Source organism: Oryzias melastigma, linkage group LG3, assembly GCF_002922805.2.
Source record: "Oryzias melastigma strain HK-1 linkage group LG3, ASM292280v2, whole genome shotgun sequence".
Lineage (NCBI taxonomy): Eukaryota > Metazoa > Chordata > Actinopteri > Beloniformes > Adrianichthyidae > Oryzias > Oryzias melastigma.
Genome location: NC_050514.1, coordinates 1,263,862 through 1,335,950, shown reverse-complemented (window position 1 = coordinate 1,335,950; position 72,089 = coordinate 1,263,862). Strand labels below are relative to the sequence as shown.

General features: G+C 40.0%; 1 protein-coding gene across 1 annotated transcript; it reads right to left on the bottom strand.

The window, feature by feature from the left end:
* Nucleotides 1–20,354: 20,354 nt before the first annotated feature.
* On the bottom strand, nt 20,355–23,017 carry marcksl1a (MARCKS-like 1a). Its single transcript, XM_024295515.2, has 2 exons — nt 22,691–23,017; nt 20,355–21,738 (listed from the first exon to the last, which is right to left on the bottom strand). Exons 1-2 carry the CDS (start codon nt 22,775–22,777, stop codon nt 21,205–21,207), a joined length of 621 nt encoding a protein of 206 aa, XP_024151283.1. The 5' UTR covers nt 22,778–23,017; the 3' UTR covers nt 20,355–21,204.
* Nucleotides 23,018–72,089: the final 49,072 nt, after the last annotated feature.

Here is a 72,089-nt window from a genome sequence, read left to right as displayed (position 1 = left end):
GCAGTTTGAAACAACAAGAGGTGCATGCTGTCGACATTTTTAGATGAGGATTTACTCTGTAGAAATAGATTTCACCAATGAGGTTATGTGCTCTGGGCTTTTTGTTTGTTTAACGTTCGTTTTTCTTTTTTTTTCACTGTTTTAATTGTAGCTTATAAATTCTAAGTTGCGTGTATGCGCATAAAATCACCAACCAAAGTTTCAGCTTCTTCATTTTTCCAGCTTGCAGCCTGAATTAGACGCAGCCGTCTGAGGAGCGCGAGACAAACTTGAAAGGACCTGGTCGTATTTTCAAACAGAAAAAAGATCCAGCTGTTCACTTGTTAGGATGGTTATTTATTTGAAAAACCGCTGAACGCGCTTCTCACGTGCATCTGATCAGACTGTAACCTGGCCGCGAATGAGAACTGACAAGCTGCGGCGCGCGCGAGAGGGGAGCACGCGCAGTTCTCCAGCGGCGTCACCCAAATGCTCCTTTTATCTCGACAAAAAGGAATAAATGTAAGTAAATCCCAAAGGACCACTGACAGAATCAAATGTTGGGATGGTTCTCCCTCAAAGGCTTGAACAATGACTTTAACATTTCTCCCGAGCTGCCGTTATTAAAGTAGAAGCTGTTTACATCCGCGGTCTCGTGGTCGAGGCGTGGAAAGAGGCGGACGGTTGCAATAAACTCACTCCTGATTGGCGACAGCACTTCCTGTAGATTCCATGACTCAGCTATGACTCAGACCAATCGCTGGAGATGGGTTGCAAATGGCGGTATCCGTTTCAGGAATTGACGGTGAAAGCGGCGGCCTACTTTCGCGAGAAGAGGAAGTAATGCATTTCCAATGGGGGACCTGATTGCTCGCTCAGTCCATTATTTTTACAGTCTATGGTTCACCCAGAGATTCTTGTTTTACTTGGCCGCTCTTATTTTGAAAGCTTGAAACTTCAAGGCTCGATAGCTGCTCTTAACAATGTCACTGATCCAAACCATTCCTGTTTTCACAATTATCCCCCTAAAATATCCCGTAGAACAAGTGAATTTAGCCTGGGAAGGGATGTTCATGTATAACTAGCTTGACAGCTGAAATGTAATTTTAATGGTGAGATATAAATGCATTTCTTGTGCTATCTTATGTTTAAGTTCTTAAAGATAGCATAAACATTATTTAAAATAGTATTCCCACTATGTGAACTATGGCGCATATTGGAAGAAACACAACACACTCCTATTTACTCAGATTTTTCATTCTTCTTTTTTTCATTTCTAAATCCTGTCTTTAACTTTAGGTTCTTTGAATGCCAGGGGTTTAAAAAAACACCATTAAACGTAGAGCACTGTTCCTATTTGCTAAACAATTAAAAAGAGATTTTTTTTTCTCCTTCTACAAATAATGACACAAACTTCTGGAAGTGTCAATGGGGTGAAAATATAGACCCATCACTCGGTAGCCAGCATTCAGCTGGCCCTCTCACAGTTAAAACCAAATTTGAAGGTGACATCCTACAGAGCAAATGTGACAGTCAGGGACATGATGTATTCATGATAATATCCTTGCACAGGAAGATCTTTATTACTATTAACATATACGGTTACATCTCCAAACCTGAAAACTCCCAGCTCCTTTCTTTGATTGAAAATGATATAATTTGTGGCCTTAACCAATTTCCCGATGCTATTATTTTAATGAGAGGGGATTTTATTAAGGTTTTAAATAATCAATTGGGCAGATGGCGACCGCGAGCGATAACTTCCAACAGTCCCTTATATTTATTCATGCAGAGATATAACCTGAAAGATGTTTGGAGAGAAAAATCCTTGTCAGATTCTGTTTATTCCTGGAGTAATAATGATGGATCCAAACAGTCTCACATTGATTACTGGCTGGTGTCTGATTGTTTAAGTGCAGATGATATTGAAGTTAACATTTTTCCTTCTCCACTAAAAGATCATAAACTAATTTCTATTTCTATTAAATTATCTCAGACTAGGCCCCAAAACAGGAAAGCTTATTGGATTTTAAATAACTTACTACTTAAACTGGACATAGTACAAGAAAAGGTTTCTGAATGAGTCTCTTATTTCTATAATCAAACTACAGAAGAAAGAACTGGGAACTTTTTAAATTAGAAATTGATACTTTTATTTGAAAGCTTAGTTTAGATTGAAATAAAAGCAGAAGAAAATAAAGTTATTCATGATATTATGGCAATTAAAAAATAAATCCAGCAGATTTATTAGATGATGATAAAATGAATTTTGCATTCTTGCAAAAGAAAAAAAAATTAAACAGCATTTATGAGAACAGAGCTGAAGGAGCCCCTATTAACCATCTTAGAAATAGCAAGTCTCCTGGGTCAAATGGGTTAACTGGGGGATTTTATAAACAATTTAGTAATGCAATTGCGCCTTTTCTTGCCCAGGTATTTGTAGAGAGCATAGAAAAAGGCATCCTTCCTCCAACGTTAAATCAAGGTGTACTCACCCTTGTACCAAAATCCAAAAAAGATATACTTCTCATTGACAATTGGCGCCCAATATGTCTATTAAATAATGACTACAAGATTCTTGCATCTGTCTTTGCCAAAAGACTTAAATCAGTTCTAAATTCAGTTATTGCAGAGACACAATCTGGATCCATACAAAACAGACACATCTCCAACAATATTCGTCTTGTTCTTGACATTCTAGATTACTCACACCTGGTTTCTGATGATAGTTTTATACTCTTTTTAGACTTTGACAAAACCATTGACTCTGTTAATCACAACCTTTGCTGATTATATCACTCAACGTCAATTCAAGGCATCTCAGTTTTTGATAAAGCAATTCTATTAGTCAGCTAGCTGACGATACTACTCTATTCCTAAGAGACAGTAGTCAAATGTCTTGTACTCTAAACCTTATCCAGTCTTTCTCTCGTGTCTCAGGTCTTCACCTCAATCTTCTGAACTTCTTTCAGTCAAAGATTGTGTTTTACAATCAATGTGTAACATTCCAGTAAAAGAAACTGTATCATACCTAGGTATTGTAATCTCCAAAAATAATCTAGAAAGTTGATCTTTCAACATTGCTCCCCACTGTTGGAAAATCCAGTTTTAATTTTGCCCGGAAAAATAACAAAATCATACGTGCTCTTTATCAACAAAATGTGCTGTCTTCTATTGGAGAAAGTTGATCTCTGACTTACCATGGAATAATGTTTAGACACTGCATCAGAAATTATTAATCAATAACAAGATGAGAGATGTTTCTTACAAACTTCTACCTAGAATCCATCCCACTAATCAATACATGTTAAGGTATAATAAAACAATTGATCTCAACTTCACACCCATAAACAATTAGTCACCTATTCTGGAACTGTCAAATCACCAAAAGATTTAGGAAAGACTCTACACCATTTATAAATTGCAATATTGACTAAATTTCAGATGAAATTTGAACACATTATATTTGGCCAACACGAAAAGAACACTCAATTAACAGATTAAAATGAACAATTAAACGATTAAAATGAACAATTCATCTGTTAATTATGTTTGTTAAGTTTCAATTTCACAAATCAAAAATTTCTCTTTCACAACTTTTTTTCACCCTGTGCTAATAAAAGAATTAGAATCTTCTTTATTTACCATATCTAAAAGTGTAGCACCCATAACATCTAAATCCATCCATAGCCTACTCTTACCTCACTTTAAATGATCATTTTAATCCTTCCTAATTTTCCTTTGAAAATGAGATAAAAATATATTTCTGTTTATTATTTGTATCAATACATAAGTAAACACACAGAGAAAGTATACAGCAATGCATATGGTTTGTAAACTTTATTTTGCTGTCATGTTTATTCATGGGCTTTTTTCAAAATCCTCCCGATCTAATTCTGCTGTTATTTTTTTGTGTCCACTAGATGTCCCCCTAGAGCAAATGAAGCTTCGTGAAGGATTGCTCTGGAGTGAACCAATTGGAAGAAAGGCTTCAGTGCTTCAAGGAAACTTCATCTGCATCTGCCCATCACTACTGGAGCTGCTGAGTTGGACTGAAAGGAAGAGGGCACGATGGAGTTTAAGCAGCTACAGGACAAGCTAAGTGAAGCGTTGGTGCAGCTACAGCCTGATCAGCTACAAAAGGTATGCTCTTTCAAAAAGCTCATGCTGATAAGAGGAATCAATGAGGAAGTTGAAAACATTGTTGAAAGTGAAGAGGAGGACGTAGCGCTCGTTTTTCTGCTAAAGCTAATTACCTATGCTAACGAGGCTAAGTCAGTCATGCCTCAGCCAGCTACAGCACTATTGCTGCAGACAGCAGACACATAACATAAAAAAAGAAAAAAGAAGTCAGGTCCGGCAGTGAGTATGGCTAAATAATGGATGCAAGAGTAAGCTTACGGTGAGGTAAGGTACTGCTGCCTATTAATTGCATACTTACTTGTATGCGTACCTTGCCTGCATTGGCAACAACCAACAGACAGCACTTTAAAGCCCCATTTATAGAGGTTGTTATGAACCTAACCTTGACAGCTGCACACAGCGGGACCAGTCGCAACAAGAACCACCCTCTAAGAAAACCGGGACGAAAAATTAAGCAGCCGAAAGCCCGATTAATAGATTAATGCAAGTTTATTGGTCGTCGCCGTAAGTGTGGCCGTCTCCTCCTCTTATCAGCCTCCCTCATGTCAGACGGGAAAAGGTGACAGCTCTCCAATCAGCTGATCAGCCCCAGCTGTCCCCCCTCTCAGCTGTTCCGAATCACTGAAAAACAAAAAGAAAAGTAAAACAAACAAGAAACCAGGAAAAGCTGTAACACCCTCTCCCATAAAATTATGCTTTTAAGCCCCCCAAAGCAAAAGGACCAATGCGCAACCCACATGAAGCTGGAGTCATTCTCGTGACAGGGCATTAGCAATTGCATTGTCAGCTCCCCGTTTCTGTTTAACATCCAAATTGTACTCCTGGGCCAACAAGGCCCATTGCATGAGCCGCTGGTTGTTATTGTAAATTCGGGCCAGAAACACCATTAGATTGTGGTCTGTATACACAACCAGGGGCATGGAGGAGGAGCCCATGTAGACATCAAAATGTTGTAAGGCCAGCAGAAGGGCAAGAGTCTCCTCTTCAATTGTCGAGTAGTTCAGCTGATGTCACTTGAACTTGGTGGAGAAATAGGACACTGGGTGAGAGATACCCTCGCCGTCCTCCTGCAACAGTACAGCCCCTGATGCACTCGCATCAATCTCCAACTTGAAAGGCAGGGAAAAGTGAGGAGCAGCCAACACAGGCGCACTGCAGAGGAGGGATTTTACTGCTTTGAATGCCCGCTGACACCTATCAGACCACATAAACGGAGCTGCTGGGCTACACAGGGAGGTAAGAGGGGCAACGAGCACAGAGAAAATACGACAGGAACATCTGTAGTAACCTGCCATCCCAAGAAAACGCCGTAGCTCACGCCATGAAGTTGGGACAGGGTAATCCAGGATAGCAGAAACCTTAGCGTCAAGTGGACGAACCTGTGCTTGCCCCACCTGCTTTCCCAAATAAATCACAGTAACCCTCCTGAACTCACACTTAGCCAAATTAAGGGTGAGATTAGCCACAGCCAGCCGCTGGAAAACGGACTTCAAGGTAGAGCTGGGCGATATGACAATAAAAAACTGTCTTACGATCTCCAAAGCTGACGATCTGTCATTTTTGAGAGATCGTTTTATCACAATCTTCTACGAAAAGCTGCAAGAGCGAGAAGGCAAAAGCTTGTTGAGAGCTGTGACTTTAAATCCGAGCTGCTGCTCCTCCTCCTCCCTGGTGTGTTTTTCTTGTTTGGAAGTCACGTGACATACGACGGGACAGAGTCACGTGAGCCGTCATTATGGATCGAGTCTTCTCGAGTAATGAATGACGGAGGTCCGAAAAAGTAACAAAAGGAGACGCAGTGTTTTACAATCGACTTCAAAAGCCTTGACAACAAAATAATCCGATGGAGAGGAATCATCACAGGACAGGAATCGCATTTTAATAGAGAGAAATCAGGCTGGGAACCGTGAACTGTGTGCTAAAGTGGGTGCTAGCAACTCATGAGAGACATGCTAGTTTGGTTCTTCAATGTATGTTTTTTTATTCATGTTTCATGTTTTTAAACATAGCGGATGTTAATTGCACGTATTTACGTTCAACCTGCACAAAAACTGATGGTAATTCATGTAGGAAACACGTAAAATGTGCAGTCAAGATGCATGGTGCTGCATTGTTTTGCTAGCTCGTAGCTAGCTACTGTAAGAGCCTAAATCTTATTGTTGTAAGAAGTGTAAGTGAGTTTGCACATAATTTTCTTTATCCGTGGTGTCACTGTTGATCTTTTTTCTTGGTCGTACGGACCGGAGAAAGACCGGCTGGAATATAGAGCGCTAACGCTAGCTTTCTGCTCAGTGACATGAACACAGCAGAGAGCAGATGTTAGTGAAGGAGCTGTGGATGTAAACTTTAACCTGCCACACCATTTACTGCTATTATCTCTGTGTTTGGAATCTTAACAGTTTGGCAGATGTATTTGATGTTATCGTCCAAGTTTAAAAAATGTTTTTTGTATCAGTTAGATGCTAGCTGGAGCCTTTTTCTCAAATCAAAATGAAATAGTCTATTTGAAGGTAAATTCTGAAGCAACTGAGATTTATTTACCATTAGCGCTCCTGCCTCACAGCGAGAAGGCCCCGGTTCAAATCCCGGCTGGGACCTTTCTGTGTGGAGTTTGCATGTTCTCCCCGTGCATGCGTGGGTTTTCACCGGGGACTCCGGCTTCCTCCCACCGTCCAAAAACATGCTTCATAGGTTAATTGGTGACTCTAAATTGCCCCTAGGTGTGAATGTGAGAGTGAATGGGTGTGTGATTGAGGCCCTGCGACAGACTGGCGACCTGTCCAGGGTGTACCCCGCCTTCGCCCTTCAGTAGCCGGGATAGGCTCCGGATACCCCCGCGACCCCGAAAGGGAGGAAGCGGTCAAGAAGATGGATGGATGGATGGAGTTTCATTTGAAAATGTGGTAAAGGGTGTTTTTATTAATATTATTATTATTATTTAGCACTTTGAGCTGTTTTTAACAGGGAAAGGACTTTACTAAACTTTATCAGTCATTCATGCTGTAAACTTCATCAGTCTCCCTCATTTCTGGTCTTGGGTGACAATCATTTACAAGCTCTGTTTTATGGATTTTAGCACAAAGGCAAAATTAAAACTCACTGATATTTAGAAGCTGTTCATTTGACAGCAATGCATTACCTGTAGCAGTAGAAGGCACAATTCTTGCAATATTTACAGATTAATCTTAATAGATAATAACTATTTAATTCAAATAAATATAAATATTTGTTCAAAAATGTGTTTCTTCCTTTAACTAAAATCATTGTAATTCAATTTTTTTCAATTTGAATTTATTTAAAAAAAATCGTGATCAAATTGAAATCGTGAAATAAAATTAAAAAAAATCGTGATTTTATTTTTTTGCCATATCGCCCAGCCCTACTTCAAGGTAGACAGGTGATCATCCCAACTGCCAGAAAAAACAATCACTTCATCAAGATACACCTTACACTGTGAAACATCCCCAAGAACAAGCTGCATCAAACGCTGAAAGGTGGCAGGAGCGTTCCTCATCCTGAAAGCCATTACAGTATACTCTAGAAAATGATCAGGTGTTACCAAAGCAGAGATGGTTGGTGCTTTGGCTGTTAACGGGACCTGCCAATAACCCTTCAGAAGATCAAGTTTAGTTATGAAAGTAGCAGACCCACTACTGTCAATACAATCCTCCATACGAGGCAAAGGAAAATAAATCTGCCGTCGTAACTGCATTGACCCTTCGATAGTCCGTACAAAAATGGGGACTACCATCAGACTTGGCTACAACCAGGCAGGGGGAACTCCAAGTGCTACAACTCGGTTTCACCAGACCATCGTCAAGGAGGTATTCAACCTCCCGCTTCATGATTTTTCTTTTCTCTAATGAACAACAATATACATGCTGTTTGATTGGGGTGGCAGAACCAACATCAATATTGTGTTCTAACACATCTGTACAGGAAGGTACATTCCAGAATAAAACCAGGATACGGCTGGATCAAGGCGATTACACCTTCTTCTTGTTCAACAGTCAAATAACCCAGCCTAGTCTTTAGATCAACCAAAAACTCAGAGTTCTTCAACCTCCCGCTTTGTTGGCAACCGGAAGGAGTTCTTAACCCATCATCAGGAATGGCGTCACAAATTAACAACACAACCACCACTGGAGCTGCTTTTGTCTGTACAGGGTCTTTGGAAAAGAACGGCTTAAGCATGTTAATCTGACACTGCCTGGTTTTTCTTCTTCGGTCAGGGGTAGCAATGAAATAATCAGTGGCAGACACCCTATCTTTCACAACATAAGGCCCCGAAAAGTGGGCTGTGAGGGCAGATCCAGGAGTCGGTAGCAAAACCAAAACCTCATCCCCAGATCTGAAATGGCGCTCTTTTGCTTTCTGGTCAAGCGTTGCTTCATATTACACTGAGAATAGGAGAGGGTTTCCCTAGCTAGGGCTGTTGCCCGATGCAGACGTTCCCTACATTTGGAAACAAAGTCCAAGCTGTTAGTCTTGGCTGGGGTCTCTGACAAAAACTGGTCTTTCAACTTTTTAATTGGGCCACGCACATTGTGACCAAAACCCAGTTCAACCGGACTGAATCCGAAGGATTCCTGTTTGGCGTCACAAACAGCAAAAAGAACAAAAGGCACTCCCTCATCCCAGTCATTTCCTGTTTCATGGCAATATTTGGCAAGCATCGATTTTGGTGTCTTATGCCAGCGCTCCAGGGCTCCTTGTGACTCAGGGTGTTAGGCACTGGAAACGGAATGAGAAATACCAAAAGACTGCAAAACTGTTTGAATGTGTTGGAGAGGAAATTGGTTCCTCTGTCAGTTTGCACAACCTTTCGAAGAGCGGAGGTGGTAAAAAACTTCAATAACGCCTTAGAAATTGTCAATGCCGTGATTCTTCTCAATGGGACCGCTTCTGGGAAACGAGTAGACACACACATCATCGTCAACAGAAAAACATTTCCAGATCTATTCCTCGGTAGGGGCCCAACACAATCAGCAATAACATGTTCAAAGGGTTCACCAACAGTGGGAACAGGGAGCAAGGGTGCAGGGGGAACCACCTGATCTGATTTTCCCAGTATTTGGCAGGTGGGGAGAGTTTTACAGAAGCGTGCAATGTCTGTTTTCATCCCTGGTCAAAAGAAATGCTTTAAGATGCGGTTATAGGTTTTAGTTATTGCCAGACATGAGCACATGGTGACGATACACCAGTGGGACCACTATTTGATGAATTCTATCCCTTTCACTACTGGAATCGTCCATAAACGCGTGTGTAACTGGTGCCCATTCATGCATTAACAACCCACGATTGAGGTAATAATGGTGGTTCAATGATTTCTTAAGGGAAGCCACTGCAGCAAAACACTTAGCTAAAGATGCATCTTCCTTTTGGGCACTACTAAGGGCTTCCCTCATAACCGGCATGGTTATTTCAGGAGCGGAAAATGGCTGAAACTCTTCCATAGACTTCGTACCATCATGAGGCTCAAGGGCAGGGTGTAATTTCTCATTCCTCAAAACAGAAACAAAAAGTGAATCAGACAAATCATCATCGTGGGTTTTTTTTTTTTTTTTATTGAGCCTGAGCTCTTGTGAGAGCGCTGACGGAAAATACACTTGGATGAGTTTGTGCTACATCATCTGAACTTAAGGGGATATCGACAACCTCAGGGGAAGGATAAACCTTGCCCCCTGCGATATCATTACCAAGGATGAACTGCACCCCTTCCACAGGAAAACAGGAACAAACCGCTACAGGGAAAAACACTGAAAAGAGTTCCGTCTCCACAAATATGCGGTGTAGAGGAGCAAGCATAAAACCCATCCCAATACCTCTCACAACTGTACTTGCCCCACAGTCCGACTGACCATTCAGTGGCAATATCCCGGAGAGGATGAAAGACTGGGAGCCTCCTGTGTCATGCAACACCATCACCGGCTGCTGGTCATCAGATTTTCCTGTTAGGGACACAAAACCCTTTGAAATGAAAGGTTTAAAACAAACATCTGGTAGACATTGGGTAGACCCAACACAAGCTCCAGTGAGGGATCTCCGAGATGTCATCTGCTCTCGGGTTCGCAAGAAGCTCATGGACCTCAGGTACCAGCTGGACTCCAAACGTCAAAAACTTTCGTCTGAAGCCCTGATGTGCTTCCAGCACAACAATTTGAAGGAAAGCATCACTCAGCCTTTACCAGGGCCTGGGAGTTATACTAGCAGCTTCTTGGAAGGAGAAGGCTGGAATATCGGGCGCCAAAATTTAAGTCATCCTTTTGTGAGGGAAGTCCCACAGCTGAGCACAGGAACCGGGTCTCCCAAGACCAAGAAGATTCGGTTCTTGCTGATGAACCCAGCACTTCAAATAACTATGTCTGGGAGACGACGCCTCCTCTGCAGGTCAAGGTAAGTTCATTAGACACTTTAATGGGAGGTTAAATTAATCTTATCTCAATTCAACCTCATTTGTCTCAGTGATGTCTTTTCTTGTCTTTGCTTGACTCTTGGGAGGTTAAATTAATCTTATTTCAAAATAGTGAGGAAACTTCTGTTTTTTTGTTTTTTTTCCTTTCTGTTAGGTGAAATGCAAAGCAAGATTTCATTTCAACCCAGCAGTACCAAGGACTACAGCAGTCCACAAAACAGGTGCACAACTGTCCACACTTCTGCTTAAAAGCTTCAAAGACAACAGTGAGGTGATAGTCCTCGGCAACTTTAATATAAATTGGATTGACAGTAAAAGCAGAAATCAACTAAAAAACTGTACAGGAAAATTTGACTTACACCAACTGATTAAGACTCCTACCCTCTTGACTAGAAGCACTCAAACACTAATTTAAAATGATTTTAATTTAAAATTATAAAGTCATGCAATCTATTGTGTGGCCTATCAGATCATAATTTGATTTTGATTAATAGAAAACTGACCCAAAATCGTTTCACTAGGACCAAAAACACTAATTGTGAAGTTAAATTGACAATTCTTCACAAGGATATGCTAAAACTTGAAGCAGAGCTAAAAAGAGCCAGGTGGGAGAAAGTTCTAAGTCACAACCAGGCAAATGATTGTTGCAATATATTTACTTCCAAAATCAAAAGCATAGTCGATAAGTTTATCAAGCAAAGAAAAATACCAAGAAAACTGCAGCTTCCATGGATATCCGCCAATATCCGCCAACTAATGAAAAAACGAGATTTTGCCTTAAAAACGTTTTTAAAAAGTAAACATAACACTGACTGGCTGATCTTCAAAACTTTAAGGAATTTAGTTGTCAAAGAACTCTGTGTATCAAAATCTAAACACTACATCAGTGTTTTATCTGACGCAAAAGGAAACGGGAAAGCAATCTGGAAACAACTACAAAATCTAATAAATCCCAATACCACCACTGATTCAAAATATGAACTCAAGGTGGAGGGAAAGACTATTTCTGAACCTGATCATGTCGCTTCGGTATTCAACGATTATTTTATTACATTTGTTAAGGAATTAGTCTCCCAGTTTCCAGAGGTAAAATCAGATCCAAGCCTTGTAACAACAAATGATCTGTTCGAGTTAAAGGAAGTTGATACTGCCGCTGTTCTGAAGACAATTAACAGCTTAAATAACTCATCTGCCAAAAGCCATATCAAGAAAACATGTAAAATTGTCAGACAAAACATTACTTGTTTCAAACTCATTAGAAAATGTCTGACTTCTGAATGCGCTTGGATCTTTCTGAACTCAATGATCTTTTCCCACCTGTCTTACGGAGTTACTGTATGGTCACAAACACACCAAACCACACTCAAACCTGTGGAGAGACTTTACAATCGAGCTTTAAAGATTTTAGATTTGAAACCAATTCAATTCCACCGCTGCCATATTTTATTAAAACACAAAATTTTAACATTCTCAAATTTTATCCATTTCAGTCTTTTAAAAATTATTTTTAAATGTGTTAACGAAGTAGCACCTAAACCCTTAAGCACTTTAATTTATAAACTGGAGAGTTCCAGCAGACCCACTAGAGCAGCCTCAAGTGGAAACTGCAATGTTCCCTTTCGCAAAACCTCTTTTGCTCAGTCTGCTCTCTCTGTGAAGGGAACAGGACTCTGGAATTCACTTCCTGCTGTTTGAAATCTATGACCAGCTTCAGTCTTTTTAAAAAACAGACAAAGTCCTGGCTGTACCCGCAGCAGCGTTGCAAACATGTTTGAATGAGGTTTGCTCAGGTATATACATTTATTGATTTATGTTTTATCTTTTTAATAGGTCTCTGTTTTTAAACAATTTTGTGTCATTTTGTAACCAGCCGTTTTCAACGCTGCTCAGGCTCTGGCAGAGCTAATGGCGATTGCAGCTGCCCCGAGGCCTGGAAGATCTAGCGAGGTCTACCTCTCAGGCCGCAGGTTCCTTGACAGCAGAGCCTGCTCTGCCCTCCCGCCAGCGGTTGGCTGCCTGGCAGCCCAGAGATACGCTGCTAGTGCCGTTGTAGCACACGGGACTGCTCTAGCTTCATGGGCTTATGATCTTTTTCTTATTTTTATCAAGACAATAACAAAAAGATCCCCCATTTTTATTATTATTTTCCCCCGCTCCCGGGTAGATGCTCAAACTGAGCCACAGACAGATGGAAGTAACGTTTAAAACGTTTAAAACTATCGCTGCTATGTGAGAATCACAAGGCTTTGGGCTATCATGTGTTAAAGTTTCATGTCTGTAGGTTCTAGTATGTTCTCACAATCACAAGTTTAAAACATCATATAGTTTTAGAAAACCCAGAAACAGGGCTGGGAACAGGGCAGATCGGGCAACTTCATGTCAGTCTAGAAAATATGGGGGCAGAAGTATTTGCTCTACAGAAATTTAGATTTTATCAATCTAGAGGTAAACATTTTGATACTTGAAAGGCAGAAATCGCATGAAGTATGCAGAAGATATGGACCGTCAATAAACGTATGGAAGAATAAAAATAAGGAAAACGATGATAAAAAAGAACAAAAGTTTGATTGCATACTGCAAGTTTGATTGCATAATGCAATCAAACCAGCTTAAACTGCATACACAGCATTTAATTAACCGTTTTCTTGAAACCCAAAGAACCAGACTGGTGGGACAAAGGAGCCGGTTCTGGAGTCGCAGGCTCTGTTTCCACAGAGTCAAAGTGTTTTTTCTTGAATGTCTTCAGTTATTTTTCCCTTCTTCTTCTTCTTCTTCTACTACTACTTCCTCCTGCAGGCATGGAGAAAAAACAGCAGTCAACCAGTCTCATTCCACCACCAGACGTGCACTTGAAACCTCTCCCAGTCGGTTCCAGAATTGTTACCTTCAACCAGAAGGACAGCCCACTTCCACCAAAGCGCAGAAAGTTCAGTGATTTACAGTCATCCTTTTGTGAGGGAAGCCCCAAGGCTGAGCACAGGAACCGGGTCTCCCAAGACCAAGAAGATTCGGTTCTTGCTGACGAACCCAGCACTTCAAAAAACTATGTCTGGGAGAAGACACCTCCTCTGCAGGTCAAGGTAAGTTCATTAGATTCTTTTTTTGGGAGGTTAAATTCATCTTATTTAAAAATAGTGAGGAAACTTCTGTTTTTTTCCTTTCTGTTAGGTGAAATGCAGAGTGGTGGTGCCAAGCAAGAGTTCACTTCAACCCAGCAGTACCAAGGACTACAGCAGACCACCAAACAGGTACACAACTGTCCACACTCGCAGCTTGACTGAAAGGTGGTGTAATTCTTGCTGCCGCCTCTTGGGGGAGCTTCATGACCATGTCAAACTTTGCCTGAAGGTTTTGGGACACACTTTTTCTATTTTCACAAATGTTTTTCTTTATTTTAGCTCCTCTCTTCCTTTTGTTTTTTTGGTTTGTTTAATGTTTAAAAAAACAAGAAAACTGATGTTTATTTAGAATTTAAACATAATATAAAGCTATCTATGTTCAGGTAAAGACTAATGTCATGGATTTTATTTTATCTGCATCTTTAGACCTACAGTCTACAGCAGTAAGTCTGAGTGGGAGCATCGGTGCAGAAAGTATGTATATGCTGTAATCACGGAGATTAATGAGCAATTCCTCACTACTCTTTGACTCCTAATAGACTAAATAGTGTGGGACCATCCAGTACCCTTGATTATTATTAATATTTTTTTTGTAAATACAGTCAAAAACTGTCTGTGTGCTGCCCCCTACAGGTTGAAACAATGCTCTGCAGTTGAATTTTGTGATTGGTCAACTGGTGCAAGTCCCAGAAGTTCCACATCATTATGCTCAACATCTCTAGTATTTAAGCCACGCCCATCTTCGATTCTGTTACTTTTACTCAGACACTTTCCAAGTATGTTTAATATTGTTTGGATTTTGCTAGCTTTTTAGTTTTGGGCTACTAATTTAGCAATCCAGGTAGCCATGCAGGTAGCCGCTTTAAGTCAGGTGACCAAGACGGATGTGGTGAACGGAATCCGGCAGCTTTCCAAAATAAAACTTCCCTCAGGATCAGAAAATAAACTAAATGGAAATAATCCAAGTTAGTGCTCGAATTTCTTTTTTTTCTATCTACGGTCGGTACCAAGTGACCCACGGATTGGAACCGGTCTACGGACCGGGGGGTGGGGAATACTGCTCTATATGCTTTAATTTACATTCTAAAATACCATCAGAACCAAAAAGCTTCAAATCTAAAGTTTTTTTTTATAATAAAAAAAGCCTAATATTTAATTTTAGAACTAAAGAATTTTTGAAAAAACAAAGCATTCAATTATAGAACAACAAACCCTTAAACTTCCAATTATTACAAGTCTTGATGGTCTAAGTTCATCTTTTATGGTTATAGGGACTGCATAGTTTTAGTTTCTTTTTCTTCTTTTCATCTATTTTATGTTTATTAAATAATTTAAATAACTAGACTGTAAATTTTGTTTGTGTGATGTTCGAGTTACACCGTTTTTGTGGTGTTTTCTTGACCTTTTGCCTTATGTTTAGTGATTAATAAAGTTTTTAAGAGGAAAAAAAAGTGAATTTGTCTTTTTTCTTCAAAGTAACAATAAAATAAAACCCTCTGTTTATATGACTATTCCACTATATTTTCTAATAGTTATTCATCTTACTTGGTAAATTTTACATTCATAAATGCAATTGTTTCAAACAAAATCTGGTGGTTGTCAAACGATACATTGAATAAATTAATTTTTTAAATAAATAAAAAGCTGTAGAAGGTCATGACATTTTTTCCTATCATAAAATTATGTTTTATAAAAATAGATTTTATTATTTGCTTCGTTTGCTCCTACTCCTGGCACTTTATTTTACATGTTTGTAGAGATGTACAATTATATTAACAGCTTTGTTCTGAAAATGACGTTTACTATAAAGTTTTAAAAATAAAGAGAAACGTAATCATCAATTTGGATTTCCTCTCAAAGCCCACTGCGCCTGCGCAACAGCTGGACAACAAAAAACAACCTTTAAACCTTTTCAACCATAAACGCTTTCAACAGAGGAGGAAACCATGATTGCTGGTGAGGAGCTTTTGTTTCATTTATCTTTTTATTGAATATGTTTTGGACAGAAAAGATTTAAATTTAAATTTGTAAAATGTCTTGGGTAGAATAAAGTTAGATACGGAGGCAAACATGAGGCGACGTTTGCTTTTCTTTCTTAGTCAAATCCTCACTTCATGATAAATGCAGGATTTGGGGATAATTACATTAACAGTTTCGATTGCTCAAACTTTGGGTTTTACAGCCCTATCTCCTCCCAAAGCAGCGCACTTTTACTCCAGAGGTTTTTCTTTATTATTTTTGAATGTATAACCCAGGAGTGTGGAACTCATTTTGGTTCAGGGGCCGCATTCATCTCGTCTGATCTCTAGTGGGCCGGACCAGAAACAAAATAGCAAAACAACCTATGGTCAACTTCTTATCTGTTGATTTGTTATTGTTTTGTTTTTTTCTCAGTTGAAAAAAATGCCGCAAACAACCTCGTAGCCTTATCACTCATTTATTCACAGGATGGATTTCAAATGAAATGGATTTCACTTTTTATTTTTAATTGATGATTTAATTTAAACACAGTGAATATTTTACATCTGACATTGGGGCAGTCCTGATAGTAAACTCAAGAGGGGGCTATAAGAAAAAACAAAAACCCTGCCGGAAATAGAAATGTGCAAATGAGTGAAAAATTTTAACTAAATTAAACTTGCAACACATTTGTGAACATAAGAATTTGGCGTTAACCTCCCTCTCTCTCTTGAAACTCGGCATCGTTTGGCCTTCACTAGGCTGTCAATATCAGGATTCAAATGCTGGGTAACAAACAATCTTTTCATTTTAAGCTGATCCTGATTTGACCCAATAAAAAACTGGGAACTTTTCAAATGTGAATTTACTGCTTTTTTTTCGAAAGTTTAGTTCAGATTTAATTAAAGCTAGTAAAGCTGAAGAAAATAAAGTTATTCATGACATTATGGCAATTTTAAAAAAAATCCAGCAGATTTATTAGACGATGATAAAATGAATTTAGCAATCTTGCAAAAAAAAAAAAAATAATAATAATAGCATTTATAGGAACAGAGTTGAAGGAGCCTTTATCAGATCAAGGCTGATATTGTTAGAAGAAGGTGAGAGTAATTCTTACTTTTTTCAGTTGGAGAAACATCGTGCCAAAACAAACACTCTACAACAATTAAATATAGAAGGCCATTTAACCTCTGATCCCAAAGTTATTGCAAAAGATGTTAGCCTTTTCTACAGTGAACATAGTAAAGACCCTGATTCTTTTCTGAACCATAATGTACAACAAATACAGCCATCTGAACGTGATGTATGTGACTCTACTCTTTCAGAAAATGAAGTTCTTTTCTCTATTTACATCTTAGAAATAGCAAGTCTCCTGGGTCAGATGGGTTCACTGGGGGATTTTATAAACGAAACGAAACGAAACGAAATTGTGCCTTTTCTTGCCCAGGTATTTGTACTTATACACTGCTATAACTTGTGAAATACAACTTGAATAATCTACAAACACACAAATTCAGTAATTGTATATTTTACAACCTGTAATGCAGTTGCCAAGTTAAAAAAAATTAAACTAGCTAAAGCTAACATGTATATGTGTGAGAGAGTATGAACACTCTAGAGGGGAATGCTGGTCTTATAGCTTCTATCGACAGAGCTCCGGTCAGAGAGAAGGGCACGGAGAATCCAGTTTCCAGTAAACTTTTAATTTCAGGAGTTGAATGGATACATGGTTTCAGAATCTGGTGGTGTAAACATCTGCGTATATGGTTGTCTGTGGATGTGTGTGTCTGTGGTCTGCAAAGAAACGAAATCTAAATAATATTGTTATGGTATACTGAGAAGTAAATAACCTAATAATCATTAACATTATTTACCTGGATAATTCAAATAACAAGATTTAGTAAACAAACCATAAATAAACAGAAATTAAGTAATACAAAGGGTTAAACAAGCCTTCGTTAGTAATCCAAATAGATCTACATGTCTCTGGCTCCCTCTAGAGGGCAAGAATGCAAACCATAATAATATGAGTTTGAGGCTTTTTTTCTTTCTTTATCTTTTAAGAGCGTTTGTAAACTGTACCTGCATTTGGTTTTGTCTCAGTTGGGATAATAGCAAGTTCCTGCGATGGCGATGGATCGAATGATCTGCTCCAACTCCTCCAAAAGTAAAAGTTGAATCAAATAACTCAGAAACATTTCCAGCTTCGCGCTTCACACGTTCAACGCGCGGTGGCTAAGCTACAGGAAATTAGCCAGAAAAGCTACACCAACTTGTATCTTGTTCAATTAAATGATAAAAAAAAAAATAAAACAAGGCCAGACCATCCAAATTTAAAGCCCTTAACATACGATCTTCCCGTTTTATGAAGGACCCAGCCGTCGGCGACCACGAAGGGCGCAGCATCGGAAGGAATTCAGTAGGGGTGTCGGAAAAAATCGATTCACATTCGAATCTAGATTCTCATTTTTAACGATTCAGAATCGATTCTACATTTTCAAGAATCGATTTAAATTTTTTTCCATATTCCTGTAATCAATATATTTCATTTAATGGCTCGAACCCGCTAGCTTACTTGTGAGCGGTAATGTTTGTCTGTTTGTCACCTAACGGCTACTGTAGTTTGTTTTCTCTGGAAGCTAGCGGAACTTACTGAGCATGCGGGTTAAGCTACAACATGGAAGGAGAAAAATAAATTCATCCTGTCCCTTCATCAATGAAGGCAAATGTTTGGGCACACTTCGGCTTCTACAAATCCCGGGGTAAGGAGCTTGATATGTCATATGCAGTGTGCAAAATCTGCAAAATGAAAATAAAATATTTCGGGAACACCTCCAACGCTCGCTCTCGTATCACGCGCCATCACCCGGAGCTTAAAGAAGCGGAGCAGCGACCGATTCAAGCTCCTGACCACCGCACACTCCACCATTTTACCAAACTTCCACCAAACTCTGAACGGGCAAAACGGATGACTAAATCCATTGCCCGTTTCATTTCAAAAGACCTTCGTCCCTACAGTGTTGTGGAAAATGAAGGCTTTAGATTCATGCTAAATACAATTGAAGAGTACAGCATACCATCACGTCAGTTTTTTACGGAGAAAGCCATACCTCAACTTTATGATGAGATGAGAGCAAACGTTAAGGAAGCCCTGGCCGAAGCCCACAGAGTAGCTCTCACCTGTGATTCCTGGACTTCCAGAGCAACTCACTCTTTTGTCACCTTCACGGCTCACTACATCACAGAGACCTGGCAGCTTGAGTTGTAACTGCACAAAGGAGCAACCTATCTCCAGACCATGTTGACCAACTAGTCTTTTTGCAAAAAAAATTAAAAATTGTTAATGATGGAGATGAACCCTCATCCACAGCATGAGGAGATTGTCCAGCTCCTGCCTTTGCTAGTGTTACAATCAAAAACTTTTTCTAAATAAGATTGCTATTTGTGTTTATGTAAAATGTTTTGATTCAAGTTACTGCATCAAGAAATCTCTTTAAAATGTTGATGTTTTGATGCATAAGTTAAGTGACAAATGTTTAATTTTCTAGTCTCAGCTTACATTACCCTGTCTGGTCATTTCTTTTTTGTCATCAATGATGAGTATGTGCTGAACTATTTTTTTCAGAAGTTTTAGAAGAACAGGTTGTTTAGGTTTTGAATACACTGTTAAATGAGTACTGCAATGTTTATTTATTTACAGATTTGAGATGCACTCTGGTTTTTTTTAAGTTACCAAAGTGAGTGCTGTTTATTTTAGTACTCTCAAAATTTGAATGTGCACTACCTTTATATATTTGTTTTAACTTATTTGAACTTATATTTGTTTTCTTAATAAGATGCTAATTGTGTTTTTTATTTCCTATTCTGTCATTTGAGATGCTCTCAAATACTTAGTTTTTAAGCTGGGTTATTTTTTTTTCAGACCCAAATTTTCCTGACTGAATTTTTTGTAATTACATAAGTTTGAAAAGTCTTTCACTGCCATTGAAATGTTGAAATAATACGTTTGCTCAGTATCATAAATAAATGCCATTTCAGTATCAAAGAATGCCTTTGTGTTTTACATTTCTGAATCGAGAATCGAGAATCGATTCAGAATCGAATCGGCACCCCAATAATCGGAATCGAATCGAATCGTGAGTTGTTGTAAGATTCACATCCCTAGAATTCAGACACAGCTCAAGAGACCAAAACAAACGCTGACGTCACGTCAGTGTCAGGATTTGATTGGCTGGATATCGATGTGCTCCTGAATCGACCACTTGCTCTGGTGACACTGTTTGGGCAAAGTTTTTCACTCCAAATTTTTTTATGTCGATTTTCTGACCCATCGACATTTTAAGTCTCGAAATTAAAAACACACACTTTTTTTAAGATAGAAAATATTTTTGGAAGGATAAAATTTTGCTGTTTAAAAAGCAATGGTTAAAAAAAATCAGTATAAAAATTCAGAGGTTGAGAAAATTCAGAAAAAACATTCAGAGGTTTAAAAAAATCAGAATAAAAATTCAGTCTGATGGAACTAAAAAAACTTCCATAAATGTCCTGTTTTACCTATATATGTCCACCAGAGGGAGCCAAAGACTATCAAATTACATTGAAAACTGAATTTTGAGTGTTGGCCTCCTCTTTTAGAGATTACTGCTTCATCATAGACCCTAATGTAATGTAATGTTTATATTTTAGTGATAATTTATCTATAATTAAGTGACTGTGAAAGCAGACAGCGGAGAGGCGGACAGAGGGGATCAAACATTTATTTACCCTTATTAAAAGTTACAATAAAACCATTAACATCTTCAAATGATAGCAAAATAAAAGAGAACCAAAAAATATTGGCCAAAACATATTTACAGAGACAGTTTGCAGATAAAAAGCTCACATTTTGTACACAACCCTCGAACCCCCCCCTCTGTGTCATAGACTCTGAAATGTGAACACTGCAACACTCCAAGAAGCTTGAATGTGGTTTTAGCCAGAAAAAGAATCAAAATGCACAAAGACATAGCTCTTTTTCCACCTCCCCTCCGCAAGTTTTCCCACTTTTCTATACATGACAAAATACTTGAAATCGAGGGGGGCGGGGGGTAAGACTTAAGGAATGTAAAATGTAAAAATCAATACGCTCGTTTGAAAGATTCATGTGTCCGTATAACAGTCATTTCGGGTGGAGGAGATGGGTCTGTCCCGTGCTGATTTGTAGATCCCAACAGGATGAGAAAGAATGTTATAGGGCTGCCACGCTGCTGGAGAGGAGGCCTCTCCACGGGTCGGGGGAGAAAAAAAGAACAAGTCAGTACTCCTGGTGCGCTCCGCATTCCATCTTTTTAACCTTCGCCGCACGCCGGTCCCTGTGTGTACCGTGAGGGGGAGGGACGACACACGTCATGAGAGGGCCCGGTGAGGTTCCTGTCTGTCAAAGAACTAATAAAAGGCAGTGAACTGGCGGTTGAATCAGCAAAGGTGATATATCCGTTGTCGTCTTCTGTTTTGTTTAAACTTTGAGAACGTGGCACGAGTCTCTCATATATATATTTATATACTTTAATTTTGGAAATTCAGTCCTGGTGTGGTGGAGTGGGAGCGCAGTCACTCTGCGTTGGCTTCGCCCTCAGAGGCTGCAGGTGCTGAGCCCTCGGCGGGGGCGGCGGCCTCCTCGGCGGGGGCAGCCTCTGTCGGTGGGGCCTCCTCTGCGGCCTTGGTCTCTCCCTCTGGAGTGGCGGCGGCGGCAGCAGGGGCCTCGCCCTCTTTGGCCTCGGCGGCCGGCGTCTCCTCTTTGGTCTCCTTGGCCGTGTGGCCGTTCTCCTCCGGCTTGTCCTCGGTCGTGGGGGACGTGGCCTCCTCCTTGCCCTCCTCGCTGCTCTTCTTGCTCTTCTTCAGCGAGATGCCCTTGAACTTGAACGAGTTCTTCAGGGAGAACTTCTTCTTCTTCTTGCCATCTTTGGAGGCCTCGCCCTCCGCCTTGGCCGCCTCGCCCTCTGCAGCCGGAGCAGGCTCAATCGCATCTCCAGCGCTGGCTTCGCCCTCCTTGGCGGGTTCGGCGGTGCCGTTTCCATCAGCTGCAGCCACTTCCCCGTCAGCTTTAGCCGAGACGTCTCCATTGGTTTTGACGTGACCGTTCTCCTGTAGGGCAAAGGTCAAAAGGTCACGGTTAAAACCATCAAATTGAAACAGAAAACACATTTTCCAGACTAAGAAACTAACATCTTTAATCACTCAGTGCGTGTGTGGATGGATTTGTATTGATTTTTAAAACAGCTGACGCGTCATGACGCATGGCGGACACACGGGGGCAGTAGAGATTCACCCCCAACTAAACAAGGAGTCAGTTCGGGAACAAAGGAATTTCCGTGAAACCTGGATTCTGCTCTCATCCAGCAGCTCCAGTGAGCTCCGTGCGTCGGGAGTGCAGCAGAACTGACATCCAGAGTGCGTAAAAACGCGCTGGAGGAAACTTCCGCTTATCAGGAAGTCTGAAAATAGGTCACATGGGCGCATCTACACATTTAAAAAAATTACTCTTGTTATTCATCACCTTATATATTTTTGGCATTTTTATAAAAATATCACATTAATATCAGTTCCGTTTTTATTTGAGGCGTAAAAACTACATGTGTGCGCAGCAGGCTTCGAGCTCTGCTGGTTCTCGCGCCTCTTTTGTTTGCAGCTCCCGCAAACTGCGCCTCCAGCAGAGCGCATTTGCATCCTTTGCACCGCTCGCCCTGCATCCTTTGTTCGACGGCGAAGCCACGCACGGCCCAAACCATGACAGAAAAGGCGCCGGAAAACGCGCAGAAACGTCCAAATCGGTGCGCCCGGCGCGTAAAAGTGCGGACAAAAAGCCCCTTTGGGAGCAGCGGACCGAATTAACAAAAGACGGGTGTGCGCGCAGAGGGAGCGGGCACGAGCCTGGGCTCCTCTAGTGGCGGGTTCCGACCATAAGGGTTTTAAAATGTCATTAGGAGTTCTATGGAAGCAGCAGGAGCTGTGGTTCTGAAGTGGCCCCCACGCCGGTGGTGGGCGTTGGTGCCATGTGGCCCCCCGCTGATGCATCTGGGCCCTCCAGCTCACTCACCTGGCCGTTGGCTTTGGCAGCAGCAGGGTCAGCGGCGGCGGCTTTGCCTTCAGCAGCTACTCCACCCTTAGACAACTGGGATCCCATTCTGCTTTTTGTGTTTTTGAAATTCTTTCTAAACCCCCAAAAAAATAAAAAATGGAAAAAAGAAAAACCTGGAAGAGTTTCTGGAGGCTTAAAAATCCAGGTCTGGGATGGGTAAAGTCTTGAGTAAAAAAAAAAAAATTAAATCCAGAAGGATCTACCTTTAAACGCTTGTAAAGACAAGACCCCCCCTGATCAGTGCGCACCCCGCGACGGCTGGGCTCAAATTGAAGGATGTGAGGGAGAGGAGCGCGTTTTTGAACCGCGCCTCGAAATCGACCAAAGGCTCCGCCCCTGGGCGGGGCTTTTGGAGATACTAGCAGAGGGGGATGGTTTCTTTTTTACACTGTGACAAGAAAAAAAAACACATTTCTACATTTGCAAGTTGATTAAAGTGACATCCAACTCCTTTTATTAAATAAAAACTCTTGTTAACTTGAAAAAGGAATACATTTTGTTGCCAAAATTGATTTGTAGTAGCAAAATAAGCTTTTAAAAACAACTTTATAGTGAGTGCAATGCAATAAATCCACTTTAAAGTGTTTAAAATGCAATAAAACTAAAAGAAATGACTCCAAACTAAAGAGGATGACTGATTTTCTTTTTATTTTGAGGCAGATCTTTTCAGCTGTTTCCTTTTCACACTTTTGCGCAACAGTTTCTTCGCTCAGACGAAACCGCAGATGAGCCTTGTGTTTTTTGTGGTGCTGGATAGAAAAAAACGCTACATCAAGGAGCACTACAGGAATTTTAATGGCCTCCTCTGGATTTTGAATGACAGGAAAGTCTTTCCAAGAGCAAAAAAGAGTTACATAACAGCTGGAGATTTGGAGAAGACACTGGGGCTGCTTTGTCACCAGACAGCCTGTGAATCAGCCCATGAGACGGCGGCGGTGACTCGGCAGATTTTTTTTTCTCTTTTCTTTAAGACCAACAAGCTGATTGGCATCTCCGGGTCACATGTCATCTTTTACCATGTCTTAGCAACTTTCTCCAAAAGTCGTTGATCCCTAAAGTTAAACCAACTTCACACAAATATTCGATGAATTCCTGATTTCTTCTTCCAGATAATTCCTCAGTCGCCTTTTGGCTGCAACATCTCCCAGCCCACAATCACACAAACATGTCACAGTTCTGCTATGTCAGGCATGCATCCGCCACCCAAAGAATGTCCCTCCCAGAGAGTAATAGCCTGAAGGGTTTCAAATCCCCCCCGCCTTCTCATCTACCTTAAAGTCTACACATTCTCCCAAACTTGGATAAGCCAGATAAGCACGGGACATGTTTAAAAAAGCCCCAATCTGGCAATCTGGAGCATGCAGCGCTCATTCATGCTGAGGAATTCCACGCAGCTCTCTGATGTGGGACGCCTGGGTTTGACTCCTGGCTCCGATGGGGGTGTCCGGTTGGAGGAAGGTTTGATCAAAGACACAGCCGAGGCTCTTCTGTTCACCTCGGTCATAGAAAAGGCTTCTCAGGTGTAGCATCAGTTACCAAAATCCATTTGGCAGAGAAGTTTGCCAATATTAAGCTACGCTGTACATTGTAGAAAAGTTGCTGGGCCGAATTGTTCCACTCCATTCTGATACACCCACTTGCAGACAAATAGATCCATGAACGTCTTTGTTTTCCTTATTTTAGCTGGAATTTGACTCAAAACTGTACAGCTGGATAGCTCTAATATTGCTCTCCATTTTTGTTGAACCGCTAATGTTAGGTTGAGGAGCTGTAAGCTAGGTCCTAGAAAACAACAGTTTGTTTTCATGTTGGCTTAAAATAACAATCGTAATTAATAGATCCTTAGGAACTTTATAAGGCTTTTTCTGTTGATAAATTGAACTTTGGTGGAAACCAACACTAAAAAAAGCATCTGTTTTGTGCTTCAGCTCCATTGTTGGTTCTATGTTGACAACATACAAACAAACGCAGCAATAGTTGGAAAATTCCCAGTAAAGCATTTCTATTATTGAGGTTTCTTGCTATAAAATTGGCCACACCCCCTGCAGTGCAATTGTCTAAGTTATACATGAAATATTAGGATGAATTAGGGTCATCACAATGGTTTTGACATCAATATTCAATCCAATGCCACATTGGACATGTGATGGATGCTCTTGAATGGACACTTAGCCACTGGTGTTCACACTGGACAAGCAGGGAGGGGCTTCTTCTCCTTCTTCATCTTTTTTTACTGTTTACTAGTGCACGTGCGCCACCTACACTTGGAAGAGACTTGGTGAAATATTGAAATGGTGCAAATCTTGCTCCAAGTTTTTTCCCATTTCACACCTTTATTCCAATAAATTAAAGACTTGATGTCATCTAATTCCGTCAGTGCAAAAAAATGCAATTATTAATTTTGCCTTCATGATCAATTTTCAAACATTTTGCTTTTTTGTGAATTAAAATGGATGCCATCAATACTTCACTACCAAATCCAAGTCCCTGATTGGTCAAAATTTGATCTGTCTTAACTTTCAGTGTATCATCTTGTATGTAGAGCCCAGAAAACGCTACACATGAACGTTAGAGTTCTAGAAGTGGAGGTCCGAAATGTGCATTTACGTAAACTCTTCATTGGAAGTGCCAACTTGAACAAAGGCGTTATTAATGTAGATTGAAAGCTGAAAAAAACTTTATGAACGCAGAGCCCAAGTGTGTTTCTCTCTTTACAAAGTGAAGCAGTCCAACGTACCCCTATAATAATAATAATAAAAGACCTTTCTCATTAGCTCAGGGTGTTTTTCTCATTCATTTCCATTCCAAAATAACTGTCCTTCGGGTAAAGTATTGCAACTTTCACTTTTATTTTACACTTTGAACCACAACTGTACTAAAACAAGGGCGCGGCCAATCTGTTGCACCCTTTAGTTATAAAATGAGATTTCCACATGTGTGTAACCAGCATTTCAACACTGTGGTCTGTGTGAACGTCAGAACAACAGCATGTTAGAGCAGAGATCTTAGCTTTAATACTGAAGTATAGAATTGTCTTTCTCTAAATGAAAGTTAGCCTGAACCTGCGGCATTTTTAGACGTGTTTTTAGTTTCAGGTCTCCCATTGCAAATGTTCTGAAACACAATAAGACCAGTTATTATCTGAGGATTTTCATCTCAAACTTTTTTCTCTCTGAAGGAGGTTCAAAACTTTGATAAATAAACGCATATTTTTTTTAGTATCTCTACTATTCTTTCCAATAATATTCTGGATCAAAGTCCAGGTTGCACATTAACATTTTAGAGTTGCATTAAAGACTAAAAAAAGCATAAAGAAAGAGATTATTTAAAATAATTTGAAGAAAACTTCCCCAAGGTTTTCTCACCGTGAGGGATGTAATCTCCCAGAAAATTTTGGATCTGCCTCGAGGGTTTTTTCCAGCGTGAAATGTCTCCAAGACTGTTCGTCCCCCACATATCCACAGACCTACTCTGATGAAAACTGTTTTTTCAAATATTTTTATGCATTTTTCTGAGAATAGAAGATGAAAATTAAGCTTAAAAATGCATTTCTGTGTATTTTTTTATTTGAATTTTAGTGAATCCTTCAGTTTCTCCACAACAAATTCTTGTTTAGTTGGACAGATATTATTTAAAGAGACAAACCAGAAGAGCAAAACTCCAAACTTGCTCTGTTTTTATCATTTTGATCACAAAATATTTAAGTAAATGTTAAAAAAAAGTAAAAAAAAAAATCATAAAATCTTCCGCTAATTAGAATCAGAATTATGAAGCTGATTAAAAGCACCACTTTGATTTTCTGTATTTTGTTCTTGCTAGTTTTTGCCAATCCCAAACTGTAAAAGTTAAATCCAAATACTTTCAGGTTCTTTATTTCAGTTAAATGAATAATTTCACCTTTAGAAATGGAAATATATGCACTCTCATGAGCAGAATGAGGTTAAAATCAAAGCAGGCTCCTCTTTTGAGTAAAAAATGAGCCTCATTTCTTACACGCCCATGAGGAGCACCTCCACATCTCTTTATAGCCCATTCCAGCCAAAACACCTCCACTGCCTTAAAGCTCATTTCAAATAAAAAGGAAAAAAGTGCCACAGTGGAGCTATAGCTGAAGTCAAAGTCAGCACATTCTCATTTAAGTACAAAGAGGAAAAACTTTAAAGTAAAGAAAGCAAATAAATAAAAGTGGATTTTGTAGTTTGGATGAAAACTCTAAAAAACACAATATAAACAAAACATTTGAGTTTTTGTGTGTGTGTTTAAAGCAATTTAGAGACATCAACCGATTCTATTATGCATCCTCAGTCACCATATTTAGCCTTTTATCACAGGCTAATAACAAAATTCACAATAGAAGCAGCATTTTGGCTTTTTTTACATTAAAAACAGATGATAAAGTCTTTTTGAATATGGTTCTTACTACTCCTGCTGCAGACCGGTGACCTGACCAGGTTGGACACAACAGTCACAAGGACAGGCTCCAGCAACCCTGTGAGCCCAAAACAGATAAAACAGGTTTTAAAAAAAATGATTAATAGATGGTTCTTACTGCTATGTGTGTGTATGGATTACTTGATCCATACACACACATAGCAATTTCAAACTAGTATGTCAAACATTCAAATGATAATGGACTGTTTGTCATTACTTCAGACCACAATAGATGAGGCTTGGGGTGCTGTGAGGAAAAGTTCCAAAGCTTAAGCTTAGCTTAATGATTTCGTCATATTTAATATTGGAAAATATTTTCTCAAAAAAAAGGACAACGTAAAGAGCAGTGTATACTCTAATGCAATTCAATTTGTTGGTGATGACAATAATTTATAATTTATTGTTAAATTCTTAGGGCAAAATCCTGCGGTTAACAGTTTCTGTACTGCAAGAGTTAGGCCGATGTGCGCATCAAATTCACATTAGACACCTCTATTCACTGCTCAACCCCTGTTCAAAAATGTGTTTATAAGCTTGATGACCAAAATGCGTGTGGGAGGAGCTACAGGCTAATACAAATTTTTGGGTTTATTTATTTTGATAGCAGCTTTACTCATACCCACCTGCATGGGGGTGTCCCCTTACGAGTACTGCAGGTTTTTCGGGTTGTCCGGGCCTGTATAGGGTCAAAGGGAGGAGTGGTTCCATCCCAAGGGGGGGCACAAATGTGTCTTGTAATTCCCTTGAGGCGCGTGTGGCCACCTAAAGGGATGACATAAAAATGGAACGTACCATTGTTGTGCGTGTGATAAACGTGTCATGAAGTATTTGTAAGGACACTTGTGACGTATGGGTGATGCTGTTGGACGGTGTCCTTGAAGCAGCATTCTAGTCATTAGTAAAGCATATGTGCATATAGAAGTGTTCCACCTATTACACACTTTCTTACCCTTAGGTGTTGTTTCATTGTTTGCTCCAACCTGTCACCTGCAGCATACCCATAGATATAAATGTTCATGAATATGTCTCCTCTATGGGCTCCCCAGGTTGTCTATATCCTAAAATTTTGTGTGGAACTCCTGCGTGCCTCGTAGAGGTTTGCTGATTTTTCACCAGCAGGCAGAACCCGTTAGTGATAATTTGACGTGAAATTGCAAGAAACGTGCAAATTAGTTACCATTTTCACTTGTAGTGACAATCAGCTGATATGATCTGGAAAAACTTGCAGCAAGATTTGGGCTACAATTCTTCTTTATATCAGAACCTGTAACCAAAAAAAAAAAAAAACGTTCACAATTTAGTTGCTTTTTGACTTGTGTAAATTAAATTTTAAGAAATTTGAGACAGATTTGAGACAACTTTGAGACACTTCTGGTTAGTCTTCTGAGATCATATTTGTTTTTTTTTTATTAAAGCCATAAAGTGAAGTTGCTGCTCCTGAAAATGTTTTGACATTTTTAAGATTCCTGTTTGAGAATGTTTTACTCAATAATTCTGTGACCGACAGCAGCCCTTGGCTAACCAGCAATTGTTCACAGTTTCACACCCACAAAAATCTGACAAGCATAAATGTTGTTGTCTAATCTGAGGAACTCAAAGAATTTGTGCTTTAGTCTGTCTTGGTATGCACAGGAAGAGAAGAAGATAAGCTGTTTCCAGTTTCAAGATTCTCAGACGCCACCCTGAAGAAGTTTGGTCCAAACCAGAAATGTGCCTCACACAGAACGCGGGTCACGCAGTGAATGCTGATATTAAAATACTGCTGATTTATCATGCCGCGCACACACAGTTAGAGTACACACATTGTGAAGATGACAAGTCCAGATTTTCTTGGGAAATAAATGAAATAGGCTGGGAAACTTCCTCTGGCCTTGACCTGCATGCTTATTGCTGTTAAACATGGCGTTTCTTGTCCTCCTCTCGCTCCATCCCTCACTCAATGCCCCCGTTTGTGCAGTTGCCCATTTTTCATGCCCTGACACAGGATGAGCTCTCATACCCTCACTAAAAAGCCCCCATTGTCTCAGTTTTAGCGAGCCAACAGATGAGCATCACAACCAGAAAGGAAAAGAAAAAAAAGGAAAGAAGAGCGGGAGAATTGGGCTGCTTTCACACTGGGATCGTCCTGCACACTCGCTTTATGTGCAGAGAATGTTGATCGTTTTCACGAATTCGTTTTAATTTTCAGAGGCAAACCAAAGACTGAAGTGGACCAAACTACCTGGAATCATTTTGCAGTCTGTACACTGCTACACTGGGATGACATTGCCTGACCAAGACAAGAAAAAAGGGCACCAAGAAGGCCAGCTAGGCCTGCTACTACTCTAACAGTAATAAGTATGGATGTTGAATCGGTCGAGAGATTTACGTTTTCCCTTATTTTTATTTTATCCACTTTATTTCATCATAAAAACAGAGCACTTCTGTGAAGTAGCTTGAACAATTAAAAATTTTAAAAAATTGTGAAAAATCATTTTTTCCAGGCATGCACTTTGTCGACGCCCCTTAACAAACAGCTATCTCAATCCTGTCTCTCCGTTTACTTCTTATTAAAAATATATTTTTTTAAATGCCATCATAGGTCGATGCTTTCATTAAATCAATCTGATACTTGCCGTCAGTTTTAAAGAAGTTATTGAGCCTGGAAGTCGGAATTTGTAAAGAACTTGGTAACTTAATCAAACAGTTTTTATGTGCCTCCTGCTCAAACTGTATTCTGCTGCACTTTATGGTAGTAAAATTTAGTGATGCGATCATGATATGCAGACTTTTGATGGGGTATTTATCTGTAATAAGCTTCAAATATATAGTGCTGATAATAATAACTGTAAATGTAAAATAAATATCTGATCCCTGATTGAGACACAAAATCCAAATTAGATCAAGTCTGAAACTGTGTGATCACATCAGGACACTCCTAGCAATAAGTGAAGGTACCTCGTCACTACATTATGTTTGCTGCTTTCACATTGGACATGATTTGTGCAGCAGGGGTATCAAGTTTCGATGCTAAGTCAATGTACAGAAGCGATTTGAGGTTTTGTGGCGTGATTTGGCCATCGGGCTCGGCACGTCAGTCGGGCAGCAGCGGAATTTGAGCAGTACGATGATTTGAGTGGCAGACGTGGAAGGGGAACCAATCAGGAACTCAGCTTTGAGCATGTGATGTTTTCAGTGGCTCGATCAGCAGACAGACAAAATCCAATATGGCCACTTGATGCAAAGATTATCTTCCTGAACTTCCATCTATTTTCGTAACCCACTAGGGCAGCGGAGTTGCTCACTGTTGGGCGAAGGTGGGACACAGCCTGTCGCAGGACCCATGGGGCTGGAGCGGTCAAGCCCGCTACGCTAGCTAGCCAATTGGTGGATAGCGTCGCGAGCTGCCGGACCCTGGGCAGCGGAGATTGCTATGCTGGCCCGCGGACAGTTGGCAGGTGACTTCATAGCAGGTGTAACAAAGTTAAAAGTGCTCTGGCAACAATTTTATTTCATTTTTTTTTCTACATTATCGCTTTTGGTATTTTATTTTGAAAGACCGGATGTGTGCACGGTTTCCGCTAGTGTTTAGCTAGGTGGCCACACCCCCATCCTATCAGAGCAAAGAGAGCTTCAGAGGGGAAGCCACGTTTTGCCAAACGTCTTACAATCTTTTTATAATTTGTGGGTTATTTAGCATGCTGTTTTTGTCTGTTGTTCAACTAGCTGTTACAAAAACCCAAGCTACTCTCTCAACATCCTCCATGTTTTCCATGACAAGGCAACAAATGAAGTCCCGAAAAATGTTAACGGTGGCTCCTCCCACAAGTATCTGAGGTGTCATGGACATTTTAGGGTAGGTGTCGAGCAGTATATTTGCGTCTGCCGCCTCTTTTTTGGGGCACAAATCGCATTTGGTGTGAATGCAGCTTTAGACATTCAGTTTGACATGTTACAACTTTTTTTTTAAGTTCTACTTCTTTTATTCAGCCTTGTGTCAATTTATCTCGCCCCTTATTATAAATGATGTTCACATCATTTACTCTCTTTGCTTCCTTTGCATTGGCATACTTCTCATTTCTTCACATAGAAGAAAAAAAATATTTTTTACAAAAATTGTTGATTTTTTGCATTGTTCATTCCTAGCTGTTGTAGATAACGTGTATTGTCTGGTAGTTTCTCTTAGTATTAAACTCCTTAAAAAAAACAACCACAGTCATATTACCCAGACACAGTTATTTGTGCTAATTTCACTTGTCCTAGAAACAGTGTCAGCTTTTCTTTTTTGTTTACAGATGACATTTCAGAGAAAGTGTCACACAACTAAACATCATTTAGTCAATCAATCAAGAAATCTTACAGACAGTTTTTAGGAAAGTGCTGGTAGCTGCATATATTTTTTTTTTCATTTTTCTGTGAAAGGAAGTCTGCAGGCCAGTGGAAATTTAAACCTAGGTAGCATTTGGACCATGGGTCAGACTTTGGACATGCTGGTTTCCAAAAGATCAGTACAAAAATGATGTCACATATCGGTGCTTTTATTTGTTAAAAAAAATACGTTTTTGATTACTGAATTTTAAAGGTTTTTGCAAATGTTGGAGTAAAAAAAAACAGGGGTAGGGCAATTAAAAAAGACAAAGAATAAAGGAGCCAAGCTGCTAAAAGACGCCAAGTACTTCAAAGTATCTCAAATGCAAATGCAGCACTGCTTGTTTGTATACTGAGATGTAAATCTAATTTTATACGTCTGCTCTAGTTGAGTCTAAACGCTGCATTAGCATTGCCAAGCACCTAATTACTGGGAGAATCAGGTGCAGAGGCCTCTTCACTGGCAAGAGTGGGGCTGCGTGGACCTAAAAGAAAGCCCTTTGTGTTGCTAATTCATTCGATCAACTGGCTTATTGACTACAGAGAGACCCTCACCAGTCGGCAACCACATGGCAGCCATCTTGTCTGGGAGAATTATCTCTGCTTTTGACCAGAGGCTCCCAGCGGAGGAGAAGCATGAAGGGACTCAAACACCACTCAGGCTGGGTTGAATGTTTGAAACGCCTCATTTAAAAAAAAAAAAAAAAAAAAACATGACTGCGGTTGCATCACAGGGGAGCTTCGGAACAATGTCTTTGGAAAATGGAGTGAAAAACAACAGCAGTCGTGATTTCCCTCCTGTACACTCGATTTTTTTCTTCTAAGGTGGCAGACATGTAGCAACCCCCTCCAAGATGCATACACCACCCCGTATTTCAGTAAAAAAAAAGGGAAAAAAAGGCAGACATATCACAGAGTCAGTTACCATGGCAACTGCTGCTTCTCAGCATCTCTGGACTCAGTGTTATTTTGGTGGGAACCCAGTCAAAAGGGTGGAAGAGGTTGTGTTGTTTTTGTTCGTCTCATTATCTCAGCTTTGTTTATTTGATATAAACTTGACTTCCACAGTCGATGCGTCCAAAACTCTCACGCCACCATGAGGGAATGCAACTTCTTTCCAACCTTTGCTCTCACTGTCCATCACGTCAAAGCCCATTTTCACTTCCTCACTGCGAATAATTTCCTCTCGGTGGCATCTTTACTCTGTGTTTATCGCTGACATGAAGGCTCGCGCCAGCCAGCGGTTCCTTGTTTTTGTCTGTTGTCATAACATACAGGCCAGGTACGAAGGTAGTGAGAGATAAAGCAGATGCTGGAGACGAGTGCGAGGAGAGGGGGAAGGGGGTGGGGGGCTTACAGGGAGCAGAAAGTGTTTGGGAGTGCGGCAGAGGGGGGAGGCTCCGGGTAAAGTCGGTGTTTGAGTGTGTGTGTGGATGTGTGTCAGATAAGGGTGAATGGTAGTAAAAAGAGCGCTTCTTCCCCACAGGCAGTGCTGCTGCTGCAGCGTTAGTGGGTCAGTGTGCCATCATCTCACTCATCATTATTACAGCTCGCTTTCCCTCTCCATCCCTCCCGCATCACATTGTAGCCGGGCTTTTCGTCTTTCACGCTTGCAGATGTACCAAAGCGCGGGTCACAGCGAGCTTTTAGAGAAAAGACAAGGTCAAATTCAGCACATTAGACAAACTAGCTAATGTTGATGCCAGCAAGAAGTCTGAATCAAATATTTTGGATTATTAATTCTTCATAATTGCACGAGCTTCAGATTGTTGAGTCAAAGCTAAAAATAAACACACAATATTCAGTCGAATTTTGTACTTTATGCTCACACTGGGCTCAGAAATGCATATCCAAAGCCTCATTTCCACTAGGCGGTCTTGTATGGTCCTGTCTGGTATTTTGAGCATTTCCATTGTAAAAAGGACCCAAAGAGTACCAAACCGTACCTCATGAGAGCCCCAATCTGTTGTAGGTCCATAGAAAATACTGTAGAACAGGACGGTTGGGGTGGAGTCACTGTTGCCACCCGTTGATTGGCAGAAAGTAATGATGACATTAGAAAGCACCAATATAGCGCTAGGCAAGCGTTTCTGTTTTCCTCTTTACGGTGGTATTCTTCTTAGCCACCCACAATCTTCTTTCAAAGAACATTAAATTCCTGTTATTCACGATGTACAAAAAGTATTGCAAGAAAAAGACGAGCTGCTGGATGACCTCCATTGTTGTTTCTTTTCTAGTTGTTACACTACAATGATGGATATGCTAGCGGTTTACACCACGCATGTGCCGTGAAAACAAACCACTCAGTGGAAGTGAGGCTTAACCGAGTGGAAACTCTCACCAAAATTAACTGGACCGTACAGTAGCACTCCTGACCATACCATGGAAACAAGACTCAAGCAACCACTTTCAATAAAAAGTCTGTGTGAACACGAGTAAGGCCCAATCTGAATTCTTCCCTTTCCCTTCATTTATCCCCCAAACGGAGGGTTATAACAAATAGTGTCTAATATTTCGGATGATCATCAATCATCATCAATAATCGCCGGTCCGCTAGCATTAGCATGGAGTTTCCAGAGCTTGAATATACATAACAACATCAGTTTTATAACTTCAAAAAGTTCATGCTACAACAGAAAGCCATAACTTACATTTAAACGTAAACTTTTGTGGTTCAGAGCTCACCCACGTGAAAAAAAGCGATTCTCAACGCGACATGGATTACTCTCGCAATGGTGGACTTAGGACCTCTCCGTTTGGAGGGTGAAATTGAAAACATAATAATCCAGACACAACTTCAACTGCCGCTTCAAATTAAGGGGAAGGGAGAAGTGACGAATTCAGATTGGGCCTAAATGTGCATTTCGAGCTTCCGCGTAACAATCTCCCACTTTAGGTTCTTGAGTCAGTGTTCAGGCTGTATAAAGCATGCTGCATTTGAACATGTGCTGAAAGTTAAAACTGTTGAACTTTGACCCATCAGAGACTCGCGTACAAGTGGATGCATCTGAATGGAGCGGAAAGGGAACTTGTGGTTGAGCCGGCACATTTTCTACGTTAACAAATGTCCCTTTTTAAACTTTATTTTTTCGTCTGCTCCTGATTAACAACAATTTTCATAAATATTCCAAAAATAATATTCAGACATGTAATTTCAAGCTTTTTTTCTTTAAATATGACCTCCACCGTCATCAAAATGCCACAAGAACATGCTAAAAACACCAAAAACAATTTTCTTTAAAGTGGGTCCTTACGTGCAAATAACAGACTTTCTACAGACCAATGAGCTTAGGTGAACCTATAGGACTAAATTAAGCCTCGTTTCCACTGAGCAATACGGTACGGTAGGTCCAGTTTAGTCCGGTATTTTTGGAATTTTTATTATGTAATAGACCATTAAGCCGAACTGAACCGTATCATTTTAGGGCCTTCATTGGTCGTCGGTCTATAGAAAAATGGTTAGGGCAGAGTTATTTTTGAAACCTTTTAATTGGCGGAAGGACAGAAGAAAGCGACAATATTCCTCTTCGCCGCCCACAATCTTCTCTCAAACAACATGAAATGCTTTGTATATAGGAAGCACCAAAAGCCAAGCGGAAAGAAAAGAGCTCCTTTGTTGTTGTCCCTAACTATTAATATAATACATATATTAAACACAAGGACCAGTGCCGTGTATCTGCACCTTCTCACTTGACCAAGTTCATCAACATTACCCCTTCTTCCAATGTAGGGATGTCAAATGTTACACTATGGTCTGTCTTGTTTGTTCCTCAAACACATACAGCATTTGTCATGAACTCTTCTAGGTTTGTTTCTTTAGTCCTCAGAAAGTCCATGTCCATCGTCCTTAGATGAACCGCATCAGAGTTCATTTGCAAGTGAACTGAGACACTCTTCACTTGCAAATGAACCAGTTCTTGATTGTTTGGCCGGCGCTCAGAGTTCAGGCGAGGTTTTCACATTTGCCAAACAAAGTATCTAAGGCAACAGTGGATCAGCATTGCCAGTGGGAATGCAACGAGGTTCAAATCTGCCACTTGTTTTCTTTAAAAACTCGCTCTGATAAAAATAGTGTTTTAGTGCCCAGCCAGCAAGGCCAAGTGGGCCCCATATGGTTTAAAAGTGGTCAGAAAATGTGGACCCGTATGGGTTTGTCCACAGTTTCTGTGATGGCCTCACCTGTGTTTGCCCACAGTGGCTTAAGCTGTAGTTCGCTACAGCGGGGCTTGCTAGCATGCTACAGTGGCACTCGTTAGCTCCGTCAGAGGAGCGTGCTAGCTCGCGGGCGCTGTCCACCGGGCGGCTGGCTCACTTTTAAACGCTATGGGGCCCATTTGGCCTTGTTGGATGGGTGTTTTTTGATGAAGGAAGGCGTAGTTAAAGAAAATTAGAATTAAAATTATGCTTCTGAGTAATTATTTATTCAAATCGTTGTGAATAAGGAGCAGATGAAAAAAATGCAGTTTGAAAAAGACTTAGCAAGTTACATACAAACTACAATCGGCGGATCACAAGCCCTTACTACACTCCATTCTGATGCATCCGCTTGCAGACGAATAGATCCATGTACGTCTTCGTTTTCCTTATCTGAGGTAGAATCTGGGTCAAAAAGTTGACGGCTGGATAGCTTCGATGTTGCATCTCTAACGTTGGGGGTGTGAGGTGCTGGAAGCTAGTGGGAGAGACAAACAAAGGGATGATGGGAAATGGAGGTAGGCTCATTAAGCATCCTAACACAACTCAAAGGGAAATTTCTAATGAACTCTTGCCACTCTCCAAAAACTACAGTATGTACCAGAAAACACTGTTTTTCAAATATTGGCTAAAATGGCATAATCCTAAATAAAAGACCACCGGGAATACTTGATAGGAGTGGTTAGGATATAGAAAAACCAAACTGCTTTCTATAAAAATTCCCTGCATTTTATAGCTGTGGGGAGATACCGAGAAACAAATTCATCTCAGCTTTCCATTGATGTGACAGCTGTTATCTTTAGAAAGTAGCGTGTGATAAAAAAAGAACATAAAAATGGCCTCTGATGCTCAGATATAGCTGGCAGTGCGAGTGTTGTTTGTTTGCTCTACCCAAACACATACATGACAACAACTGCTTGCGTGCAAATAAATGCAAATGACCTGAACCCCTGCTGCCGTCTGCATGCACACAAACAGACAAGGACACAGACGAATTCATTAGTTCAGAACTGGCTTGTCTGCTGGCTGCCTCCTTCGTGAGATCATCACTCTCGCTAAGCCTGCTTCAGTTTTTTTTTTTTTGTGTGTGTGTTTTGGTTTTTTTTTTTACTCCCCATCTACAGGCTCCTTGAATCCCACCCTCTCAAACCTTCTCCTGCATCTTTATTGTGATGCAGATTTAGGCTTTGGAGGGGGGATGGGGACTCAGAGCAGGGGGATGGGAGTGAGGTTTGTGGCTGGTGTTAAGTAGGACCTGGCTGCCCCGCTGTGCTCTGCATGCCGTCCAGCATGGACAACAAAGCAGGGGGGGAGGGAAACCCGAGTGAAAGAGAGAGCTTGGAGCCCGTAGACTTGACTCAGACATCAGACATCACCGTCCAGCTCTTGTTGTGACAGAAAAGATGGTGGGCGCACGTCGTGGATTATCGTGCCGCCGTGATGTCGTTTTGGGATGAAACTGAGAAAAAGAACGATATTTCGTCCAGTCTAGACATAATGAGCTTAATCCACTGAGGTCATGTTGTCATTCACTCAACTAATAGCATGTCGAACTAACTGTAAAATGATCACTCGCAATTTGCCGTGTCCACATAATCTGAGTGAAAGCAGCAACACCATTACCGAAATCTCGTTAATTTGGCCGCTCAACAGTGGCGCCCCGGCGAAACGGTCCGGTTTGTTTGTCGACAAATTTGCTGTACAATCAATGTGTGCATTTAGCGGGTGTAGCTGTTATGTCTGCAGCTTAAAGAACACTCGGAGCAGCTGTCGGAGTGTAATCCAGTCTGCCCCCCGTACAATGGGAAGGGGTCAAAGCTTCCCCCTATAGTCCGTCCTCAACAATGCACTCACCCCCGCCACGCTTTGGCGAGCCCACGCCCACACGTGCACGTGCGGTTACACACACCATGCAGTTACAGACAGAGAGCGCAGAGGAAAGACAACAAAATAAATGCTGATCGAAGGTTGGATAGTTGGAAAAAATGAGCGACCATCTCACTTCTGCTGTTGACTCTTGATTCAGATTTGATTATGCAAATCCGTGCATGAGGCACGCGGTTTCACAATGAAGATTGGTGAACTTGTGCAGGCAGATGTTTCCTACAATAGTGGTAACTATCTGATAATGTGCAAGTGAGAGCAACACAATGGCACCAATTGTCAGTCTGGAGTTTTTGCTGAGCTTGGCCCACATTGGCGTGGTTGATGATTTTGTTGTCATTTTGCTCCACTTTGCCATTTTATCCATCTGCCATTGCAGCTGGGTTGTCATGGAGCATCGCTGCAGTGTGACCTATTTATAACCCACCCCCCTTCTATCTCTTGCCCCCAATTCCCTCTCTTGTTCTTCTCCAGTTCATCAAAACACAGTTACATAAAAAGCACTGAATAATTTAGGAGTGATGTGTTACGTCTACGTTATTTCGATTGCAGACTAGAGAGATATTCTTAGCTCAGGATGGCATGAAGTATCTGTGTGCGTATTTGAGACATGAAGAAAGCAAAGGCAGCTCGTCTCCATCCTGTGATAAAATGTCCATAAAATGCTTGCTGTCTACACCTGAATATAATCCTATCAAACAAAGACGTTAACCAACAGAGCCATAAAAAAGCAACTCTGATATGGTTTTAATGGATGCTATAATCAACCTGTCTGACAGCTTAACTTTACTAGATATTCAATGATGAATAATCCAATAAATATCATCCAATGTTGTTACTTTAACATTTTTATAGCCTGGAGCTGAACTTTTTTGTATTAAAGTTGATTCATATCAGTGTTGCTAGAAAATTCATTCTATTTTTTTCAATAAAATGTTGATCTTTTTTTTAAGTATGTTTGGTGGATTTATTTTAAATATGTCTGCACTATTACCTGGTTTTTGACTTTTCTTTTGTCACTTTGTGTGTGTTTTGTTACGTGGTTGGAAGGAAGCTCCAACCAAGCAAAACAGAACTGAAAAGGGAAATGATAATTTTGGTTGTTTAATTTCGATAAATTCTAAATTTTATCAACTATTAGCCAAGTTTATATTGTCATTTCTTTTTTTTTTTTTTCACGTCTGATATGCACGTTTCTTAACCCTTTAACACTAACACAGGAGATGATACGGTGTCATATTGACAACACACACCTTTTGACCTGTTGTAACTCTTTGACTATGTACATGATTGACATGAATCAGATTCCGACGCACTGAAAGCACAAAAATTGTAAAGTGTTGCATATCAGTTTAAAGGCCACTTTCTTCATGACAAAATCAGCTGGTTTACATTGATTGTGTAAGAACTTCTCTCCTGCATAGAGTTGCAAATGAACCGTCTTCTCACTTTTAACTTATATGTGTTTCGAACCCCCTCCGCATCACTTTTTGACGTTTTGGATGTATCCAACTTGCCATTTTTTGATGTGCCGGCTATTTCCATTAAATCAGGGGTCCCTGATTGGTGGAACTTGGGGCAAAAGAAGTTACTAAATAGTTACTGAATACTGGGTTAGGGTACAATTGTCCCAGGTTAGGGTTAGGGTATCCCCGATAGCGGTTCTGTGTCGTGTACCATGTTCAGTACTGCATTCTGAGGGTTGGGAACCCATGATTTAATAGGAATGGCCAGCATGTCAAAAATATCAGCGCAAGGCTGCTTCTCTCCGCTTTAGAATCTTCTGGAATTACATTAATTGCATATGATATTTCAATGAATGTCAACAGACGATTTAAAGCTTTGGTGTTAACAGATAAAATAACATCTGATAAATTATTTTTTACGTGACTTTCTGTTTACATCTATGGTTCTTTGTCTATAAAAAAACCTTCAAAACTGCATTCTATTACAAAAATTTGCAAAACTATCAAAATTCTAAAAATCCCCCCCCCAAAAAAACAGAACTTCAGAATTACACTGTTTCCATTAAATCATAATAATCGCAAATAAACAAACAAACTCGCACGATAAGTCATTCAAAAAGATGGCAGTGGATGTGAACAATAAATTGATTTACAAAAACAAATTCAAATTTCTGTTACGGCACAATAACGCTCATCATCATCTATCAAAGGAGACGTCGGCATCTTTTTCAGGGCTTATTCAGTGGTGAGCTATGTGGGAGCGACAACGGATTAAGTGATTTTAAGAACTTGTGGTTAATGATTTTACAGAGGAGCTGTGGAACCAACAGTTTCGCATGATAAGCTAAGCTTTTGATGAGCTGCGTGATGCTGAGGGAACTCTTGTGGTGCCTGAGGCACTACATGGGAACGTGACTAATTAAAAAAAAGTGTTTCCATTGTAGTTTTACAAATTATGTTTTAAAATGCATCAAAAAACACTCCCTCCTAGTGCAAAAAGATGTATTTTTTTTCTAAATTGATGTGTTTTTACATTTACTGTCGCAAATCTAATTTGGTCAATTTCATAGTCAATGGAATCGCAGCTATTGACACCAAACACAAGAAATCATTCAAAAATACTTCAGGAATTCAAACCTTATACTTAATACTATCCAGTATGCTGCTATTAGAACCTTTAATAAACAGTGACTGCAAGCAAATTAGCTAGCATTCTCCTTTATTAAAAGTTAAAAGACCATTAGCTAGCTAAAGCTAGCTAAGTTTAGCAAACATTAGCTCAACCTTTTGGGATTTCTGAGCCACATGTAGCTTTTTGATGCATCTAATTTGTGTGATGGCCTCCTTAAGTCTCCACTAACTTTCAAGTGTTTTGCTTCAAACCTCTTTTTCAACTGGAGTGTAACAAAAAGCTCTGGACTCAGCAACTGATGCATCATCCTCTTGATGTCTTTTATTGTTTAAAGATTATGTGTATAAAAGAGATCGCTGCAGTTTTGTACTAGTGCCATGCTTACAACAAGTCAGCTTGCAGTTGTAATAATAAAGGGCGAATCTTAAGTCAAGCCTGCTGTGGAGCCTATTCCACAGTCAACAACATTTAATGAGGATGATCTATTCGGCTTTGTTATTGTGAGTTAATTCAACAAATAAACTATATATATAAAGTGTCAAAATTAATAGTTTTTCCTTGTATAGACCTATCCCTCCTGCTATCTTCCATTAGGCCCAAAGCCTTTTACAGTCACAGTCCCATTTCCCCATGCACACACATTCACACACTGAATGTGGCAGAGCTGCCATGCAAGGCGCTAGCCAGACCACCAAAGGGCAACGCGGGGGTTCAGTGATTTTCCCAAGGACACTTCAACACATGAGCAGGCACAGTGGGAACCAAGCCTGTGACCTTTTAATTGAAGGTTGACCACTCTACCATGTCTCAACCACAGATCATAAATATTATTATATGAATTTGTTGGAGTATTGAATACATGGATAGAAAGTTTTCTTAGCTCTGTTGTTTTAAATGTGGCAAAAATATTTGTGTTAAATGTGATAAACTTTCATTTTCAGACATTTTTACTTGGTAAACCGCACATCAGCATTGGTTAGCCGATGTAATACTCTTTATTTGTTTCAGCTTTCCAGCTCAATAGTTTTCAACCCAAAGAATTTGTTCTTTCTTGATGCATGCAAAGCTCCTGAAAATTCAAAACCGACCCTGCCAACCATGACCTCTAGCACTCCTTCTCATCACTGGCAAACTTGTCTTCTACCATGCTAGCACACTTCCCTACTTCTTATCAGCACTTTAATTAATCCTGACCTGCCTGCCTGTGTTCACCCTGCTGAGACAGCCACAATTGATCAATGCTACAGCTTTAGCAACCTGCCCTGTTGAGTTTGCGTTAACCTCTGGCCTGGATGTGGTTAGCCTAAAACACTCAGGCTGCAGTCTGACAGTGACTGAAAGTGATTGATTGAGAATTGATTGGTTGAAACAGGGGTACGTGGATGGGAGGTGGAGTGAGGAAGGGTATTCTGGACCGTTATTTACGTCTGTGTCTCATTGGAAAATGAGCATAGTCAAGTTGGGGGAAGATTTACTGTTAGCGTCTGTATTATTCTCTTGAACGTTTGCACGGTGTCAAAGGCTGAGATACAGCCGTGACAGAAAGGGACATTAAAGACAAAGTGCAATAGATATATCTCCTGACGACAGCCTCAATATGAAAGACACCTGCTCCACAGCAGCAGTGACAAAAAAAAGCCATTCGTCAGCTCCAGCGGGAGGCCGGCTCTTTGTGTCTCGTTCCCTTGGAGCTTACTAACAAGGTTATCGTGGGTCAGTGATGATCTGGAACTGGAGATCAATAGAAAGCATTTAGAGGACCCCTGCTAGCTGTCCATAATGATCATCCTCCACCATCAAGAGGTGGCAGTAGGTGCAGTATTGGGGCCAATGGCAACCGTTGGTGCATTTTTAGACAGTGTAGCGCCATATGACCAGGTGCTTCTAGATGACACCCTCAAATACCTAACGTGTAAGCCGATCAGCCACCATTCAGGTCTGTGCAGGAGATAATCTGCTTAAAACCTACAACAATGGTTTAGATATATAGATGAAAGCCCATCATTTGATGAGATTGTCAGCTCTTTATTGATGTCAGCGTGGGATTTATGTTTAAGGATGTGCAACATAAACTTGAGGGATGTGGAGAGGACCAAACTGACACACATCGAGAGCAATTTGATCACTACCACAGTCTGTTATGGCCAAATATCTGCTGCAGGGTCCTGTTTTTTATACATTGAGCAAAACGGTTAAAGAGCCATGATGATCGAGTGTCAGGAGTTATTTTCTGCAGGCCGTGACGGATGTCACTTTGACTCGTTATGAGGAAGGCACCTCTCAATGGGAGCAGGAATTTGCCCAAAAGGCACAAATTCCTGAAACATACCAAGATGTCCAGTTTCCTTCTCAAGTTTAAAAGGTAACATAAGGATGAGCCTGAGGTCCAATATTCAAAACCAACATAAAAGCAATTTCAGACAATTGCAGAACGTTTGTGGAGATAAAACACTTACTATGATGCTTTTAAAGTTTTAATAAAATAAACTACAAAAAAAATATATATAGATGTATAAATACATGGAATACTAATCAAATTAAATGTGCAGAAAAAATAGGAAAAATCACTTTAAGAAAAAAAATCAGATTTGACTATATTTTTCTTTGTGAAAAGAGGCAAGAACATATTAAGGAAGTTATTACCGCGTCAGAAAACTTAATTAAAAGAAAAAATACATTGACCATAATACATCAAGATTTCTATAAAAAAAATGGTACTAAAAAGGGAAAGAAGTAGGGCAAATATTCTGGTTACAAATAAAGCCCATTTCATTGTTGTTTGTGATACGCTTGCCTGCATATTAGCCAGGTTAAAAATGTTAGCTGTATTAGGATATTAATAATGTAATTAACTCCCAACCTTGATTGCAACACTTAAAAAAACAGACTGATATTGTTAAACAAACATTACTGTAACTACGCTTACTCCCAACGTTGTTAGTAATATGTTAAAAAACAAACACTGCCACATGTTAGCCACGTTAGCATATTTAAAATACCTCTAACTCACAAACTTGTTTGCAAGAAGTAAAAAGACAGACTGATACACAAATGTTAGCTGTAATTACGCTAACTCCCAACCTTGTTAGTAACATGACTTAAAAAAAAAAACATCTTGAGCCATGGTACCATAACTACCAACTTTGTTTGCAATTGTAAAGAAAATGACTGATACCACTAAAACCACATTTTACTGTGATTATGTAAATTCCTGACCTTGTTGGTAACACGTAAAAACAAGACAATCCAACACTGCTACATGTTAGCAGCATTAGCGTATTGACGAAACACCCAACCTTGTTTGTTTGTGAAATGCTTGCCTGCATGTTAGCCAGGTTAGAATTGTTCGACACATTAGCATATTAACAATACCCATAATTTCCAAACTTGTTTGTAACAAGTAAAAAGAGAGACTGATACCACTGAAACAAATATCACTCTGACTATTCTAACTCCCAACCTTCTTAGTAACATCTAAAAAAGTCTGACACCTCTACATGTTAGCAGCGTTAGCGTGTTAACATGACACCCAATGCAATAACTAATAACACATTTTTATTGACACAATTTTTGTTAAGCTGTCTGTCACCATTTTGACCTAAAACTAACTTTGTATTGATGTGGCTATAGGGCAGTCTACAGAAACCAGAACAAGTGCTTTGAATACCCCCAGTCCAAATGGTGAAAAGAAAAATAGGGATAAAAATGCAATAAAATGGTCCAAAGAGCTTCATTTAAACCGGGTTATTACTCTGTCTGCAGCATTGAGAGGAATTATTTGCGGGAGACTGATGGGTGTGTCCTGGGAAAGTAGTCTGGGTTAAGGCAGGTCGCGTTTCCTAATGGACCGAGTGACCTCAGCCTCCTCAAGGTTAGCCTGATCGTAATAATTAACAGCACAGCTGGCTTTATCTCGATCCCTCTGCTATCATTAAAGACCCTCAAATCATCAGAGGGTCTTTGAGCCAACACACACACCTGTGCATCTGCTGCTCGCAAATCCCAGCGCTCAGGCTTGGGCTCAGTTTGATTAATAAGCGTGTCACATGTGCTTGTGTTCCCAAAGTTGCTTTGTCACAAACCGACAGGAGGGCATTTCAGCCCAATGACGGCTCGTGAAAAAGAAAGGGTGAGCTGTCAGTGCATTCAAATACAAACAGGAACTCATCGCTCTCTGCCATTCGCCAAACAGTGAATCCCCTAATAGGGGCTGAGAGCTGGGAGCCTCATGCAGTTTTGGCAGCCGAAGGTAGAGGCTGTTGGGCCTGATGAACGGTGTTACAAATAGAGAAGAGGCAAACTGTTGATTATTGATATCTGTTAAGTGTCTCGTGTGAGGAATGAGGCTGTCCAACCTAGCAGCTGTTCACCAAGCTTTTGGCAGGTGGAGGAAATCGATAGTAAGACACACCTTTCAGAACAGGGTAATGGATGAGATGTAGCACCGCAATGGAAAGATACTTGTCTTCGCTTCGCCTCGGGTCAGTCCTGCAATTACACAGACAGCAGTGTGACAACGCTGATCAAAGCCAGTCCACGAGTTGTTGAGAGTTCAAAGCTGCAGCACCTTTATTTCATTCTGTTTGCAACCAGACAGAGCTCTACATGCAGGCATCTTCCCAGGCAGTTCATTATTTATGGTCCTGACAATGGCATCAGTTGGTTTAACTTTTCTTTTTCCCCCCTCCTATTGCCTTTGCCGTTTAAGCTGGTGCAGATCCACCCCAGATAGAGTACGACATCTCTTATCTTCCCTGGCTCCCTGCAGGCACGAATCTCTTTCCATTGCTGCCTCCTTTCACTTTGCAACAATTCACTGTCATTACATATCATTCACAGCGGCTATACAAGCCTTTTCACACCAAGAAAGAAGACGGCATTTCATCTCAGTGAAACAGGTTAGCAAATTAATGTGCTTGTCTTAGACTGAAAAGCGAAGAAAGACTCCTCTTCAGACCGTTTTTTGGGTTCTTTTCTTTGCCCTTTCCTTCTTTTTAAATGTAGTTTTGTACATGCTTGTCTAAAGGGAGATTGGAACAGGTGTGCTTGTCTAAATGGACGTCTATATACATATTTCTGGGTATTTTCTGTTAAATACATTTGTATTTTTCCCCAGTTTCAATGCATAATCCAGATGCTTTTAACTGGAATTCAAGTCTGTGATTCTAGCGTGTTTTTCTGTCTCAAGCAAATGTCGCTTGCACGGAAGCCTAAAATAGAGTCGTGTCCATTAATTAAGCATGCACCTGCTGTGTATCCTTTCCTCGCTTTTTTTTTCCTTTCTCCAGCATCCCTGAAGTAGTGAGCGGGAGAAAGCAGGCAGCACAGTAATAAGTTCACGTGAAGTCACCCTGACATCTACGTCAGCAGCTTTCACGAATCTTTGAAACCTTGTAACGGTCAAAGCGAATGAAATATTAACATCTGTCATTTCCCTCTCGTGAGTTTAAAAGTAGTTTCTGTTGACCTTCTCCTGCCCTGTTTTTACCCTCCGCCACACTTTTGCTTTTCCCTGTTGACCAAGCAGCCGCCTGTGACGGACCGAGAAGCAGTTGCCATGACGACGCCATGACGACAGACTTGGAATTCATTTAGCATCCCATGAATGATGGAGTTTCAGCCTAAAACACAGGTAGTTCCAGGTAACTTTTAAAGACCCACTCTAATGAAAGTTGTGTTTTTTGGTGCTTTTAACATGTTGTTGTGGTATTTATTGTGATACATACAGTAAATAAAGAAAAATAAAATTAGGTTTCTGAGTATTTACATCAATGTGAAGCAAGAACAGATGAAAAAATGACAAATATTGTAGTTGTGATGTAGAAAATATGCTGGGATGGTCATAAACGCTCCCTGCTCCGCCACCATTCTGATGCATCCACTTATAAATACAAATACATCTGTGTTTGTTTTTGTTTTCCCCGACTGAGCAGGAATCTGGGTCTCAACTGTATACACCTTGTTAGCTCCAATATTGGTTGCCATTTTTTTGCACCAGTAATGTTAGGTTGGTGGTTGTGAGGGACTGTAAGCTAGTGGGAGACTGTGGTAGAGTATAGTGATGCCAGGATCTCCACAGAGATTTCTTTGGAGGTTGAAGATTTTTCTCCTCCAATTTCTCTCGAGGAAGACACTCATGATCCAGATTGCTGGGAACCCCTGTCTCAGTGAAAAAATGATGCTAGCATCATAAGCTAATTAAGGCTAACGTACTAAGCAAACAATCCCGAGTGAATATTCGTTGCAAATCCGATCACCAGGATCAAGTTTGCTGGATTCAATGCCAATTTCACTAAAGCCTCTAACTTCCAAGTCTACTGGAAAGTTGTGAAAGCCGGTATATTTTTGCCAACCGACTGTTATAGAATCAAAGGTGGGCAGGGCATTTATACTGGAGTTGCAGGGAACTTCTGAAACCTCAGAAATTACGCCGGACTTCCACCAGTTGACCAATCACAAAATTTAACTGTAATAACTCGTTAAAGCCTGTAGGGTTTTTTACTATATCTTTTAGGAATTAAATAAGTTTACTTTAAATTGACAAAACTGTGGCAAGGACCAACAGACAGTAATTTTAAAGCCTCACTTATGGAGGTCAACAGCCAAAAAAAGTTGATTTAGCTTTTGCTTACACTTTAATTTAATGATACAGATGCAATTTAAAGTCTTTCGGTGTGATTTCAACAATGGGCACAATGTGCTAGTCTGGCAGTAGCGTGATTTGAGTAGTGCACTGCGATTGGGTGGAGCGGCCAGAGTTCAGAAATTTGCTGTGTCACATCTACCAATCAGGTACTCCGCTTTGGTACGTTTTCAATGACTTGATCAGAGGGTAGAGTATTTTTGTCCTGAACTGCCATCCATTTTCTTATCCACCTGGGACCTCAGAGTTTCCGGAGCCCAACCCGGCTAGTGTTGGGCAAAGACAGGTCGCCAGCCTGTGGCACCTGTAGCAGCTCTCTGTCTCCCGGCTAGCAAGCTGGTAGCTCCTCCGACACGCGGCGCCAAGTGAACATCAGGAACACAATTTTGGACAGGCGGGAAGTAGCCAAATCACCGCACAGAAAAGGAGAGGCTACTGACACAAATTGGATGCAAGAATTGCGTTTGGTGTGAAGGCAGCATTACTCCTCAACAGTCCCACCTACAACTCAGAGACAAATTTGTAATGAACTACTGATGCTTTTTAAAAGAAAATGGCAAAAAAAAAAACAGCAGGAACATAATTAAACACTTATGAAAGCTTTTAAAGCAGCTCAAAAGATAATTGAAGTTTAAGGGGACTTTAAGCTGCTTTGCTGATACTTATCAAGCATTCATTGAAGAGAGAGAGGCAACTTTTTGACAAAACAATCAAACAGTATTTTTGTGTAATTAGGGCCTTATTTTATTAATTGTCAGGTGGATTAACCCATCGGTGGCCTAGCTAATAGCAGATTTTTGGTTCATCTTCAGTTTGGGTAGAATAAATTCTAGTGGATCTATCCGACTTGCTTCCTTTTGACCTTTCAGAGTTCAATGGGTCACTACCGAGAACATTGTTCCAAAGGATACACAGTGCAACCGCATTTCTCCTCTAAAGGACTATTTCCTCTGTAAAGCCAGTGATTTCCTGTGCTCGCCTCTCATGCCTTCACAGTCACCGCTGTCCTGGAGTATGCCACAGATAAACAGAGAAGACAAACTGGGCGGGAACTACAATGTGAAATCATGGCTGCCACAGGCAGCAGCTGTTACCAGCTGTTGCACATTAAACAAAGTGCAGCAGGGGGATTTCACTGAGCCTGTTATGGGATAACCCAATAACATAACAGCGCTGAAGGCTGCTGGGAGCCTTTTTATTTTATAATGCATTGTGGTGTGATGGACACCTAACCCACAGAAGTCAGCTTTTTCATCTAATTCAGTATTTGAGTCACTAGAAGTTAGAGAAAAACTTTTTCCATTATGCTAGAAAGAGGATCCAAATTCAGAATTTCAGTAGCCAAGTGCGTTCAACACTACATTTGGGACTCATGAGTGGATTTTTGTGTTTCTTGAGGGCCAAGAATCATCAAAACCTTCCATTTGTGTAGCTCGAGTCCCATCACAAGCCCGACTTGGAAAACGTCTACAGAAAAAGAGCAACCAAGGAGGTCAGCCGATGAAAATGTGTGGTCGTTTGTCAGAAATGCCGACGTATTTTAATATCCTGTGGGTCTGCTGTTGGTCTGGTATGTGTTTGATGTGTTTGATGAGTGTGTGTGTTCAAGAGAGGAGGGGGCGTGGGCCCGCAGAGGTAATATGTAGCAGGGCCTTTTGACAGTAATTGTTTGGGATGGAAGTGGCAGCTGTGGGAGCACTCTGGGTCAGAAAGGTGATAGTTGGGTTTGAACCTCCCCGGTGTCAGGGCTCTGCCTGCACTAATGAAGATAAATTTGAATGAGTCTTTTTTATCTGAACTTTGTCCTCCATCAGTATTGAAATATGTGCTTTTTATATTCTGTGGGACTATAAGATGATTTGTAGTGCCCCACTGAGAAAAAAGGACTAACACATTGTTGTTGAAGAAATAAAACCTTTGACTTCCAGACTGAAACTTGAAAATGAATGTGTTTGTCCCGCCTTCTCTTCCTTTAAAATAAAGGATGTGATGTCACTTCCTGCCAAGATGACAATGCACAAAGCAGAAAATTTGTTTAAATGCGTCACATGACCATACCTAGTACAGGGGTCTGCAACCTGTGGCTCCAGAGCCACAAATTTCAAATTAGCTATTATTTTAGCAACATGCTAACGTTTTTGGCTAATTAGTTATTTACTGGGGGTTTTAGGCTAATTTAGATTTTTGCTTCTATTTTAGACACAGGCTAACTTTGTTGACTAATTTAGTTTACTGGGGAATTTTAGGCTATTTAGGAGTTCAGCTAGTAATTGAGCAACGAGCTAGCTTTTTTTTGGGTAAATTTTCCACTAATTAATTTTTTAATGCTAATTTGCAGTTTAGCAAACATTTTTGCAGTATGCTAACATTTTTGGCTAATTGTTATCTACTGGACTTTTTAGGCTAAATTAGAGTTTTGCTTTTATTTTAGCAACAAGCTAACATTTTTGGCTAATTTGTTATTTAATGGGGGTTAAGGCAAATTTAAAAGTTAGCTTTTATTTTAAAAACAAGCTAACTTTTTTGACTAATTTAGTTTACTGAGGAATTTTAATCTAGGGGTTCAGCTAGTAATAAAGCCACGATTTGGCTAATTTGGCTTCTACTGAAGGTAAAAAGCAAAAAAAGAGGAGCTGCTGGATGACCTCCATTGTTGTTGCACTACAATGACGGAATGACACACAAGCGGTCTGGGGGGGGGGGCATGCTCTGGGATCTTCTAATTGGCTGTACACACCTGAACCAGGTGATCAGTCATGAGTAGGGCTTAGATATCTGAAATCATGCAAATATGAGCCCTGTAGTTGCTTAGCCCTGTTCTAGAGTAACTGGGCACACAATTAATATGATTGACTGATGAACTTATACCTTATCCTTTGTCTCGCTTAACACCCCTTGGGCTTCATTCACACTTTACATATGAAGCTTGTTCATGAACAATAGCATGTAGTGTTTACTACCCTATACTAGGGAATGTCCACCACCTACAATTGGTACAAAATGCTAAAGTGGTGCAAATCAATTGAATTATGTTTTTTTTTGTTTTTTTTTTCACAGCTCTCCTCCAATATATAAAAATTTAGTGTCATATATTTCCTGGCGGGCACAGTCTGCCATTATTGATTTCTCCTTCATAATTAATTTACAGATGGTTAGCACTCATGAGTCATTAGCAAATCTGAGTCTCTGATTGGTTAAAGTTCAACTGGTTTAACTTTCAATGTGTGTTCAGTGGCCACGTGTTTTGAAAACGGTTGGAGAAACTTGGGTGATTGCAAGAGTTTTTATGCGAAATCCCAAAACGTGAATTTACATAAACTTTTCATTGGAAGTGGTCACTTCAGTATGCGTTGCAGAGGCAGACGTGAACATAGGTTTATAGTTCAGGATGGGATACTCAAATGACAAGATTAAAAATAGACCATTCATTGACAATGCTCTTTATAATCTTATAATACGGTAGTTTAATTTTTCTTCAGCTTTGCTCAGTGACAAAAGTCATCATATTTCTGTGTGTGGACACTAGTTTGTTTTCTCCCACCAGTCTCAAAACACATCGATGCCATCTACTCAACATAGTGACTGTTCTATCTATAAACTTTGTCCTTCAGACTGCGTCACCCTCCACTCACCCTGTGCTGCCACCATCAAGGCCATGCTGTCTGGCTATGTTTGATATTTCTGTCTATCAAACGATTTACTTGTGTACTTCATATTTTTATGTCTTTTTGCACTTCTGTCTGGTCCGATCACTCATTTTCCTGCATGTCAGCTGCCTCTTGTTTCAGCTGGCCTCACAGGGAGGTATAAATACTTTTAACAGGCTTTCCTCCGTGCATCTTTTTTCTCCCTTTCCTGTTCCTCACATCACTTCCTTAGCTTGAGTTTTCTTTCATCCACCTTCCTTCCTTCCTTTCGGGTCCGTATTAACATAAAGGGTAATGATCATGCACATATTTTCAGTATACAGACTAGTAGGATCGGTGACGGTGGGCAGCAAGTGTGGAACTCATTAGGGGTTTGTGGCGGTTCAGCCTCATAACGATGAACCCATGAGGCGTGAGCGAGGAGAGAAGTGGCTCGCATGCCGGTCTGGGGGCGGTGCTCTGTCTACAGCGGTGAAGGGGCTGGGGGGTGGGACCACAGGCTGATGTGGCAATCTGGGTCACTCAGAGGCTGAGAGAAAACGAGACGGTCCTTCAGCGGGATGACCTCAGCGCTCCGGCGCTATCCTTCTTATCTCAGGTCGGTCACTGTGCCGGGATTCAGGCAAATCGTGCTCCAGGAAGTACATCCGATCCTCAACCCCCTCCTCTTCCAGACAGTACATGTGCACAAACACGCATTTTTACCCGGGGGAGAGGAAACGTAGTTATGACAGCCCTACACTGAGAGGACAAAGGTTAACATTACAAATGGCTCACTCTCACGTTCAGCAGGCCAACTTATCACACCCACACAGACGACCCAGAATCCCTCTCTGCTCCTGCTGGACGATCCCATGGGGTGATTTCTCATACAAAGCTGGCTCCTCATCTCTTTGTCTGGCAAGTAATTATGTGGGTAGAAAAAGCCATCATGGAGCGATAGAGAAAGAGGGAAAACTCCTGCCACATCACAGCTGCTTAGATCTCAACAAAAACTTTTTCCTTGTTCGCCGCCTTGCTGGCTCTCCCCTTTTTTTCCCCTCGTCTCCCTCCCAAACCCTGAACTCCTGCAAGCAACTGTTAGAGGAATTTGGTTTGGGTTGATGATATTAACATTCTCCAGATGTTCGCAGCCATAGATCAGACACTCGTGTCCCAAAGCTGTCTCATCTGGGGGAGCGAAGAAGATGCAAAGATACACGGTGTCAGAGCCAGGAGGGAATGCTGCGCCTCAGCTGATGGAGCTGATGAACTTGGAATGCACTCAAAGGAGATCTGGAGTGAGTTTTACACAGGCGTTGCTGAGGTACACAAGAATTAAGGCAAAGAGAGACAAAACAGGATCATCAAGCTTAACAGAGAATCGATGGACAGACCCTTTAACAGGAGGCGGATGGGAGCTTGAGTTTCAGAGGAAACACTCAATTCCCACCACTGTGCCCAGCCCATCTGTTTGCTCTTGTCTTTATAGGACTCGGTGCTTGCCACATGGCCGTAAGAAGTGCTCTGTCCTCTGGTCTTCAGAAGGAAACATGACCCTGTTAATAAGCCTTAAAACTGCTGCCCACCTCTTTAAAAAAGCCCCTCAGGCTGCACCTTCATCCTCCTTGTAGCCTTTTGGAAGAAAGCCAGAATTTAGATTTACACATTGCAAACATGTTTGAGAAAAGCTGCTGCAGAAACAGATGTGCTGATGAGGAAATGTGGAGGACTCCAACCTGCAGGAGCAAATTCTTATCCTGGTGCTTTAGTTTTATTACACATGTGATGTTTAATGTGGAGGAGGAAGTGGTGGGTGGAGAGAACAGCATGCGGGTTCTAGGAAAGTCTTTAGCGCAGGGATGGGCAAACTTTCTTACTCCCGGGCCAAAAAGGGTCCAAAAATTGGACAGAAGGGCCAGACCAGGAGCAGATTTGTAGCCTGTTTTAGTAATTCACCTCTTAAAAGCAAAAAATAACACAGGAACTGAACAAAAACATGCCTTAATCTTGATTAAAAATCACTTTCAAACATTACATTTGTGATTTTTTATTTTTTATTTTAAAACTTTTGTTCTCATTTTAGTGCCATTTTAACCAATGGGTTGATTCGGTTGCGTTTATGTAGTGTTGGAATATTATGACTGTCCAACTTGAAAATCCCACATAAATAGAAAAACAACAAATCTTAGAAAAACAAAAAATCTTGCCTTTGTTCTGTGCCTGAACAAAGGTGCATTTTTTGTAGTGAGGGATCTATGGGGAGACACCTGAACTACACGGAAAATAAAGCATTAATACAAGTAATCAAAATAATTTATTCTAGGTTGGCTTGTCGGAATAGATAGTTTAATGGGCTGCATATGACCCCCAGGCTGTAGTTTGACAGTGTGGAACAGTTAGCAACCTTTTCAAAGTCACCTTTTTCAAAAAAAATTTTGTTCACATTTGTTTGGGACCAGACCAGAGTTTGCTTTGATGTGGTCTGCTTCATTTAAGTAGGTGATAAAGTGGGTAAAAGAACTTCTTGTGGAATGAAAAAGACTAATCTGGCTCCTTCAAAACACACGTGTATCAGAGTTCTGTGGGTTATTTGCAGTGGAAAGACCACAAAACACCAGAAAAGGGAAGTGAAGCAAAGAGATGTCCTTGCTTAGCCTTCTCAGAAAAACAAAAATAAATCGGAAATTTTAGCTACATTTTGACAAAGTACGATCAGGATGTGCTTTGTAGTAGTGATTTGATTCTTTTATTAGGAGCAGATTCTTTCAATTTGACTCCCTGGAAAGAATCTGCTCTTTCGAGTCTTGATTCTTTACAAAGGATTTATTGTGGACCTTTATTTTACCATAACCTTGCAGAAAAAGAAAAAAAAAGAATCGGCTCCCATCATTTGAGAGTCGACCCTTTCGATTCCCTACCAGGCAGCGACTCTTAGAACCTTTGGAGTGTGACTCATCACTAGATCACAGCTATTATTGCAAATTCAAGCAAACCCCTCTCCCAGGACGAACAGGCGATGTACCCGGACTATTAAAGAGGAATTAGCTTATCTAACTGTTCAACTAAGTATTTGAATAGATCCAGATAGGACTGGGGGACAGGTGGGGGTGAGGTCCACAGCCAAGATGAGCCAGAGGTGTAGTCCACGGCCAAAAACAGGAGCAGAGACGATCCACCAGGAATCCTGAAACCTTTCCCGCTCCCCCAGAGGGGAGTGGGAGAGAGGAACAACACGTGAATCACACTGCACCAAACAGAAGCACAGAGATGTAAAAAAATTAGACATTTAAATACTAATATTTGAATTGATAAATAATTGAATCGTTGAATTGAATTGATAAATGATTCAATTATTACGTTTAATCATAAATAAACATATTAGATCTTTAGAATAGAGTACATGACACAATGAAACTGTTACCTATTAGGTTATTCTTTTTCTTCCTGATGGCAACTCCTGTGAGGTGAAATGACGTTGAAACAAACTTTTCTATCAGCATCTATCCATTTTTTAACAGGCTTAATCCCATAATAAGTTACAGGGTTGCTTGAGCCTATCCTAGACACTGTGGGAGAAGACGGGAAACACCCTAGATTGGTCTCCAGTTCATCGCACGGCCAGTAGTCAGACGATTTCGGTTTGATTAAACTGACTCCTCTTCACAACTTTGATCTAAACTTTGTTTGTTTGTGTGTTGATAAATTGAATGCAAGTTGTCGTACACTGGTTTGCATTGAACAGATTTACCCCTTTAGCTTTAGCACCAGTGTTTACATTCTTTTGACAACTGTAACAGTTCAACCTTCAATTAATATATTCAAGCAGATTCTGTGACAAAGAAAAGCATCAGTATCTTCTAATTCATGTTTTAAGTGGTCAAAAAGTTATATTATGTGACTATAATCTCAATCAAATATGGCATCATCATTAATGGCGGGATAACCATGACAAATAGTTGCTAAGAATATTCAGTCAGTTCCTCAGTTGATAATCAAAAGCATGTGAAATGTAATCTTAGCGGTGGACTGTTTTAATTTCACATGGGAGTGAATGAAGACTTACTTGTGAGTGACTTCCCAGCATCCTTTTGGAGGAAGTTTTGTCTTTTGATCTAAAGTGTCTCCAGTCGTATTTCTTCTGCAGTCTTTTTAAATCACAACAGTCTGTGAGGATCTTTGTTCATGTGAAAGTTTGATTATTTCACTTCCTGTTTTGTCAAGTTTTGCCCCCGGTGTCATTTTTCCTGTTTATGTTCTCATCTCAAATCTGTTGGTGTATTTATGTGATTTTTCTTTCATTTTTTTGCGTCATATGTCCAGTGTCATCTGTCCATAATCCCTTTCTTGGTCCTGTTTTTTGTTTTAAGTTTCTTTTTTTTATCAGTATTGTTTTTTTCTAGTTTTCATGTCAAAGTGAGAAGGGTCATGAACTGTTGGTCACATGAGGTTGTTATCTGATCTCAAGACTGAGTAAGAAGCAGATGATTTCTTGGTAATGCTGTTTTAAAAATGTTTTTGACGTAACTTAGTGTCTCAAAGTGAGCGTGAACTGAGAGTGCAGGCAGGTGACCCTGAGCCACAGGAGCAACTACATCATAAGTGATGAATTTATACGCAGAAATGACATGGTTGTTGATTGAATCAAACTATTTACAATTATAATTAAAGAGAAGCTGTTGCCAAAATATAAGATGAAAGAACAAAAATTATGATTTAAGCAATTTTTGGTTGTGAAATGGTGATTGTGGATAACGATTTATAAGATTTACGGGTGAAAAGAGGAAAAATTGAAAGTTACTTGAATATTGTATTGTTTTGTTTAGATTTATTTATTGTGAATTATGTGAGTTACTGGAAAAAGACATAAATGGATAGGCTTAAATAAGCATTTGCTTTTGCCTATCCCCTTTTCAAGATGTCCCGGGTCCAAACTCTTTTGTGTGGAGTCAACACATTCTAACTCCTAACTCGTACACATATAGATGTATAGTCTGGGCCCCCTCTGCGTCACTTCGTGAGACTTTGGGTGTCCCCAACTTGTCGTTTTTTGACGTGCTCTCTGTTTCCATTTAATAAGGGGTCCCCAACCTCTGAGTCGCAAACCAGTATCGGTCTGAGGCCTGCTTGGTACCAGGACAGAAAATCCATACATTAATCAGGGGTCCCCAACCCTCGGGACGCAGACTGGACCAGTACTGGTTTTGCATCCAGTACCACACCCCAAGTGCTGGGAACAGCCAAAAAAAAAAAAAAAAAAAAACGAGTTAGGAGTTAGGGACACCCAAAATGTCTAAAAGTGACATGGACGGGGCCCGAACTTGTCCATGTCCATATATACATGTCAGGAGGGAGAATTTGTGAAGTTTGCATGCAGTGGGTTTAATTTGGGTACTCTGGACTTCCTCCAATGTCCAAAAACATGCTTGGTATCTCTAAATGACCCCTAGTGTGATTGTGCGACCCTGCAACAGACTGATAACCTGTTCAGGGTGTAGTCTGTCTTCACCCAACAAACAGCCCCAAGACCCTAAAAGAGATTCAGCAGGTTCTAAAGATGGATGGATGGATGGATAGATGATGTCTTAACCCAAATAGCTGTGCAAATGTGAGGTATTATTGACTGTTTTTGAGTAGCACAAACAATCTATGACCATGAAATCAGTAATTGCATGTACCTCATCATATTATTCCCATTAAAGATCACTTAAAACATTACAAAAGTCCAGGTTGAAGAAAATTTGATCTGTACTTGAAGTTAAATACTATTCTTACTCTTTTTATTTGTGGTTTTTATCTCCGTCTGTATTCTCTTTTAATATTACATCGTGCTGCTTGTTGATTTTCCTGCTATCTCTCATTTTTTATACTTCAGTTTGTACACATGAGAACTCCGCTGTATAAATGGAGGACGCTGCTGTTTGTAAACTTGGACAAACAGAGGCATCTGAGCAAGGGCAGCTATGGGTTAGTGTTTACACATGTCTGCAAAATGCAAGCACGCACACACACACACACACACCCCAAGTAGTGCAAACACTGACACGTTTCGCCATGGCCAATTTTCCCAACAGGCATGTATGTGCCTGATCACATTCCTCTTGGTGTTTGTGTCAGAGTAAGTATTATGTTTGTTGCACTTCCTTGTTCAGAATGTAAATCTGTAACCTTGACCGCCGCCGCTGCATCTTTTCCATCTGTGAAGAAGAGTGGAGGAAGCACACTGGAATTATAACTCACTGGAGTCAGTTCTTCCTTATTTGGTTTGGGGATTCCAGGTAATTCAGTTTCCTCAAAACAAAGATCTCTTATCTTGTCTTTTTGCTTTAATTTCCAAAAGTCCAACAGTGTGATAGAAATTGACAGAATCGAATTTCTTCATCAGATTAAATGTCCTAATTTACTATCCTTATTAATTATTCTCACCCTTAAAGCCCCACTCCAATGAAAATGGTGTTTTTGCTGGTTTTAACATGTCCTTGTGGTATTTATTTTGATTATGAAGAACACATATGAAGAAAAATAAGATTAAAATTGCATTTCTGAATATTTTTTCTTTTTAAATTGTTATGAATCGAGAGTAGACAAAAAAATGCAGTTAGAAAAAGTTTGTAAGTGTGACAAAGAAGCTACTACGGCAAGCCAGAAGCTCCCGACTCCGCTCCAATGCATCCACTTGAAGACAAATTGAGTTCTTAGGTATTCCTGAGGCATTTCTATGGTGTTTGAGCTTAACCTCCTTTTAAATTAAATATTTTTTTAAATCAAAGTAAATGGAGCAAAGGGAATTTGATCATATCCAGAAATGTAAACAAATGTTTTCATCCTTTGATTGACAAGTGACTGTCCTATACTTTATAAAAACTTGCCGTTCTCTTACAGTCTATTTATTTATTTTACTTTTTGTAAATACCAGGGTTTGGTGAAGTCCAGTGATTGTATTAATTGATAAGTAATAACTTTGTGATGTAACATGTTGGATTCCATTAGCAAGCCACTTCAATCACTTTTTGATCTGTTTCAAAAGTGTTTTTTATTTCCTAATTATGCCATTTTTAGACTTTTTTTAAATAGTTGTTTTCTAGGACATAGTTTCTGCAGAGTGGCAGATGTTAATTAGAATCTCACCTCTGAGTTGTGGGCAGGACTGGTAGTGTGGAGTATCATAGCCCCTTTCCCTTACTTGTTGCTGAGAGCTCTCTGTTTACATGCTCCCCCACTAGCTTACAGCCCCCCAACCTAGCAATACTACTGTAACAAAAATGGTGAGCAATACCTGAACTAACCAGCTGTACGGTTTTGATACAGATGCCGTACATGAAGACGTACACGGATCTCTTTGTCTACAAGTGGTTGCATCAGATTGGAGCGGAGCAGGAAGCTTGTGGCCCGACCAGCATATTTTTCCTACATCACAACTACAATCATTTTCCAACACTAATGCAATTTTAACCTCAATTTTCTTATTATGTCCTCTGTTAGCAGAAAAATGCTACAAGAATATGTTGAAAACACCAAAAACTCTATTTTCATCAAAGTGAGTCTTTAAAGCTATTTTTATTTTTTTCTCTGCCGTTATTATTTTGTCTGATTTAAATACACTGGGCCCTCATCAGAGTAAGAACAGGCAAATGTGAAACAAATAATCTGAACAAACAAGACTGAGCCCATTTACAAACCTACAAAAATCAGATATCTGCAAGTAATCACACATTGGCTAATTGACTGTGCAAATGCAATCATCAGAAAACCCTGTTCTGAATGGTAAAAATGGTAAAAATGTTTTTTTTTTCTGGACCGTAGTACATGGATAAACCCCCACTGCTCTGACGGTAACAGTGATATCTTTTTATTGCGAATAAATATTGTCTGCCAAAAGAAAACTCTTTTTTTGTTTTTTTCTCTCCCAGAAAGAAAAGGCATTTGCCTTGATTATGACATGCTGCTCGGTTCCCACATCCTAAAAACGTGACTTACATCCACTGCATGTTGGAGTGGATAGATTCAGAGAAGTACTGGCTTATATCTACATGTGTAAATCAAATCTCTCATCCGTTTACTCCAAACTCATTTTCCATATTGGATTTGACTGTTCCAGCATTCATGGCAGCTATTATTGGAGCTCATAAAAGTTTTACATCCACACAAACTGATTGCTGCAGTAATCAGTTGTATGAAAAGTACAAATTCATTGGGATGCTATAAAACATTTAAACATCTTAGCAAAACATATAAAAATGCTGCTGTTTAAACACAAGCTAAGATGCAGCTAAATCTGATCTTTACCGCCGTCAGAGATCACATTTGACTCTTTCTTCAGCAACAGAAGATGTTCCTCAAAAATAAGGAAATGCTTTTGAGTAAAAAATAAAATTGTGGAAAAACTTGTATCAATGGCTTACAATGCAGTTCCATTCTCAGGCCCTCTGGGGATTTTGAGTTGATCCCAGTTTCGGGTCATTATGAAGATTTATAGCATTTTCAGGTGAGCAAAACATTTGGAATGCTGCTTAAAATTTATAAAACCTTATATTTACACCCCCTCCCCCTCCATGTCCTGTTACTAATCCACCCCCCTTGGATGCCAGCTTTGCCCTCCAGTCATACGGGAAGTGACTCTTCTCTGATTTGCGGTACAGGAAGGATCCAGGACCAACGTAACAGGAAAGAAAGAACCCCCTTATGTGTTTTTCCTCCTCATGGATGAACAGAGGAAGCATGATTACTCTGATCGGGGGGGATCCTGTGGTGACGTCCTCTGTGATCATGAGCGGGGTGGTTGCTAGTGTGGACAGATTCCCCAAAATGCAATTTCCTCATTTTACTATCAACTCAAATTTCTATTTCTTATTTCAAATCTTATCTATATGTCCTTTCATGTTTAATTATGTTTGGTGTGTGGGGGTCCAGGGGATGCAAGGTTCTTTGTAAATAAAGTTTGATTTAATAAACTGTTGGAGTAATGGTACATTAACAGCAGGAATGTGATACAAATGTGTCAAAGTCAAGGCCCGGGGGCCGAATCCGGCCCCCGGGCCTTGACTTTTACGCATTTGCTATATATAAAAGAAGTGGTGTCATATAATTCCGGTCAGTTTGGGCACCCCTGCTCTAACCACCATAGTTCAGACTGCAGAAGGGTGGTATAAAAAGTCACATTCTTTGTGGGTCTCGATTGAGAAAAAAAATTAAGTGACCCCTGATGTAGAGCCTGAAAACAGTCATGGAAGCTTGAACTTTGAATCTAGAAAGGTGTATTTACATGCCCTTAAATAGGCTTTTTATTAAAATGGGCACGTTGAAGCAAAAAAAAAAAAAAACTTGTAAGGCCTTTCATTGGAAGTGGCTGCTTGAGCACATCTTGGCATGGACGATGTGAACCTATCTTACGACAGACACATTTGATGGTTCAGAGCATCGCGCTGATAAAGCTGTGTGGAATTTACAGCAGGAGCTGGGCGCCGAGGACGTTGGGTAAGAGTGGCTGCACTGAAGTTGACTCACAAATGATGATGAGAGAACACCGGCAGCAGGGCGACTGCTGTCAGAGACGAAAAACAAAAAAAAAAGGTCATATATGAATCATGAGGAAACGCAGCTCAGGTTGGTACTTAGGTGTAGTTTTTCACAGGAAACACCCTTCTTGAGTGTTTCCCTCATTCCTCCCAAATTATTAGAGTTTTCCTCAACATCTTATGAACACCCGTCCGTAATCCCTCTATGACACACTCCTCCTGGAGGCTCTTCGTTGGCAACCTCGTCGACGCCCCCCCCTCAACCCCGGAGAGATCAGAGGAGCCGTGAAGTGTGGCCCCATCCTGACTGGCTCCCTGAAGGCAGAGCTCGGCCAATTAGAGTCTCGTAAAGCCGAAGACAGGCTAGCGACCTGTCAATATTTAAGACGCTGGGTTAAAGGAGAAGAAACGAATCAATAGATTGAATGTTTTCCACCAGAGAACAATTGTTCCACACAAAGATACTAATCTAATCTGGGGCCTTTCCCGCTATCTCCCATTTTAAAGGGATGGTTGACATTCTTTCATGATGATAATGATGTGACCATCACCTCAGTCATCATCCCACACAGAAAAACACGCCCTCTCTCTGCACTCATCAGACATTTAGCTCCTTTAGAAGAATGTACAGAATTTACAAGTATACGAGCTGGTACATTTCACAAATCTCAGAGGGTCTAAAAGGACTTTTTCAGAGAGCTCGCGGGTGGCACAGTGAAGGGATTTGTGGCTTCGAGTTCTTTCGAAGGCAAACATGTTCAAACTATCTTAATTTGTGATCTGGAGCGACTCTCTTCATGTATCTCTTCACATTCCGCACATGCTTGAGTAAAGTGATGACATGTGTCTGTGGGAGCGCTCTGTGCATCACCTACCTCCAGGCCGTTAACCAGAAGAGATTTCAACGTGGGATCTGTTCCTTTCTGTCCCATATGTAGCATTAGAGGTTTTGAATCAAACCTGTTTTTGAAATTTCCCCTTAGCAAAAGGTGTCTTCCCACATTGCTTAACAGCCCAGCTGTGTGAGTAGTTTGGAAGGTGGGACCTTTTTTTTTTTTACAGGAAGTTCCACCGACACACACGCACACGCATACAATTGAGCCAGGAAGCTCCGCCAGACTTCATTCAACCATTTCATTCATAAATCTAAACTCTTAAAAAAAAGCAGATGAAGCTGAGTGAGATAAAACCAAAACACATACTGACAAGATTTTGTAAAGGTCAGAGGTCACTTAAAGTCTATCCATCACATTTTTTTATAAAAAAAAAAAATTCCCAGTAGTGTTTTAATTATGATTTTGAAGCTTTTAACCAAAACTAAATTTCTTAAAATGACATTTTTCATGGAGATCTAAAGCCTCTGTTTCTAAAATCTTCTCTGAGGGGCAGGGCTTTTGGAGCTGACCTGAGCAGCTCCGCCCCTGATCCTCCCCATCTGATGATTATAGCTCTGTGTCCTGCTATCATAAATCTTCATCGCCGCCACATAAAAATATCTAGTCGTATAATTCTGATCCGGATGTCAGCTTGGACCAGGAAGTGAAGATCTTCATGGACAGAACTTCCTCCAAAATCCTGATTCTTTCTCCTTCCAGTTGACCAAAGACTCTTTTAGCTAATACTCCAATGTTTATTGACGTTGCTGTGATCAATACATTCAATCATTGGTTTCTCAGAGTTCTTGTAAAATAATGAAAGCTAACATCAAAATGCTCTTTCATTGATTTACAATCCTTTACAAATTTGGTCAAATGAGCCGCCGTTTACATTTCCATGGTCACTTCAAGGAGAGGGTGGAGATTTTCCAGCGTTCTCAGTCCTGCTACCGTAAGTATTGTATGAAACTCACACAAAAAATCCAGTGATGCTGATTTGACCACAGAAATGTGAACGGCGGCTCATTAGACTGCAGTCATGCTAGCCGGGCCAGATGAGGGCTTTAGCACATGTGCAACATCCATTGCATGTTTATAGTTTTATTGACAGCGGTTTAAAAGGAAAACTTCTCTGAAAATGCAAAAACAAAATGATTTCTTATTGCATTTGTTCTCTTTCACAAGGAAAATGTCACTCCAAAAAAAACATGATTTTCATCTGAGGGGGAGTTAAAGCGCTACATTCAGCTACAGAGTTCTGGAAAAAGGAATCTTAATTAAACAGGACATGATATAGAATTTTATGAAAAGTTTCTTTTTCTGTAATACAGTCAATAGTCATTTGAAATAATCAATTTCATGGCACTCTTGGAGTTTTGACTGTAAAACTATTGAAGTATTCACTATTTCCTGGTATTAAAAGAAATCATAAAGTATATCTAAAACACTCATCTACTGTCGTCTGAAGCTCCTTAACTCAAAAACAACTTTAAACAGCAACACATATGCTCTTCAGGAACCTGGTTCTTCCTTGTTTGGGAACAACATGGAGAAAGGCGGCGGAAGCTGCAGTAATATATCTGCCTGAGCTTGCCCTTAACTTGGCACATAGGGTTGCATAATGAATAGTCTTGTGTTTGTCGCGGTGTACAGTATGTGTGACTGCATGGGTTGCAGCACACACAACATCTGTTTTGCACTGCTGGTTTCTGGGTGTCAGCAGAGTCGGAAGGGAAGTTCATGACAGTTACAGAAAACGAGACAAAAGTTGGAGGCAGGAAACAAACAGGAGGTTGGTTTATTGTTATTGTGAAGTGAGACCTTTAGTCATTCTGACTTTGCTATCCGTGGGATGTGCTGCAGCAGCATGTTGCTCATTTGTATGCATGCCAACAGTCTGGTATTTCCTTAGGAGCCAGCTCTAACTTATATTACGTATTATTTTTATGGATTCTAACATGTCAAAACATCAGAAAAGGGTTTGTGGGGGAAAGACGTGATATATAGTGAAGGAAACCTTATTATTTATAGTGAAATAGCAAATCTGAATAGAAGAATCTGGGGCGGAGCTTAGATGTCACAGCTCTACAATATTACACCATATTGAGCACATGACATACATCACTGCTCCACAAAATCAGATGTTTGCTTTACCACAACTAAAAATCACATCAGGTGTGTACCGCGACACAGTCCACGGAAACGTTTCATCTAAGCTCTGCATGAGGTGTGCAGTTGTCTGCAATTCTCACAAGTCAATGGATTGCAAAGTCATACTTTGAGTTCAGATGTTTTTAAGTAAGGGACAGATTTTCGGGTGGGACAGTGCCCTGACATGCACTGCTGCCAACAACCAGAAAGTTTCTATTTCCATTTTTACATCCTCAAAGTTGTTAGACGACATCATCATCACCATCAAATTTGCATCAGTGGTTCGTGTGGATGCTTATGTAAGTTGGTAATGTAAATGCAAATAATGTTACATCAGGGAGAAGCCATGGAAAGCACGACAACCCTCAAAATAACCAATGAGTTTCTAATAACCTTTTCCTTTAGCAAACCCGAAACCAACAAAAGGGCCTATAAAAGAGACTGTCGACTTTGTTTGTGGAGTTTGCTTAATTTTTTAAAGAATTTCTAACAAAAAAATCTGAAACTGTTGGAAAAGTCCATCATTGATTCATTTCTAGCCTGAACCTGGAGGACTAAACATATTATGGCTGCGATGGGGTCCCACCTGCATCCTCTGCCATCTGCTTTCACATTCATAAAGATGAAACCCAATGATCTAAAAAGTTGTGGCAAAAACAGATTTTAATCCAGATGAGTAAACTTTTTGTTAAATTTACTTAACACTGTAGTCGTGTACAAATTCCTTCACTACTCACTACTCAGTGCAATATATAGCAGGCTTACTGATTTATAGGGCTGTCTGAGTCTACAATTCTAAAATCCAGTGCCCTAAAATTCTTCAACAAGTCTCTTAAAAAACAGTGTGCATTAATGAGGAAAATTAAGTTTTTTTTTCAATTTATATTTTATTAACCATCCAAGTTTTAAGTATGAAAAAAGGAAAAACGAACAAATAGTAGTGCAGGACTATCTAGTGCCCTGGATTTAAAAAGAAAATTTGGACACCAGGCTTACTAATTTTTATTTTTTTCAAACGGCAAATATGATGTCATAGATGGTTTATAAAAAATAAATTTATATATAAATATTTATATAAGTTGGTCAAGCGCAATGCATTGTGGTCTATATTTGCCAATCTAGTGAGCACTGATGCACACTGGTTTCTTGGGCACTGGATTTTGGAATTTTACGCAGTACAAAATGACAAACACACTATATAGTGCACTAAGTAGTTAGAGTGAAGGAATTCAGACATAGCCTGACATCAATCATGACATTAGCCAGCAAACACGTTGTAATGTTTTACAACGTGTTTGCTTACTTACTGGGCTACTCTCTTCCAGCTAACCACAACCACAGGGTTATGTTGCTGATATCACAGGGTCAAAGGACACATTCTAGAGGACAGCAGGCAATAACATCAAAGACAGAATTTCGGAGACAACGTCGACAACCAGACTCGAGACAGTCAGGCCTCTCTTTTGATAAGAATTCATTTTTGGAGTGTTTGCTGCTCTGACCAAAGGTAGTAAAAGTTTCTGTGAAGCATTTTTAGGACTTTGACCTATAATTGAATTTGATTAAACTGTAACCTATTACTTTTATTGTTTAACTGTTAGGTAGTATTCCCATAACATTTTCCATGCCCCATTTAATGTACTAAGAGGATGTTTTCTTGTGTGAACTACATTTATACTTACAGCATTATATTAATTTAAACAAAGCTCTTTATGATGTCTGTGTTAAATTAAATGACTAAAACCACATTAATATTTTGTTGTAAAAAAGTAGTTGCTTTGAAATTAACAAAATCTTGGTAAAATTCAACAACATTCCTATAACTGTGTTTACTAAACCGTACAGACCTGGTAGTTATAACATCTAAACAAATTATTATATTCTAAAAAAATGTTTTATTAAAGTGTATCTCCATCTTTGTCCAAGTAAGTTACATCTACATTCAAACTAAAATGTATTTTAGTACATTTGGCTCATCTAAATTGTTTCTTGTAACTTTTCAGAAAGAGCGTCTCAATCAAGTTTTGGCAAAGAAAACACGCAAATATTCACGTATCTACAGCGCTCCCTTCTATTTCCAGGGTCATCACCCTCTCCTTCCACCACTCCCTACCCCGTGTGACCCCCACCCGCCCGGGATGCTCATCCTGTTTCCTATAGTTTCCTCTTCCCTGCGGACAGGAAAAGGCTGGAACCCACGGATACAAAACGCGGTGGGGGAGCCGGCAGGAAGTGATTTCACTGCAGCACCTGCAACCAGGAAATAGAACAACCCCGTCAGGGGCGGCGGAGGCCGGCGCAGGCTGTACGCGCTCGCACATATTCAGCATATATATTCAGACACAAACAAGCGCTGAACCCACAAGCACCCTGTGACTTCCCCTACAGCTGTTGGCATTGAAACCACAAGACAGGAAACGGAGTGTGAACACATTTCTGTCTGTTTGTGCACACTTGTTCTCTGACAAGTCAACTGTGAACGTAAGTAGAAGCAGAGGAAACACTGAAGCAAATGTGCAATGTTTTTCTTTTTTTTTTTATGGGCGGTCTGGACAAAGATCTTCAGCGGATCTGTAACTCTGTTGAGGCATGGAGGAGGGGATCAGAGGAAGCAATTTGGTACCTATATTGCATTTAAACCTCCCTGAAATGCAGCAGATAAGCTAAAAAGTCTTGAATTTAATTAACTATTTTCAAGCAGTCCGAGTTGGTATTGATCGACGAGTTGGCAGAATGAGTAAAGGTAATGGGAAGTATAAGCCAAGTCTATTTTGGAGTCCATGTAGGTTTAGTGTGACGGTGGGATTGACTCATTTTTCCAGTTTATGAACATTTAAAATGATGTATTGTGATCTACATTTTCATTCTTGACAAAAAAAATGTAAAAAACTTTTAGTTATTAAGGTTCTATTTCAGTTAATGTAATAGAAAATTAATTAAAACAATCTTTGATTTCAAGAATCCTCAGTTTTTTTGTGTTCTTCATTTTAGATTTCAAGTGTTTCTTAACAAAAATCGTAAGGATTTGAGATTCAGCTTTTGCTCAACCACTTACAGACAGAGCTGGAAACACGGAAACAATGGGAATAGAATACTAAGGTGTGGCTAAAGATTTATTGGATTGGACATTAACTGGCCTTGTTGCTGTAAAAAGCAATAGTCTTTGGCTGGTCAGAAGCTCTTGAAGAGTGCACTTTCAAAATTAATATAAACTCATGCAAATTCATACAAAAGTGACATTTTAGCAAGAGGAGATTTTCAAGGTTGATTAAACTGGCTAAGGGCTGGACAAAAAAATGGCGGAATAGATGTGACGTCATGTTGTGGCTGCAAGAAAACCTCTAGGAGCAGCTTTACAGATATCACAGAACAATATTTGTCTTCATTGCGCAACTTAATCTTCTCTGCATCTCTTGTGCCTGCCCAGACACAGAGCTGCTCAGATTTAACGCAGATGTATTTGGCAGCGAGGAGAAAAGGTGAAATCTCTAATCAAAGACTAAAATATTTTTTAAATAAAGTTTCTGTATGTGTGTTGTGTTGACAGCATCTAGCACTTTAGGACCATTAACACTTCCTACTTTGCTTGACTTTTATCATTACTCGTTTCCCATGAGGAAAAAAAACTCTTAAATAAAGAACAGTTTTTAGAAAATAAAAAAAACCTTGTAGCACAGTGTAGCTTCATTAGGTAGAATTCAGAATTCCAGGATCTGCCTTTCCTAGCTGCCTCACAGTCACAGCTGATTGTAATGTGTAATCATCACAGCTGCCGCCTGTTAGTTAATTACCTCTAGAGTCCGCTCTCAGTTACCGGCTGTCACATCCTTCAGGGTGAAGTTTCTCGTCATGTGTTGCAGTTAAATTCAGCAACCATAAATCCTGACAGATGGCTGTTTTATTTAAATAATTCCAAACAATATACAATCTTTAACATGTTACAGGGAGTTTGGCCTGAACCCTGAACAGAAACAGTAAATAGATGTATGCCCACCATAGGAGGGTTATAAAACTGACTAAAGATTGTTTTAAAGTGGAATAAAGTATTTTGAATCAGTCAAGACATTTCACTGTGAGGGAGCATCTCTTTTTAAAAAAAAAACTGTTAGCTGGAACCAGAAGTATTGATTAAGAACGTTAATAAAAAATATGTTCATGATTTAGTTGATCCTGATCTTCATCATTCCCATGTTCCCATCATTCTATATGTGCGTCATTTAGTTTTTCTTTCAGTAAAATTCCATGTTTTTTATAGCCAATCAGTGTCTGACCAATCAGATCCAAGGTCATTTGTCGTGCTGTCATGACAGTTTTAAAGGGTAACCAAACAGGGAATTGGGAGGCTGACTCCACCTACAGACGAAATTTGAAAATCTGGAGGGGTGGGGTTTGGGGGCAGGACTGTTTTCATTACTGAAGCTGCAGATCATGACGTAATACATCAATTCAACCTTTAGGGGGCAGCACACAATATTTTCAAGAAGTAAACAATTTTATTTTAAATTTATCAAATAATTGTCAATGACCAACAGACAGCTTTTAGACAGCTTCTTTAAAGGCCCATTTATAGAGATTAACCTCCAAAAAAAGGTGATTAAGGGATTGGTTATACTTTAAACTACGGACACATCGTAATGCGTGTTTTTGAAGAACGCATTAATCTGTATTTCTGAAGACACATTTAACCCATGGTGCTTACACTGGACAAGCAGAGATGGGCTTCTTCTACTTTTTCTACTGTTTACTAGCACATGTCAAATGTCAAAGCGTGGAAATCTCAGGAATCTTACTCCAGGTTTTTTCTTTCACAGCTCTATTCCGATATATGAAAAGTTTGGTTTCCTATAATTCTGGCTGGACACAAACCTCAATTATCAATTTCTCCTCTATGATCAGTTTTCAAACGGTTAGCACTTTCTAGAATTAAAAGGACGCCATTCACTCGTCTCTTCCAAATCCAAGTTCCTGACTGTCAGAGTTCAACCTGGTTTAACTTTCAGAGTTCTGCACATGGAAGCCTGTGATGCACATTTACATAGAGTTTTTATGGAAGAGGTTGCTTGAACAGGCATTACTGAAGGCGTTTTGTATATCGCATAACAGCCACATTTGCTCTGACTCGTCTTTTTAAACTGTTTGCATTCTTAAATAAACATCAAAACAGAAATTATTTGTCAAAACATTAAGGTAGAATCCAAATTTGTCCCCTACAGCTACATTTATCCCTCTAGGGGAAGAATTTGGATTCTGCCTTAATTTTTTTGGGGTGTTTCACTTCCAAACAAGATTTCATTTTAAAGCTAGGATCAGAAAATTTGCCATTTTGTGTTTATTTAAGTCAGGGACAGCATATATTGATATTACATTTACAAATACAAATAAACGACTATAGCCATTTGGGCTAATATCTATCTTTAGTCCCTACAAACAGGTTCATGGTTTTTAAGTAAAAAGACAAATTAAATCAACAAAGAAAGGATAACATAAGACAGATAAAGAAACAACACCGATGGACTGAAGCACAACAGTAAATTCATAAATATAGAAGCAACAATTAAGGGAAAAATAGACAAAGAACAAAAAAATAAATAGGTAAAACAAAATAATCAATTTAACAGCAGAATAATTTGCAGGTGAGATACAGAAAAACGTCACAAAATACTTTTACTACTAGAGTGCAGAAAACTCATCTGTTTCCATTTAATAATGCAAACTGATCTTGTGAAATTTAGGATATTCAAGAGCATGAGATAGTACCCGGACTTCAGAAATAGCTTAACGCAACAAAGATTATGCAGGGAGGTGCCAAGGATCCTCATGCCTGAATTCTTTTTTTTTCTTTCTTTCAGTGATGGCTCTTTTTTTATTCACTGTATGCATTCCCACAGAATGTTCTCCATCTCGATTTTGCCACTAAGGTTGGGAGAGTTCACACTCCAACAATGGACTCTTTGCACTGCTGAGGTCGAGCAGAGGCCTCTGCAGTCACATGGGTAAAACTAAATTGGAGTTTTTGTTTTTTTTCCCAGAGGCCAGATGAATCTTTTACACTTTTACAAACTTTTATCCTCAAGGAAAACTAATAAAACTTGTTGACCCCTTTTGTAAAGTGCATAAAGTTGTTATATGTTTGGTGCCAAATATAGACTGACTGGGAAATCTGGGTAGTTGGTACTTGTTCTGATCTATGCTGAAAGATTGAACGTCAAGTAATTCTGCTGAGTTTGTTGAAAAAGCTGCTGAACAGATCCCCCTCTTCTGCTTCTCCACGAGGCCGCCGATGGGAGTGGGGTTTGATCTGAGCGTCAGTGAGCTGCACAGGGAACTAAAAATCCACAGAATTGAACTGTGCTGAGGAAGCCAGAGAGGGAGACGTGGGGCTGGAGGACAGAACAGCCTACTGACATACATTCTCCAGATGGAAAAATGGAGATTTATCCTTTTCACTCCTTCCGTCTCCCCCCACCCCAACTCTTTAATCACATTTACAACAGCCAGCTCATTCCTAAAAGTGAGTGAAGCATTCAGTGCACTGAGAGAGCTTCATTCCTTCTGGCTCTTTAATTCTGAGTAAAAAAAAACCCCACAATATCTAATCAAAACTAGACCTTTTCTTTTTGCTCCTTTCATCCGGTTCCGCTGCTTATTTTTCTGATAAATCGACTCTAATCCCTCCCATATATTATCAATCTAAAATTGTCTTCGTGCAGTCTAAAAAAAAAAAAAAAAGCAACTGAAATGCAGATTTTTTTAAATCCTCTTTGCGGTTTTCCGCTCATTTGTAGAGATAAGACCCTTGTGATGCCTGAGATTCCACCACCAGAAAACCATTTTTTTTCCACGAAGCCTCTCGTATGTCTCTGTGTGTAAAATCCAAACTGCTGTCTTAACAGGAGAAAGGCAAGTCAACTCCTAGAAGGTGTACGACCGCTCCGCTACAGCGCTCCTTTTGATGTTGCACAAAGGATTAAATCCCAACCTAAGAATGACGAAGTGTCGAGAGTGTAGGCGGACTGCTAATCTGACACCTTTGCTGGGTCTGTGCTTTGCAGCAACACAAGCATGTGTGAAGTGGAGTTTAATTTCTCCTGGTGGTTAAAACTTAATACCCACTCCTTTTTACATGATTAGCCAAAGTAAACAGCTCGGGTGTATTAAATTTGAAATGGCAATTTATTTTGATGTAATGTAATGTAATAAAATCGTAAATCTGGGTAAAATAATCTAGATTTGTGAGACAAAAAATACGAAGCGACATTTGTGCACTAGAGTGGCAAAAAAAATGGTTTGCATTTTGGAGTAATCTAACATCATAATAATTTTAGTTTTTTGGCTTTTTCAATCTGATCTTCCAAAAGGAATATCATTTAAAACTATAGAGAATAATAAAGGTTTTACATTAAAATCTTGAAACATAAGATATAAGCTCATGTTTAAGTGTGCAGTTAATCAGAACGTAAGCAAAAGTTGGAAATAATAAAACTGTCTTTTTGCAGCACTCCGGCCCTCTGGGCCTGACTATGAAGCTAAAAGTCCAGTGTTAAAGGTTTAACCCCTTTACTTCTTCACCCCATTTCTAAAAGGAGTTATCTTAGGAATACGAGATAAGATTTAATTGTGATGCAGAAAGATGTGTAGAAACAAATACATCTTTGGCGGTCAGGCTCTGAGTTGATGACATCTTCAGATAAGATCAGACTACTGATGAATAAACTCCTGAGCCTCATTGCTGGTGGTGGTTAACGGCCAGACCATGCTGAAGTCTGGTTCCAGGTGGAAAACAAGGTGACTGTTTGAAATTTGGAGATTTAAACATGAATTTATTTACTGACTTTATTTACAGCTGTGAAAAACTCACGTATGTGTTCAAGTAGATGTTAAATTGAAGTAATTTTGGAGCTGAAGTGGTTTGATGCATGTTTGCATCAAGGAGTTAAAGGCAAAAATACAGAATGAGGAGGAATTATTTAGTTATTGGTTCAGAAGGAAGGTATAATGATGCGTGCCCAAAGTTCATGGAAGTGAGGTATTCCTTGTTGAAGAGATTTTTTCCCCCCTTTTCTTGATTTTGAGCTACTTCGGATTCATATTGTGTGTTTTTGTTCCTACTTGAAATGCAGAGTTTAGTTACTCACTTTCTTTGTTTCACTTGAACAGTTTGGACAAGTCTCTGAAGTGCATTAATCCAAAGCAGGGCTGAACCAGGTCGACTGGGAATCGCACTCTGGAGTCAATTTTGGGTCGACACCAGAATTCTGATGAGTTTTTACAAAACACAAATAAACTCTGAATTGGACCAAACATCCAATGTGAAGGCGTGTAAAGTTATCAGCAAGTCAGAAACATGGAAAAATTGAATAAAATGGGGAAGGAGGGTAACTGTAGACCTCAAGGATCATTGTGTCTGCATGTTTTTCAGATATCTATACCCCACTAGAGGACTGGTTACCTGGATCAGATGGGTCTAGTGTACCAATGGGGACATGGCAGAGTAGGGTATGTTGGAAAACCAGCAGGAATGTGGCCCTGAGTGTCTACTGGTGCCTTATTGGCTTCTTTTGTCAAAATATGGGGTATGAGACTTTTTCTAACTGCATCTTGAAGTTGCATGTCTTTAAGTTACATGGCATCTGGAATGAAAATCTTCTTTCTTTGAAATGCTTCACGTCTCTTCCAAGTACCTTCATTTGGTTCCCAATGTTTATGTGAATTATGAGTTCATGCTACCATGCGAACCTCATGAAGTTTGGTTTGATTCGTTGCTGTTTCGTGACAGATTCATTCTAAAAAATATTAGGTGTTTCAAGGCTGCAAATTCCCTCACTACACACTTTTTGTGAACATTTTCACACTTTTCTCTCTTGTTTAAGCTCTCAAAGTTTAAACTTCATAAATAATCAAGTACAGTATCCATCCATCCATCCACCCATTTTCCTGACCGCTTTGTCCCTTTCGGGGTCACGGGGGTGCCGGAGCCTAACCCGGCTACTGATGGGCGAAGGCGGGGTTCACCCTGGACAGGTCGCCAGTCTGTCGCAGGGCCTCAATCACACACACATTCACTCTCACATTCACACCTAGGGGCAATTTAGA

Bases quoted from the DNA above. Each gene is read 5' to 3' on its own strand.
- marcksl1a (XM_024295515.2), bottom strand. From the start codon at position 22,777: ATGGGATCCCAGTTGTCTAAGGGTGGAGTAGCTGCTGAAGGCAAAGCC. The intron at 21,739-22,690 runs GTGAGTGAGCTG...TTTGCCCTACAG, and splicing joins CTGCCAAAGCCAACGGCCAG to GAGAACGGTCACGTCAAAAC.